Source organism: Salvelinus sp. IW2-2015, linkage group LG6.2, assembly GCF_002910315.2.
Source record: "Salvelinus sp. IW2-2015 linkage group LG6.2, ASM291031v2, whole genome shotgun sequence".
In the NCBI taxonomy this organism is placed as follows: Eukaryota; Metazoa; Chordata; class Actinopteri; order Salmoniformes; family Salmonidae; genus Salvelinus; species Salvelinus sp. IW2-2015.
Window position 1 is genome coordinate 1,464,126 of NC_036846.1, and position 72,089 is coordinate 1,536,214.

Here is a 72,089-nt window from a genome sequence, read left to right on the forward strand (position 1 = left end):
TTAACCGTTATTGTGGCTAGCTTCACATAGGTCTTGGAGGGTGAACGCTACCTCCCACTGCTCCTGGGTCCTGAGCCTTTTTCTACGCGTACTGCGTGCAGCTGTGTGCATGTCATCGAGAGTGCATGCTTGTAACCTATTTATACTTGACTATTTTCAATAAGAGTGCCATCACTGTTTTGGATCCAAAAAAACTATAACGAAAGCCCCAATGGTAATGTGGGGATATCACAAAAGCACAGAATAGAAAAAAGTAGACATCTTGGGCAATTACTTTCAGAAGGTTATTGAAGCAGGTGGGGCTACTACAAATCATGACAGCTTAGAAACACTACTACAGCCAGCTATATACAGTACATCTCAATCTTCTCTCTCTCTCAGTGCCTGTGTGTTGTGTAGGGCAGGAGCACAGATAGATCAGTTGTCCTGTTTCCCTTTTTAGGCTATCACACCACCACTAGGACAGACTTGGCCCTGTTACAGCACCAGAGCTATGTGGAACGCTGCTATGTCAACATGTGCTGTGGGAAGGCCAGGCTAGCTCATGCCCCAAAATTGAGGATTTGTATTTCCGTGACTTGACACAGTGTTGCATTTGGTTTACATTTACATTTGGTACTACATTTTAGTAAACAAATGACCAGCTACATCACATCCTTTAGAATGAATGGAACCTAGTGAAACGGTTTTCTGTTTGCTCGGGCTACTGTGCAAACAGGGATTATTAGAATTGGTGCTAGGCCTATGAGAGGGATCCCATCTGCTTCCTTTTGCTTTTGCTCAGTGCAAATGTGGTTCCTTTAATGTAATGTTGACTTCAATCTGGCCAGTCATTTCAAACTGTCGCTAAGCTTGAAATAAGATGTTGTGCCCATCAACAGAGTACTTAAAATACAGACTGTTATGTAGATTGTGTTAAAAACATTCGTTTGGATGATAAATCTATCTCATTTTTGAATTCGTATTATGATCCCAGGGCTCTGTTTTCCATATGAAAGCCCTAACCCAGATTAAACATTCATGTTTTTCCAGAGCAGTACAATAATAGCTCAAAGGCACAATGTTAACCATAGCTCAGCCCAAAATGAAAATCACTCCCCCGGTGTAACCAGATGGGTCCCAGACAGGCAGTGATGTGGGCGCTGCATTGTGAATGTCTGCTGGAGGCCCTCCTATTATTAATTAATGTGAGTGGCGAGACAGCGCTGCGGGTCAGTGGCTGCAAACCGTAGTGGTTGTTTACTTTCTGGAAGGAAGGCGGCAATGTAGAACTAAGGCCCTGTCATTAGTGGCCTAGCAGGTCTTTAGGACCCCACCCTGTATGTACACACATACTCCCTAATCCGTCATTGAACAAAAAGCTGAAGACATTTTTTGCTCGTTTCAAATCAGTTTGAAACATTAAGTCCAACAGTCATCAGAGGCATATAGATGTTCAATTGTGTACTATTCCGTAGTAACATTCTGTAGCCCTAGTTAATAGATAATTCTAAACGAAAGCAGAGCAACTTCAGAGGGAACATAACCCTCAGACATAAATTCAGCTGTCAGGTCTCTCAGAAATGTTAGGTACGTGGGGCCATGGGTATATGAGGCAGGGCATAAGGACGTTGTGCTAAGCCTTTGCTGCTGCTTCTGCTGCTGTGTATGTGTGTGTGTGTGTGTGTGTGTGTGTGTGTGTGTTGTGTGCGTGTATGTGCATGTGTGTGTGTGTGTATGTGTGTCTATGTGTGTGTCATTGCCAGCTGACGCAGTGGTCAGAGCCTCGGATGAGTCTAGTCAGCAGATGAAGCCCATGCCTGATTGGACACTGGGGTAATGACTTAACGAGATGAAGGATGTACACAAAGGGCAGTTCCAGGATATGTTATCCTTTTTATGGGAAACAGTTAAAGTAAGCAAATCTCTCAGATTTTACTTTGTATTTTCCATACTGACTGTACTGGGACTAACTGTTTATAAAATTACCATTTTCTTTTATACATTAGTATTGTTGTGGGTCGTTAAGAAGGTTCGCTTGGGGATTTTTTTTTTGTCATGAGTAGACAGACTGCAGGGCAAATTCTTTCCTCCCTATGTCAGCTCTTGTTTAGCAAAACCACACACCGTGACGTAATCACAGCCCCATTATGTGAATGGTTCCATAGAAATTGAGGCCATCTAGTGGCCATTGTAATAATGTATTAACTTGTAAAGATGTTATAATGTTACAAGGCAGCAATAATAGCCATACAAATGAAACATACTTACATTTGCCTCATACTGCATGTTTATCCTGTTTGATTTCCATCAGTGTAAAGATACCATCTCTCTATCCACTCACTATGGACATCACAAGAGATCATAGGTCAAATTGAACTCAATTAAATGTGAGGGGATGCTGGTAGTACCAGTAATCTGGATTTCTCTCTTCCATTGTTAAAGGAGGGGCATGTATCACTACTAGATGTAAAAAAAAATCACATCATGAGACATCTTTGTTAAAATTGGCCATGAGCAAGTTTCCTGATCTGGCCAAGCTAAATCACAATGCAGTCAAAAACGTGATTAATTTTATAAATATTTCCACAGTATGTGGTTGGAATAATATTGTGAAATTGTGAAAATTATCATAATACCCTTTTAGCATAAGAGCTGTTTGAAAAGACAGCCTGAATTTCCAGCATGTTTTGCTGGGATGGAGTTTTGGCATGCCAGGTGAGATCACCAATGGCGTAAATGTGTTAATAGACCAATAAGAAAGAGAGTTCCAAACCTCTCTGCCAATTACAGCTAGTTCTCAGATTTCCCCTACCCACTCAGAATAAATCCAGAAAGTCCTTGCAAAATTCTTGCTTGAGAAATGTATCTTTACTAAGAATCTATTTTTGTTCATTTTAACTCTTTTAATTGAAAACAATCACAGTAAGGTGCTTAATTGTTACCCAGAAATGATTTGATATTTAGATAAAAACGGCTGCATTGGACCTTTACTGTAGAGCAACCTATCCGGTTGAAGGCAGATCTAACAAACACCCGAATGATTGGTGGATAGGTTACCACTGTGTTTCCCAGGTTGCACCACCTACATGAGGTGACCACAGGATTAGTGGAATTATTGAGCCCTGATTAGTTATCTGGTACATACAAGATGCCACAAGAGAAACACACTCAAACAAACGTATGGACATTGACATCCTACTGTAAGTATGCTGAGATTTTATTTTATTTATATTCTATCTATCATTTCACGTGGCTTCTATTTTCATAGATTTACCCCTGAGAACAGTGGTGAAAGTGATCTATTTGTGGGATTAAACAAGTAACATGAACGACTTTATGAGTGAACAATGCTGTGTGTGAATTGGATATTTTGTCATGGACTAATACAGCTTTGCATAATTTATATGATGGGCAATGCATTTAGGCTGTTGCACATTGTTTACATTAAAAGGTTGTACACGTGGTTATCACTGTTAACTAATAAAGCACACTCTGTTGTCTTCAGATTCAACCATATCAATATTCATCATTGCAGTCAGTGACGTGTTTTATTGCCGTCAGAGTTTACTTTTTACTTTAGTCTGACAACGTGCTTAATTAATTAAATTTGTATAGAGACAAAAATATTTATTATATAAATAATTCACCTGACACCCGAAACCGTATCAATAAGAAATATGAATATTGAAAATATATTCTGTAGGTCAGGGATCATCAATTTTGGGACGATTTTTTTCTTGCGCGGATGGTCGAGGGGCCGAGAAACATAAATTCACTCAGAATAACTGATGAATTTCCGAATGTGCAACACCCGTTGAATATGACCGGTGTCAGTACAACGTCGGCCAATTTGTTTTATTCAATTGTTGCCAGCAGCACAGTTACAGTCACCACAACGCTCTAGATATCATGAAATCAGCCTAACCAGTTCTGCTAGGGCGAGTAAAATGACAGAGTGAGTTGTTCTTTCATTTGTGACTGGAAGTAGCTAGCCAACTTTAGCCAGTTAGCTTGGGTGCTTGACTGCAGTTGTGACCAAACGTTTGGATCAAACCTACTGTGACTCTGAACGCCTCGAGAGTGAAACGCTCTGAATTTAAGAACGGACAATCTGACAGCGCTCTGAATCTACGAACGCCAGAGAGCACTGAATTTATGAACACACCCACAATTACACATCATTTGTAGACTGCAAATTGACCACAGATATAATACTTAACTAAAACATAATTTCAAACTATGCTCACATTTGTGTACAATCACATCTCTCTATTATGCGTGGGAATACTTGGGAACAGATTTCCAAAATTAGATTGTATATACAGTTGAAGTTTACATACACTTAGGTTGGAGTCATTAAAACTCATTTTTCAACCACTCCACAAATTTCTTGCTACAAACTAAAGTTTTGGAAAGTCGGTTAGGACATCTACTTTGTGCATGACACAAGTAATTTTTCCAACAATTGTTTACAGAGATTATTTCACTTATAAATCAAAGTATCACAATTTCAGTGGGTCAGAAGTTTACATACACTAAGTTGACTGTGCCTTTAAACAGCTTGGAAAATTCCAGAAAATGATGTAATGGCTTTAGAAGCTTCTGGTAGGCTAATTGACATCATTTGAGTCAATTGGAGGTGTACCTGTGGATGTATTTGAAGGCCTACCTTCAAACTCAGTGCCTCTTTGCTTGACAGCATGGGGAAAATCAAAAGAAATCAGCCAAGACTTCAGAAAAAAATGTGTAGAGTCTGGTTCATCCTTGGGAGCAATTTCCAAACGCCTGAAGGTACCACATTCATCTGTACAAACAATAGTACGCAAGTATAAACACCATGGGACCACGCAGCCGTCATACCGCTCAGGAAGGATATGCGTTCTGTCTCCTAGAGATGAACGTACTTTGGTGTGAAAAGTGCAAATCAATCCCAGAACAACAGCAAATGACCTTGTGAACATACTGGAGGAAACAGGTACAAAAGTATTTATATCCACAGTAAAACTAGTCCTACATCGACATAACCTGGAATGCTGCTCAGCAAAGAAGAACCCACTGGTCCAAAACCGCCATAAAAAAGGCAGACTACGGTTTGCAACTGCACATGGGAACAAAGATCGTACTTTTTGGAGAAATGTCCTCTGGTCTGATGAAACAAAAATAGAACTGTTTGGCCATAATGACCATCGATATGTTTGGAGGAAAAAGGGGGGCTTGCAAGCCGAAGAACACCATCCCAACGGTGAAGGACGGGGGTGGCAGCATCTTGTTGTAGGGGTGCTTTGCTGCAGGAGGGACTAGTGCACTTCACAAAATAGATGGCACCATGAGGAAAGAAAATTATGTGGATATATTGAAGCAACATCTCAAGACATCAGTCAGGAAGTTAAAGTTTGGTTGCAAATGGGTCTTCCAAATGGACAATGACCCCAAGCATACTTCCAAAGTTGTGGCAAAATGGCTTAAGGACAACAAAGTCAAGGTATTGGAGTGGCCATCACAAAGCTCTGACCTAAATCCTATAGAAGATTTGTGGGCAGAACTGAAAAAGTGTGTGCGAGCAAGGAGGCCTACAAACCTGACTCAGTTACACCAGCTCTGTCAGGAGGAATGGGCCAAAATTCACCCAACTTATTGTTGGAAGCTTGTGGAAGGCTACCCAAAACGTTTGACCCAAGTTAAACAATTTAAAAGCAATGCTACCAAATACTAATTGAGTGTATGTAAACTTCTGACYCATTGGGAATGTGATGAAAGAAATAAAAGCTAAAATAAATCATTCTCTCTACTATTATTCTGACATTTCACATTCTTAAAATAAAGTGGTGATCCTAACTGACCTAAGACAGGGAATTTTTACTAGGATTAAATGTCAGGAATTGTGAAAAACTGAGTTTAAATGTATTTGGCTAAGGTGTATGTAAACTTCCGACTTCAACTGTGTGTGTGTGTGTGTGTTTTATTTATTTTTTAAACAAATTCGGCCCGCATTCCGACAGTTGGATAACCCTGCTGTAGTTTGAAGTCTTGTTGATAGTTTATGCTCTACCTGACTAGTCTGGGTTTAGGCAGCTTATGGAGATTGAGCAGATGCAGAGGGCAGAGAGCTGAGGCCTGCTGGATTTATTTAGCACACCTCAGATGGACAGACACTCACACACCTGCTGTTTGTGTAGAACCAGACCTTGGCAGACTACACACAGGTACAAAGATTTGTCAGACAACTGGTACGCTACCGTGTCTTAATGTAATCAGACTGTGCCAGCCAGGTCAGCCACATAGTTCCATAACACGTAGTTGAGAGTCTATATACATTTATGCTGTTCATTGTAAAACAATAAAACAAACCCCATGGTGGAAACCGATGGACTAGTTTATGGATAGTTTATGGGGATAGCAAAAAGGATATACAGTAAGCAGGTAATACCCAGACCCAATGAATAGTGTATCCCGAAAGGGATAGGAATGCACTGTTGGTACAAACAATGTTACCTAGTTTAACCAGGTACTATAACCCATACTCTTAGAAAAAAGGGTTCCAAAAGGGTTCTTTGGCTGTCCCCATAGAAGAACCCTTTTTGTTTCCAGGGAGAATCCTTTTTGGTTCCATGTAGAACCCTCTGTGGAAAGGGTCCTAATGGAACTCAAAATGGTTCTACCTGGAACCAAAATGGTTCTACCCGGAACCAAAAATAGTTTTTCAAAGGGTTCCCCTATGGGGACAGCTGAAGAACCATTTTACGTTCTACAAAGAGTATTCTTTTCTAAGAGTGCAGTTTATATAGTCACACAGATAATACTAACCTTTGTCAAAAATATTTCAAACAGTAAAGAAATGATCGACTTTTACATTAAGATCTAAATGGCTCTGAAGTCTTCAGGGGTTTATTGGCCCTGACCCCGATCACCTGACAGTAGCCTTTGTTACCTCAGCTGACTTAGCACCGGTCGTTCTGTAAGTCTATAATTTGCACGTCGACCCTGTGTCATAATGAGCTCTTCTTTCAGGTGGGGACTGAGGAGAAGATGGTGGCCGCTGTGCTCACCTTGTTCTGTTTCACCACAACTGAACATGTTCAACCTGATAACCAACTGCTGCAGCTGGGTCTCCAAGATCCAGCAACCCATCAGGTAAGAATTACTTTCTTTCAAATGGATTAACACAATCCCTCAGTCACTTGCGATTACAAATACTCTGACTTAAATTGCTCCATATGCTAACTCCAGCCCCATATCTTGTATTTTCACACAGGAAAGTCAATGTACTCGTGGTCGGTCTTGATAAAGCAGGAAAAACATCCACTGTCAGGGGGATGTTAAGAGGTAATGTAACAGTGACTTCAATACAAAATAATTAACAGGAACCATGCAGTAGACATTACACATAAATCTGCGTATGGCTGACTGAGGTCCTCTTGTAACTATTCTTGCTGTCTGCAGTGCCCCCGGTGGACGTGGGTCCAACACATGGGTGTGTCCGCACGGAGCTGAGAGTGGAGAACTTCCTGGTCACCCTGCTGGACATTAGTGGGGCCCCGGAGGTGCGGGGGTCCTGGAGAGATCTCTATGGGGAGGTCCATGGGTTCATCTTTGTGGTGGACTCCAGTGACCGGCAGAGGATTAAAGAGGTCAAGGAACTTCTGACGGACCTGCTGAAGCAGCCTAGAGTGGCAGGAAAACCACTACTGGTGTATGGACTAATTCTTAAATCAAGTTTGAGTTCATGTGAATAGAATACTTGATCAACCTTAAAATAAAAAGTAAAGCTATATTTGTTATATTTATAGCTTATAAGTATGTTATACAATATTCTATGAGATGTATATGACAAAGTGACAGATAATCTATACTACCTAGTTTAAAACCTTAGTGTTGCCATGGTACAGTGGGCAAGGAAGGACAGTAACGAAACTGATTAGTGCTTTCAGTGTAGTTTTTTTCCTTTTTTGAATCCACTGAATAAACTGTGTTGTGTTTTAGGCTGGCCAACAAGCAAGACAAGATGAATGCCCTGCTGGGAAGTGAGATAATTGAGCTCCTGTCTCTGGAGAGACTGGTGAACCAGAGCCGTTCTCTGTGCCACATTGTGAGTCTAGTTCTCACACACACCACTCTCCACACAGCCAGACAGAAGAGCTAGACAGACAGCCAGACAGCCAGACAGAGGAGCCAGACATAAGATCCAGACAGACAGCCAGACATAAGATCCAGACAGACAGACAAACTGACAGCCAGGCAAACAGACAGCCAGATGATGTTTATTATGTTCAAGAGACAGATACATAGACAGACAGAAATCCATGTAGGCTACATAGATTTGATTATGTTGTGCCTTTTCGCTCTAGGAGCCTTGCTCAGCCTTAATAGACCTGCGGAGGTGGACAGACAGGAAGACGCTGCGGGGTCTTCGCTGGCTTCTGCGTGCTGTCAATCTGGATTACCCAGAACTCTGTTCTCGCATAATCAGGGACATCAGGGACAGGAGACCTCTAGCACCAGACGAGAGGGACAGGCGTGGGAAGATAGAGAGGAGCCGCAAGCCAAAAGAGGAAAGGTAAGAGCGACCATAACTATCCCAATTGGCACAAACTGGTTGAATCAACGTTGTTTCAATGTAATTTGTCAACGTATTGTGACGTGGATTTAAAAAAAGTTATCAATCGAAACTGTTGCTTTGAGTGTGAAATTTCAGGTTACAATACAATTTTCAAGATAGACACACCCTGTATAAAATATGTTGAATTTGTACCGTTGAAACAATTTCAGAACTTCAACGTCATATACACTATTTAAAAAAAATAGCAGCACCTCCTACTGGAGAGTTCATCTAAAGCTATTCATTTAGTTTCCCATCCAGGATTTTAACTAAGCCCACCTTTGATATTTGTCACTGACTACTACCAATGTGCTATCGTGAGAATGATCATTGAGAGATCCCTTAATAACTAAATATATTCACTGTTGCTATTGAAGTCATTCCAAAGGGTAGGTTTAACAGAGCAAATTAAATGAAACCATACTTATTAGGTAAAATATCATCAATTATACTATTTAAGCCTATATAGCATTTGCAAAGTCATCAACAGCTATTGTTAAATATTTTATTAAACAATAGCTCAAAGATTTTATTTATGATTTTTTGGTTTTACAATACAAAACATATAAATACAAATGACAACATACAGACTTACACAAACATCCACAACATCTCCCCTGCCCAGACCCACCTGCTCACACCACCATCTCCAGTGGCCGTATCACTCTCCGCCACATGGCCTCAAACTGCACCATTTTGTTTCTCTCCGTCGCCCACGCACTTTCAACATTTAGATAATAAAGCATTTGACCTTTCCATTGTGTTAACGATGGACGAGTGCTAGATTTCCAGACAAGTAAACAAATTATATGTTGGATTCACATCTCTAAATAAACCAAAAATACAAGTTAAATAATAGGATTAAGCCAGTGGGTCATATGAAATTATCCAAGCATATCCTTTAAATGTTGACATTTGGTTACAATGTCAACCAAACACAATTCAACAATCTTTTTGTAGTACAGTAAATAGCCTAAAGTAAAGGCTATTTTACAAACTAATGTAACCTTATTTATTCAACCTTAAAATGAGTCACACTTCCATGGACAAACTTTGAGGTTACTGGAACTATAAATGTCTTCTTATGTAATCATAGAAAGCGTGCAAGTTCAAGATAGCATGCAAAGCTCGCTGGTCTGTGGAGATCTTCACAATTGCTGTAATAATCTGCGCAGAATCTTGAACGGCATTGATCACTTGCACTATGTACTTTTAATGTCATCTCAACTGCCATCCATTTGGTTCTGCTATTAGATAAAGCACAGTGATAACCCATTAAGTTGTTGTATAAATACAAAATGTATGACATTGTATTTCCATTTGAACTTTGTTGTTCTTTTAGATGGTTGAAAGCATAGTGATAACACATTGGGAATTCAACAAACGTCTGTCTGTCTATTTGAGTCGGTGAATAAAGGTTGAAATCTCATCGATCAACTTCTCAACCAGTTATTATCCACATTTCCACGTTGAAATGACATGGTGTGCCCAGTGGGATGTGCCTTCAGTTAGACAGAATATCATCTGTCTTGGCCAATGTGTTAATATTGCATTCACAGAATATGTATCCATGAACTACTTCAAAGACATGGCCCATGTTAGCTAAAGCATCATGGCATGGACCCTTTCTCATGCGAAATGTCTATGTGTAGAATCCGTGCCAGCAAAAATGACCTTCGTAAAGTACAAAGCCCTCAAGAAAAGGACCTAAGACCCAAGACCCCCTCACTACAACCCATTCGAAACATATTGAAAAAGGTAAAGACATTGAAATGTACAAATCAACTGATAATCTTTAGTTGTAGATCCACTTGATCTTGATAAGATTCCAATTGATTATTTGTAGTGAAACAATCTACTCGTTTGAGTACATCTGGAGATGCACTTTCATTTTCATTGCTGGAATATGTGAACTGAAAAGCCTTGTTTATTGTAGGAGAGCACTCTGAAAAAGAGGCTTCATAAAAAGAAGAAACAACAGGTGAAGATTAAGGACACAGATGAGAAAAGCGAAGGAGAGAATGCGGAGGAGGAGGAGGGGGAGGAAGGTAGCACAGAGGCAGACCCAGAACACAATGTGCGGAAAGAGAAGGCCAACAGTCCCCTAATACCTCCGAAACGAAGGAAGCTGAAACGTAAAGCCAAAGTGAAGGAAGAGACCCAAGACCTCCCAGAATCAGTTGACAACGAAGACAAAGACAACTCAAATAAAGGTAGCTGTGCTCCTCAAACAACACTTCAATCCGTCTCCAATGTCTTGGAGCATGTTTTATGATTTATTAAGAGGTTACAACATGTTATTAGTACCTTTGAATATTGAAATGTGCATCTGAGTTGATAACGTTCACATTTTCTCATCTGTTGATAAAGGGGACAAGAAGAAGAAGAAGAAGAAGAAAGTGGTGAAAGTGAAAAAGAACAGGATCAACTCTGAGAAGATGCCAGGAGCATACTCCCAGCCAGTTGACCTCTCCGCGACCTTTGGTGAGCCCCCAGTCTCTCCTTTTTAACTCACACTGAAATGCAACGCAAAAAAATGAGACTTTGTCTGAGATATGTGATTTCCCTGTTTCTTGATAGATCTTTACCGAAAAGCCATTTTGGCTCTGAAAGAGCGACATAATCAGGGCCAGTGAGAGGAGAAGGCTGAGCGAGAGTCCTGTGTCCAGTGTGTGACGACGCAGTCTGCTATCCTGGCAAGGGCAGCACTCCAGTGATTTATGAACACGCTGAGATACCTTAGTGACTCACCCCCAGCCTCTTCCCTACAAACCACCCAGACCGCTACCTGACTGACTGACTGATTGACAGAGGGAGACATGTCCTGCCTGCAACTCCTCCACAACCTCCTTGTCCATTCTATTACCTCACATTTCTAACGTATGGATTACAACTGGAGTTTTCAACGGCTTTTGAAGGACAATTTCAAAATGCTTGATAGATGTTTTTCTTAGCTGCTACTGTGTAGGTACTGCAAAGCCAATGCACCCCCTTGAGAAATGTGTGTTTATTTTATCTCACCAAAATATGTTATATGAAAGATGTATTTATTAGTGGTTATTTAATTATGTGCAGTAAAAGTAAACAGTTGTTTACAAACATGATCAATGTACTGGCCAAAATATTTTAATCCCTCCTCATAAATATGAATAGAGTTTATCTGTTTATATTGTAATTTTGATGGAAAAAGTGACATGCTTTTGTAATGTTTGTTTGCTTTTTATATGACTGTTTGAAAAATGTCTCACAGACCCTGTTTTTCAACAACAACAACATGGTCAGTGAAAGGAAAATAGAATTTTAAGAGATAACACCACCAGGTCAATTTTGAAGAAAGAACAAATACAAAACTGAAATGTACAATAAACAATCACGTGCTTCCTTTACAATGTACCATATGCCTTGAAGTGTGCTTGTGTTTGTTCACCTTGAAGATGATAATGCTCTGTTGCTTGACCCAGATTCAAAACAGTCCAAACAATAGGTCAAGCGCCGAACTAATAGTCAGCCATATGTAACCATGTTTCCTATTTCATTCGGTGTTAGCTATTATTTACTTATGCATGCTGGAAAAGAAACTCTGATTAAAAAAGGTTTTCTTGTTGGACTATGTTCAAATAATATCCATTCGTAATTTTTGTAATTATATTACATATAAACTGATAATATATCTTGGTATGGGCTCCATAATTGGGCATTTGGACCTTGGATCCTGTGTACAATTTAACTTTCGCCATTTTTGTCGCTCTTCGAGAAGCCCACCCCCCTCAGCATCTTCACAGGAGAGAATACATTACAGCCAGTTGTTTCAGTGAATAGGCCTGCACTAAATAGCGGCCGCGCGGAGACACACAGGTTGGTGGGTGGACCGGGACACACAACACTGAAGATGGCTTCACCGAGGACGATAACAATTGTGGCCCTCTCTTTTGCTCTTGGCCTTTTTTTCGTCTTCATGGGCACTATAAAGCTCACACCAAGATTAAGCAAGGATGCTTACAGTGAGATGGTAAGTAAACCTTTAGCAACAAACCGCATCTGCAGCTGGAAGCGAAAGCCATTGTTCTGGCCATATATACGCTCTCAGGCTCTAATGTGCTGTTCGCTGCTGACCCACATTTGGATCATGAAATAAAATAGCATATTATATCTAACATACATATGATTTGATTGTATGTTTTGTTTCAATCGTGGGAATGAATTTAAGAAAGCAAGCAAGAACATGATGGTACCTGCTGCATTATTATATATAGCCTATAATAGGCAAAATTATTTATTGAAGTCTGACGATAGAAAAACATGACTTTTGTGACAGAAAACAAAATATTACCATTCGGCATTTCAGATAAGCCCACATAATTGAAATCGAATGAATTGGCTACAGGCTACAGGCTAAATAGGCCTGTTTGTTTGAAATAAAATAAGACTAGGATATGGGCTAACAGTAGCCTACACATATGTTCAGTAGTGTTTTATGGCGAATTATTTGTTATTATTAGCCAAATATGACATAAAAACGGCATTTGAAGGTACATTTTAGCCTAGGCAGCGCATTCGAACAAATTCTACAGTCAAATTCTGGGATTCACTAGCCGACCAGTCGATTAAACTCTTTACGATGGAGTTGAGCGGCGACTACTGTGGGCGGTCTGGAGCTCCGACATCACGACATTGTTCTGTGTAATTGCGAGCTATTCTTTGGGTTCTAAAATCAGTCGTTTTTGTTAAAAACATCCTTTTACGTGTTGTCGGAGCTCCAGTCCGCCGACACTAGCCCCCACTCAACTCCATTGCAAATCGTGGAGTTCAGTTAAATCAGCTAGGGGTGCACCTGCCGGTGTGGGGCTGATGTTGAGTCTCTCCCTACCAATGATGTTAATGCTCACCTGTGCTCTTCTCGTCATTCATATATGTTCTAATATAATTCTTATTCTATGGCGAATAGGCCCCTTCATTAGCCTATATTTTGGTCATTGAGTATTATTATTTATTTTTGTACTTTTTACCCCATTTTCTCCCCAATTTAGTGATATCCAATTGGTAGTTACAGTCTTGTCCCAGTACGGACTAGGGAGAGGCGAAGGTCGAGAGCCATGTGTCCTCCAAAACCTGATGCCGCCAACCCGCACGGCTTCTTGACACACTGCTCGCTTAACCAGGAAGCCAGCCGCACCAATGTGCATCCGATCTGGAAACCTTGTCAGCGTGCATGTGCCCGGCCCACCACAGGAGTCGCTAGAGCGCGATGGGGCAAGGACATCCCGGCCAGCCAAACCCTCCCCTAACCCGGACGAAGCTGGGCCAATTGTGTGCCGCCTCATGGGTCTCCCGGTCGTGGCCGGCTGCGAAACAGCCCGGGATCGAACCCGGATCTGTAGTGATACCTCTAGCACTGCGATGCAGTGCCTTAGACCGCTGCACTACTCGGGAGGCCCCAACGATTTAATCTTTTAAGTAATAGGCCGATATCAAGGACAGTGGTTTTGGTGGTGCTTGCATAGGCTACTTACAAGTATAACTCTTAAACCCTATAGTTAGACTATTTTGTGAAAAACAACAGAAAAACATCTGTCAGTGTCAGTGGCGATTTTAGCATGTACATCTTGGTGGGGCAACCTCAACGACAACAAAACAATGTTTAGATGCATGCCAGCAAAGCCACTACACAACACTTAACAAAACATGAATTGCACTATAACGTAACAAACGGTGCCCACAAACTGTTAGGGCCTACATAAATCTGTCCCAACAGCAGAGCTTTCTTTTCAGCACCATGGAGTAAATCCTTACCACTGCTACACCTGGCTATCAGCGGAGCTTCATCTGGCAGCGAAACAGTTCATTCAGCCTCATTTGCTTTCTTTAAAAAAACATAGCTGATATGGCTGACTTCCTTAAACAAATGTGGTTTCTACTGACAATTGAGATGTACAAACTATGGCATAAGTGGACGACAGGCGGATAAGAGGCAATGCGTAGAGCGGATAAGAGGCAATGCGTAATTTCTATTAAGACATTAAATGTATCGTCTCACTCCAACTTTTGATGTAGAACTGGAACTTCCTTACATGTTCTACAAATCGGAGAAAGTATATACTGTGGCCTATAGTATACCACTAGTAATGAGCAAGTTCTCTCTTTGATATCTATGAAAATGAATGCTGAAATGTTCTCTCTCACGTTTTTTCTTTAGAAAAGGGCATACAAAAGCTACGCAAAGGCCTTGCCAGGTCTAAAGAAGATGGGTATCAGTTCGGTGCTGCTCCGTAAGATCATTGGCTCACTAGAGGTGGGCTGTGGTGTGGTTCTGACGTTGGTGCCAGGGAGACCCAAGGATGTGGCTAACTTCCTGCTCTTGCTGGTCATGCTGGCGGTCCTTTTCTTCCACCAGCTAGTAGGAGACCCCCTGAAACGATACGCTCATGCTCTGGTCTTTGGCATTCTGCTCACCTGCCGACTGCTCATTGCCCGCCAGAGTGAGGACCGGCCTGAGAGGGAGGAGAGCAGGGAAGAACACATCAATGTTCAGGAAAAGAACAAAGTCAAGCAGTCCTAATCCAGCCCAATCGTCTAGTCTGGGCAGAGCAACAGCTAAATGGAACCTTGTGCGTTTCTTTGGATTGTAGCAATTCTGATTCAAAAGAAACACAGTCGCTATTAACAAGTGATATTTTTATGTTTCTTTTTGACACAAATACTAATTTGAGTGACTTTGTTGGCTTTGAGACTGCTAATGTTTTCCGCTATTGAAGATTGGTACTTTTCTATTTTTTATTAGCTAGGAAGCTAATGATATCCCTTGAATTCAATTGTTATTTTACAACAATTAAGCATGGTTCATATTAAATGGTTAAAAATGAACTCATATCCTACCACCACTGTTCAAGATATATTGTTGGTGAACATTGACTCACATTTATTTAAATATAATACACAGTATCACATATTTCTATTGGTATTAGTAAAACAAKAATAATTTCATTGAATTCAGATTACTTTCGTTAAAGCTTTTACCTGTTGATTCGATTTTCTTGTAAGTATTCCTATGCATGAAAATGTACCCCTTTTCGCCAAGGACAAATTGAACGGTCAAATGACAAGTCTTTCGCTCATCACAAATTGATGAATCACTTTGTTGAACCCAACACTTTTGTTCAAGAACTCATATGGAGGAGAGACCTATAGGAAGGCATATTGCTAGCAATTATGTACATACATAATATGTCTATGGTTGCTAGCCTAGTGCTGTCTCTATGTCTCTGGAACATAGTCAATAGTCCAGCTACTTTGTCAAATGACATGTCCAATAAAGGACTTGATATTTGTCTCTTAATAAAGGACTGTCTCTCTTTACATCCAGTGACAACAAAGGCTTATGTTTATCTGTGAGTCTATTTTGTGCTTGGATTTTATAACAGTATTCTGTTGAATTACTATATTAGATAAGTATTCGTATGAGTATTAACATTACCACTGGATCCTTCTTGTAATGTAAATGTATTTGATTAATATATAAGTGGTGCTACCTTCAGTAATGATGAGTWGATAAAGGGACGTTTTAGTCAGATGAGCAGTTGGTCTTTAACATTCACAATAATTCTGTAAAACAAGATGAGATAAATAAAAAAATGTACAAGCGGATCTCCAAGCTGTGTGTTCATTGTGTATCATTTTAATTCAGTTCAAGTCAGCAGTTGTTTACAAAACATTCCAAACATAAAGTGTGTAAAAAGAAGAATGAACGCTTGGATTTGCATTCCGTTTATTGCAAATTTAGAGTACCTGAACTTGGATCCTTGAAGTGAATGAGCCTACTACACACAATTATGTATATAAATCATTACCTTCACATCATCAGTTTATGCATGTAGGAAGGAAAGCGAACTGGCAGATGAGTTGAGTTTGAAGTGGAGGAAGTATAGGGCTTAGCGTGTCTCTCGAGGAGGCTAAAAAGAGATTTTGGCTTAGAAAAGATCAATATTTTCAGGAGTCGGGTAATAGGCTATGTGAGGTGAGTTTTAGGGAAAGAGAGAGGAGGTTGAAAAGACTAAGGGATTTGAATCTGTTGAAGCTCGCAATAACAAGGGAGGGGGTATGTCGAGGAAGATTGGTGTCAAGTTCAAACAGAGTGAGCCGGACACCAGTTCAAGTTCTGGAGGTGAAATGGAAGGGGTAGAAGGTGTTGTGAGGAGCTCAGAGCCCGAGCCTTGCATTGATGGACATGGTTATGATAAAGATAAGTTTGGTCCAGTAGGAGTGACATTTTTGGAGAAAGTGGATCCTTGCCTTTTATGTGGATCCATTTGTGGTTTAAGGGCGGTTGGGAAAGGAGTTGGGTGCAATTGAATCAGTGAAGGTAACCTGTAGTGGACTTGTGATATTTGTTTGTGTTTCTTCTGACCAGAGGGAGCAGGTGCTCCGTGTCACACAACTTGGGTCAAGATCTGTTTCCTTCTTTGCTCTTAGGAACAGGACACCATTGAAAGGAATGATTTCTTAAATAAATATGCATATGTATGCAGCATGGTTACCTGCATACGCACAAGTATATAATTCCCACTGGACTTTGTTTCCCTAGCATCATAAAAGTAGCTTCTTACCCCAGATTCTTACACACACACACACACACACCAACACACAACACACACACACACACACACACACACACACACACACACACACACACACACACACACACACACACACACACACACACACACACACACACACACACAGTTGAAGTGGTTTGGCTTTTGGATTAATTTACACAGACTTTAATAGCTTTATTTACAGATGAATTATTTCCCCCCCAAAATTCTCTGTTGGCGTAGTTCAGTGGATGCCATATGTTTCAAACTTTTACATTTTTAACTTCCAATCCCAATTTGCTTGAGTAACGTTATCGGTAAACGATGAGATGAGCGTTTTACGCTTTTTGTTTTCTTTCTTTCAAAAAATGGGATTCCAAATGTCTTCCTGTAGGAGGCCAGAACCAAATAAAAAGGGGGAGGAAAGAGTAATTATGAATCATGAGGGGAGTGGGGCTACCTGCTGATGGAGTGGGCTGGGGAGGGGGGTTTGGGAAGGTAAAACTGTTAAGACAGGTGACATGATGGGCATGATATGGATGTGGCTACTGCAAAGAAACATCAGTAATGTTTCCTAGCAAGTGCCAAAAGGGTCGGGTGAAGAAAATGGCTCTGTTCAAACAATCTAACATTGCTTCCTCACTTTCTTCAAGGTCATAGCTGATTTTAAATGATTGTACAGTTAAATAGGATGCCAGTGGAGAATGTTTGGACAAAGCCAGCGTGTGAATGGGGTCCAGCATGCGCACAGAGGAAGGGCACTTGGTTCAAGTCATTAGATTGAGGTATGTGAAATGGAAGGGTATAGTGYCAATGTGAAGATGGCAGGAAAGCTGGAGCGTGGTACAGAGCAGAGACGATGGTGATTATGACTAAGGGGAGAAGTGCCAGGAGGTTGAGAGGGGGTATTCAACAGGTGTGGAGGTGAGGGGTCAGAGGAACAGAGGAGGGCTTCAGATGGAGGGAGACTGAAGGAGAGGGTGTGTATAGAGGAGTCAGATCGGGGCCAGGTGAGGTGGTGTGATGGGTGGTTTGGGACCAGAGTGCCGTTGAGACTCAGTTACTGAGCAGTAGCTATGTCGCAGTCGCCACGTCCAGGAGTTTGACGACAACGCCATTATTACTGCATTCTGTGGAGACGGGACAAACAGTAGAGAAGGAAGTTTATAACACAGTCATAACTATGCTACAGTATTCAAACACAAAACAGATCCATTGGTGAACCATAATAAAATGTAAATGAGTTATGAAGGTATTGAGCGCTGAGACAGCATTAGAGCTTGTCACGTGGGGCCCACTCACTTTGTCAAAGCCCATGGCACAGAGTTTGTCTATTTTGCGGGTGTACTCTGGACTGGAGGAGGGGGCGCCGGCGTACACGTGAGACCAGAGTCTGGCCGTCTGTTTGAACATCTCTGGGTTCTGCTTATACTAAAGGGTGAGAACACACAACACTGAGAGAGCAGCAAGACTGCAGTATACAAAACCTCACTAGGCTACAATTTAGTAAAGCAATTGTACATGAGAGGGCGAGCTAAACTACTTTTTTAGTTTTGCACAACCTCGAGTGTACAACTCTTTTTCTACAACGAGTTGCCAATTAAATAAAAAACTTTATTTTGATAAATCTATTCATAGGCTACTATTTCATCCCTCAACAAAAATATAGGCTAGTCCCGACGCATCTATGGTTGCTAGCCAAGCCGGCTGACCGTTCATTCTATCGGTTAGGCTGCCAGAGATGCGACCCAGTCGTTACGGCTTTATTCTATGTCCCAGTCGTTCGTATTAAATGTTAGGTTGCAATGCTGGCTGGCAACGCTCTTATCCCTTGCTTGTTAGCTAGCCAACTACGGTTAACACAGTCACGTCAAACCCTGGAGCTAGAAAAACAGCAAACTAGCTGCATTTTATTTGGTTTCACCTGTTTTTCTATTGACATTTCTTTGTATACAGTGCATTCGGAAAGTATTCAGACCCCTTGACATTTTCTACATTTTTTAAAGTTACAGCGATGGTGATTATGACTAAGGGGGAGAAATTGATTAAATAAAAAATGTCCTCATCAATCTACAAATAATGCCCCACAATGACAAAGCAAAAACTAGTTTTTAGACATTTCTGCAAATATATTAAAAATAAAAAACAGATACCTTGTTTACATACAGTAGCAGTCAAAAGTTTGGACACACCTACTCATTCCAGGGTTTTTCTTTATTTAAAAAAAAAAATTCTACATTGCAGAATAATAGTGAAGACATCAAAATGATGAAATAACACATATGGAATCAAGTAGTAACCAAAAAAGTGTTAAACAAATCAACATATATTTTATATTTGAGATTCTTCACAATTTGCCTTGATGACAGCTATGGTAGAAAAATTACAATATTATGTTTTAATACTGTTTATGCATCAAATAAGATTTGATGTGCACTCACTCATCTGTGTCTGTGGAGCTGAGTTGGGCCTCTGGGGCTTGGCGCTAGCAATGGATTTATGATGGCTTGGTGACAACCTACAGTCTGCATTCCATAGAATGAGTTGGTATTTGTATACGGTGAGATACCAGGGAGGAGATGTCTCTGGTGTGGACGACTGATGGGAGGAACCTTGTCTTCGGGGCTCTATACAATTGGAACAGTCTTCACAGTAAATGTTATCTGGCTGGGGGATACTCCTTTCTCACATATAAATCCTAACCTTTTGACTTATTCCAGACATCTGTTGTTTGTCACGTCTTCAGGAGGATGTGTCTTAACTATAAAGTACTGTGGCTCAGTTCTGCTTGTTGAGCTCTTGTTATCACACTTCAGACTGTTGGATTGACCAGCTTCATTATTGCAATTATTAATCGATATTAAATAAAGATTATTGTCTGAAGAAATGACAAAGTCTCTCTCAGTTGATTAGAATGTTGATTAGAACGGGTCTTTGTGAGATGCAGAGTAGGTGAACGGATGATCTCCGCATGTGTGGTTTCCACCGTGAAGCATGAAGGAGGTGGTGTGATGGTGTGGGGGTGCTTTGCTGGTGACACTGTCAGTGATTTATTTAGAATTCAAGGCACACTTAACCAGCATGGCTACCACAGCATTCTGCAGCGATACGGCATCCCACCTGGTTTGTGCTTAGTGAGACTATCATTTGTTTTCAACAGGACAATGACCCATAACACACCTCTAGGCTGTGTAAGGGCTAGTGAAACATAGGAGTCACTATCAGTCCTTCTGAGTTTTGAGTCGGAGTCTTTACCTGACAAGGTCATGTTAGGATATATCAGTTATCTTGTTAGAGCTTTTGTGATGAATCCACTGCATTATTTCTGGTGCAACGTTTATGTTCATGTCGCATAAGTGTGTAGGAGGGAGATTCCAAGATGTGGAAAGTGTGCAGGAGGGCTGGGATAGAGGATTGTGTAGTTTTCGTGGATAATGTTGTTTGTGTCAACTGTAGGGGTGCACGTGTTGCTGGGGATCGGAAGTGTCCGATGAAAGAGAGGCAGTTTGAGGTGGCTAGAGTCCGATTAGAGCAGAAGGTGTGGTATGCTGAGGCAGTGAAGAAAGTAGAGGAGGATGAGTCAAGGGTGAAGGATTCTGAGAGGATCCCTGTGAATAGTAGATCTGTTCCAGCACAGAGGGATAGGCCAATGAGTGATACAATGCATTCGGGAAAGTATTCAGACCCCTGGACTTTTTCCACATTTTGCTACGTTACAGCCTTATTCTAAACTATATTAAATTGTATTTTCCCCCTCATCAATCTACACACAATACCCCATAATGACGAAGCAAAAACAGGTTTTAAGACATCTTTGCAAATGTATTAAAAATAAACTGAAACATCACATTTACAAAAGTATTCAGACACTTTACTCAGTGCTTTGTTAAAGCACCTTTGGCAGTGATTACAGCCTCGAGTCTTCTTGGGTATGACGCTACAAGCTTGGCACACGTGTATTTGGGGCATTCCCCAATTCTTCTCTGCAGATCCTCTCCAGCTCTGTCAGGTTGGATGGGGAGTGTCGCTGCACAGCTATTTTCAGGTATCTCCAGAGATGTTCGATCGGGTTCAAGTTTGAGCTTTGGATGGGCCACTCAAGGACATTTAAAGACTTGTCCTGCATTGTCTTGGCTGTGTGCTTAAGGTTGTTGGCCTGTTGGAAGGTGAACCTTCGCCCCAGTCTGATGTCCTGAGCACATTGGAGCAGGCTTTCATCAAGGATCTCTCTGTACTTTTCTCTGATCATCTTTCCCTCGATCCTTACTAGTCTCCCAGTCCCTGCCGCTGAAAAACATCTCCACAGAATGATGCTGCCACCACCATGCTTCACCGCACGGGTGGCGCCAGGTTTCATCCAGATGTGACTCTTGGCATTCCTGCCAAAGAGTTCAATCTTGGTTTCATCAGACCAGAGAATCTTTTTCTCATAGTCTGAGAGTCCTTTAGTTGCCTTTTGGCAAACTCCAAGCGGGCTGTCACGTGCCTTTTACCGAGAAGTTGCTTCCTTCTGGCCTGATTGGTGGAGTGCTGCAGAGATAGTTGTCCTTCTGGAAGGTTCTCCCATCTCCACATAGGAACTCTGGGACTCTGTCAGAGTGACCATTGGGTTCTTGGTCAACTCCCTGACCAAGGCCCTTCACCAATTGCTCAGTTTGGCCGGGCGGCCAGCTCTAGGAAGAGTCTTGGTGGTTCCAAACTTCTTCCATTTAAGAATGATGGGGGCCACTGTGTTCTTGGGGACCTTCGATGCTGCAGAAATGTTTTGGTACCCTTCCCCAGATCTGTGCCTCGACAAAATCCTGTCTCGGAGTTCTATGGACAATTCCTTCGACCTCATGTTTTGGTTTTTCCTCTGACATGCACTGTCAACTGTGGGCCCTTATATAGACAGGTGTGCCCCTTTCCAAATCATGTCCAATCAATTGAATTTACCACAGGTGGACTCCAATCAAGTTGTAGAAACATCTCAAAGATGATCAATGGAAACAAGATGCACCTGAGCTCAATTTCAAGTCTCATAGCAAAGGGTATGAATACTTATGTAAATAAGATATTTTTGTTTTGTTTTTTTCCACCTGTTTTTGCTTTGTCATAATGGGGTATTGTGTGTAGATTGATGAGGAAATGTTTTTATTTAATCAATTTTAGAATAAGGCTGTAACGTAACAAAATGTGGAAAAAGTCAAGGGGTCTGAATACTTTCCGAATGCACTGTATATGCTTCAGTAAGGTTGGCTTCTTAACGTTCAAAGCAATGGTTATCAACTGCACCGCTGAAATGGAAAGTAAATCACAGAAAATAGATGTTGTGGTGGCAGCTGCAGAGAAGTGCTTGGGGGTACGATATTTGACTTCAGAAGAGTTATAGCATGTGTTGAGTGGTAGAGTCCCGTCCTCTCAGGTGTTGGCCTGGGGTAGGATCAGATCGGGTTAAAGTAGTGGAATAAGGTGATCGGTTATAATGAGTATAGGGTTCGTTGGTAGGGTAATTCAAGTATATGTATATATTAAAAATATTAAAAATTCCCAGTTCCCCTTTCCCATTTTTTTTTATCACAAAGTGTATTGGATCTATATACTATAGTTCAGTTGGGGGATCGGTAATGCAAAATATTGGATGCCAAACGCCATTAAACCTACCTGAAGAAGAAGAAGATCAGTTTATGTAGTCCTGCTGAGAGTGCATTGGATTACATACTGTGGAAACGGTGAGGGTGACCAGAAGTGGTCTTGTGATAATTGTTGGTGTTTCTGCCGGTCAGAGGGAGAAGGCTTTAAAGGAAAGGGCGCCATTGAAAGGAGTGATTACTGGGGTAGCAGTAAATGTAAAAGTTGACCAACTGAAGGGTAAGATTCTCTGTGTTTGTGATGCTCGTCGTTTGGTGCGACACAGACAGGGTGGCGTGAGTGGTGAAACAGAAGAGTCATTGTCTGTTCTTTTGAGTTTTGATGTTGAGTCTTTTCCCGACAAAGTCTTTTGCCGAATACATTACGTTGTTACAGGTGTCAAGCTTATGGGCATGTGGCAGCAGTGTGTAGGAGGGAGGTTCCTAGGTGTGAGAAGTGTGCAGAAGGGCATGAGACAAAGGAATGTGTAGCATTGGGGAAAGTAGTGGTATGTGTTAATTGTAGGGGTGCCCATGGGGCTGGGGATCAGAAATGTCCTGTGGGAGAGAGGCAGGTTGAAGTTTCCAGGGTTAGAGTAGTGCAGAAGTCGGCATATGCTGAGGCAGTGAAGAAAGTACAGGAAGATGGGTAAAGGGGGTGGGATCCTGAGAGGAGTTGTGTGTGTAGTAGATCTGTACCAGTACTGAGGGATAGGCCAACAAGTGATTTATGTTTCAGTAAGATTGGATTTTTAGCGTTTATAGCAATGGTTATCAACTGTCTTGCAGAAATGGAGGTTGTGGTGGCAGCTGCATAGAGGTATGTGGGTGTGACTTGACATCAGTAGTGTGTTAAGTGGTGGTGTCCCATCCTTTCAGCTTGTTGGCCTGAGGTAGGATTAAATATAGTTAAATAGTGGAGTAGGGTGGTGTTATTTTTTATAATAATTATTTTATTTGTTTTGTGAGTGTAGTGTTAGATGGAATAGTATTTAAAAAAAATGTTTAAGCAAAGTATAAGTGAGTTGTACTCCAGTCTAGTAGGTGGCGGTAATGCAACATAGATTAGATGCCAACCGCCGTTAAACCTCATCGAAGAAACGTTGGACCACTATTCCCACTATACTAATGCGCAAGACATTTTCGGAAGTAGTTAGTGCGCCTGCGTACAACAAACGGTCGCGCGCAAGATTTGAGTTTTGTTTGGATGACTTCGTGCATGGGGAAAAGATAATACGTGCATTTTTAACTATGTAGCTAGCAATGGCAAAAGCTTCCAACTTGACGAGGACAGATTTGGACTCTTCTTTTGAAAGCCAGTTGTCAGTTTCAAGCCGAACTTCTAACAGAAGTTTGCGAGTGGCAGAGAAGGAAAGAAGAAAGAACCAGACCGGGGATCCATTTGTACTTGCGCTGAAGTACTTCTCAGAAGGTAGCAAGATAAGCTAACTTTTGCTAGCCTGCTAGTATAATATTGCTTGCAGAAGGCAAGCGTAGCTAACGTTAATGTTGTAGCTACCTTTTAACCAAAGTGAAATAGCTATTTGACCGTATGGCAGCCCAGCTTATTGCTATGTGATCTTACCAGACCCCGCCCAGTTTAGTTTTGGAAACACCCTTTTACTTATTTTGGACACAACATAGAAACAACCATTACAGAGACTGCCTATGTTGTGTTCCAAAGTTACCTTTTACTGTAACTTATTTTGCTGACGTTAGTTAGCTAATGCATAACAAGTGTGGGTGGGGTATGGTTAGACTGAACAAGGAAAGCAAGGTATGTAGTATGCACAATTTGCAAGTCATCATTTAGTTACGAAGTACAACAATTGCATATAACTTAATTTATTATTCAACAGATATTTATTTCATGCTAAGGTTAATCACACATAAACAATAAGAGGATATCTAGCTAACGTTACATGTAACGTACAAAATAAATACAATCATGTGATTGGAAATGTTACAGCTGGATGTTACCTACTAACATTGTTTGTTATTAATAAGTACATTGGAATTCAATAGCTAAATACCTAGCTACAGTAACTAAAGCGCATCCAGTCACAGAATGTCCGTGACTTCACATGAGTTGTTTGTTTCCTAGTGGAGGCAGGTACCCCATGCGTTGGGAACGATGTACTGGAGAGGAACCTGGTGCTGGTGGAGAGAGTGGGGCTCAGTCGAGGATTCCCTCCTGAGGCCATCTCTGTCATGTTGGACTACGCTATGAGCTTACGTATGGGTACGAACAACCCGCAGCCACTGCAACTACAGACTGACATGAAATATAGATTTACACTATGCTGAATTAATTTGACCATACTTAACATTTCAGCGCTTTCTCTTCCCTGAACAGGAGGTGTGACGTGTGTTCGGGTCCTGAAGTTTCTAATCCCCGCAACCGTGGTGCCACAGGAGGCTGTTGTTCGAGCAGTGTCGTGGTTATGTGTCGGCAAGATAGCAATCAGCACACAGGTAAAGAGCTCCTCTGTCTCAAAGGTCTATAAGTCACACTCACAGATTTAAAGGTTGACACTGAAGACGTAACGTAACATTATAGTACTAGTTTCATCAGAATTGCTCTGTGTACTCTTTCCCTATACGTGCTTGAAACTGGTGTTATGGGGTGTGTTCCAGGTTCTTTTCCTTCGGTGGGTGCTGACTGTTTTCGACATGATCGACTCCAAGGACCATCTTCGAGCCATCTATGGCTTCATCTTCAGCTTTGTGACTGAAGAGTATTTGGTATGTGCAGGAGTCGTATCCCCCCCCCCACGCTCTGATGATATCAATGAATGTCTTGAGTTTTTACTTTGGCATTAGATTGCATTGCTATTTAAACTCATGATTGAGTTGTTGTGTTTCAGTCTCCTTACATCTGCCATTTGCTTTACCTTTTGACAAGGAGAGAAAGTGGTAAGTGACTTCTTGTTACTCAATGAACCATTACCATAAGGTCCAAATTGTTCCTGCAGCACAACATCGCTTCATTTTTTATTTTCTTTCTGTCATAGTTCGGCCATTCAGAGTAAGAAAACTGTTGGACCTCCAAACAAAAATGGTAAAACAAAGAATGTTTTTTTATGTTCTTTTTTAAGGTGTTGTCAAGTGAATGCATGGGAGACATCTAACAATTGTATTACTGTTATGAAATAGTTGTGATAAATGGCAGGAGGAGAAAATACTTGCATACTGTTTGTAGCTCTCTACATAATTCCCATAAATAGTTAATCCTCTGTACCATTTATCTGTAGTTGCACTTTGTAAATGATTGCTACATCCATCAACCTGAGAGCGGAGTCCACGCTGTGAGCATGTTGCACTGAGTTTCATTCATTTCCTCTCATCTTCTGTCTCCCCAGGGCAGGCAGCCGTTCCTGTTGCACTTGCTGTCATTGTACAAAGTGTTTTACCCCGAGTTGGTGACGCTTGCTCTTCCATCACGAATGAGGGTTAGTACACGGATCACACCTAGTGACCTCTTTCCATTGCACAAACCACACTTTGTTGTTCACCTTGTTGTTCACCAGGTTTGGGATCGATTTCATCCATATCCGATCTGGAAGTGAACTGAAATTCCAATCCAATTCTCTTCATTGAAACCCTGACAAACATCCGTAATGTCAACATGTATCTTTTCGGCTGTCGTTCAGAGTGGGTTTAAGAACCACAATTCCACGTGGAAGGTGGCGCTCAGTGCTGTCCAGAAGAGGAACAAGGTCCAGGTGTCCTCTGACATCAGCCTGACCCTCAGGCTCAAAGACAAGACCAACTCCAGAAAGAGGGTAAGGCCATGAGCTATGGCACACCATTGACAAGGAGACAGATGACCTTAAACACCGTCTTTATAAAGGGTCTTATTGCTAATGTATAGCACACATTTTTTTAGGGGTCAGGACATTTTGTCCTCCATAGACCATGAGACTCATTGAGTCAACTGACCTCCTTGCTTTTTGGATCTATCTGGATATAGACACTTTGTGGCACTGTCATAATCTAATGAACTGTTTACAATATACTTACAATATACTGACATTCCTATCAGAAATTGAATCACCTGGAGTTACCATCGTTGAGCTCGTCTATCCAGAGCAACTCCTCCTCCAGCCGAAGCAGGAAGGTCTTCTCCCTGGAGCAGCTCCACTCCTTTCCACAGCTGCTGGACAACCTCCACTGCATAGAGGTAACTCTCTCTCTCTTTCTATCTCTGTCTCGCTTTCTCACTATCTCGTTCTGTCTCTCGCTCTTTGATCTCTTTCCATCTTTTTATCTCTCACTCACTCACATAATCCTGATTATTCACACAATGGTATGGCCTTGCGGTACCTTGTTTTGAGACAGATGGAAGATGAGGATTTAAGCAGGATGGATATACTGTGTTCTAAGGTTGGGCGATGTCAATTTTTTTCCCAATCGTGATTATGTACTCATAAAACATTGTAATATGCAATGGTATCTCCCCCCTTTTGGCCAACCCCTCCCAAAATACTTTGTTATAGGTAGCGCAAGCTAGCACTAGTTGGCTGTACCTGCGCCTAAACTCCAGTATTTTTCATCCTATTGCCTGTTCTCCCCCTTTTTAAATAGTGAGCCAACATGTTTTCAACACTCAACTCATTTTCTCATGCTCTCTCTTGTCTCTTTGTATAGTGAGCAATATGTTTGGAACATCAAATCGCAGTATTGAATCGGGAAAATCGCAGTACAGTGATCCCTCGCCACTTCGCGGTTCACTTATCGCGGATTCGCTATTTCGCGGATTTTCATAATGCATTTTTTTTTTTTTTTTTGGTGCATTGTGCTCTGCATTCTGTTCGCTAAAAACTCACTCCGCTTCTTGTATCAAAACATGCTACGAATTGTGCTATCATTTTGTCGTCTCGTGCAGTTATTGTCGTACATAAAACAGCTTGGCAAATTTACATTAACTTCTTGCGAACTATAGGGGGTGTGTTTCATGCATTAGCATATTTGTGTCTCCAAATTAAACTGCCTCGTGCTAAATTCTTGATCGTACATATGCATATTATTGGTTTTATTGGATTGAAAACACTTCTAGTTTCTATAGAAGTTGAATTTGTTCTGTAGTAGGTACAGAAAATTTCTACAGCACTTTTCATGACAGGGTTCGATTTCAGAATTTTTACCTCTGATCTGGGGTCGTGTTTATAAGGCCACAGTGATGCTATGAAGAAACGACACTGCCTCGTCTTCTCTGGGGGTCTGTCGTCATAACGTTTTAATGAAATACGATGGGAACGTTCACAGCCATGTATAATGACAAAATGTACAGAGACCCCCTTTCAACGTGCGCCTCAAGCGTGAAGGCCATCGACCTGCCTCGTTCCAAATCGTTTTCTAACCAGCAATATTTTCCGGTCATGTTTTCAGTCGTTATAGTTGTTAAAAACATCATAATGTAGTGAATTTGAAACGTTTTATAGCAATTTATATCCGTTTAGTGCGATTCTGAGGAATTTATTTGTCGTTGCACTCTGAAAGTTTGGACACTGTAGTTCAGCGTCGTTGGTGGTGGTCTTGGTGGTGGACATTTCGAAGGACAGAGGACATCTATCGACCAAAAGACGTTTTATAACATGAGAAAGGATACATTGCCACAAGAATCTGATGGAAGAACAGCTCAAAGTAAGCAATATTTAAAATGATAAATCGTGTTTCTGTCGAAATATTTTAAACGCATATTTCGCCATTTTGTTTGGTATAGCTTCACTTGGCCAACCCTGTATTGAAAAGTAAGGATAATTTTAAAAATGTAATCAGCGGTTGCATTAAGAACTAATTTGTCTTTCGATTGCTGTCCACCTGTATTTTTAGTCAAGTATATGATTAGCTTTCAATTAAACTAGATCACTCTGATAGATGACGTCAGACATATTGAGGCTTGATTTCCTAGTATTTTTATTGTGTACCACGGTTTTGTATGGCTAAATATGCACCTTTTCGAACAAACTGTATATGTATATTGTAAAATGATGTTACAGCAGTGTCATCGGAAGAATTCTGAGAAGGTTAGGTGAAAAATTAATATATTTTGGCGGTGATTACGTTTATAGCGCTCTTTGGCTGGAATCGATGCCTCTGGTAACTTTTGCACATGTGGTATGCTAACTTATCGATTTATTGTGTTTTCGCTGAAAAACGCTTAGAAAATCTGAAATATGTGTCTGAATCACAAGAACTGGGTCTTTCCATTGCTATGCTTGGTCTATTTTATATGAAATGTTTTATGATGAGTAAATTGGTCATAAACAGTTGTCTTGCGCTAGTAATTCTAAGTCGATTTTTGATGGTGCGGTAGGCAATTGTAAACTGTGATTTCTACCTGAAATATGCACTTTTTTCTAACAAAAACTATCCTATACCATGAATATGTTATTCAGACTGTCATTGAAGAGGTTTTTTTCTTGGTTAGTGGATATCAATATCTTAGTTGAGCGAATTGGTGATAGCACTGAAGGAGTAAGAAACTGATGAGTTAGAATAGTGGTGTATTTTGCTAACGTGTTTAGTTAATAGATTTACATATTTTGTCTTCCTGTAACACATTTAAAAATCTGAAATGGTGGCTTTATTCACAAGATTGTTTCTTTATCTGGTTGTCTTGGACTTGTGATTTTAATATTTAGATTGCTACTATCTACTTGTGAAGCTATGCTAGCTATGCTAATTAGTGTGTGGGGGTGTGGGGGGTGCTCCCGGATCGCGGGTAGAGGCTCGTGAAAGGTTAAGTTGGCCAAATTATCTTGTAATTTCTGAACATCTCCTAAACCCATAATGTCGACGAAACGGCTTACACGTGAGTCACTGTATTTGTATACATGTAATATTGCTAATTGTAAAAAAAAAAAAAGTTATTCTATTTCGCGGATTTCACTTTATCGCGGGTCATTTTCGGAACGTAACCCGCGATAAACGAGGGATTACTGTACATGCGAATCGGCATCAAGTATCGTCATAATATTGTATCGTGAGTCCCTGGCAATTCCAGGCCTAGCTATAGTGCGAAATTGCATGCTACAACTGGACAAAATATAATGTTGTTGAACCTTGGACAGAGGCTGAGTGCTCTATATATATATAAGGGGGAGAACATATTGATACACTGCCGATTTTGCAGTTTTCCTAACTTAAAAGCATGTAGAGGTCTGTAATTTTTTATCATAGGTAAATTCACTTCAACTGTGAGAGACGGAATCTAAACAAAAATCCAGAAATCACATTGTGTGATTTTTAAATAATTAATTTGCATTTTATTGCATGACATATAGTATTTGATACATCAGAAAAGCAGAACTTATATTTGGTTACAGAAACCTTTTGTTGCAATTACAGAGCTCATACGTTTCCTGTAGTTCTTGACAATGTTTGCACACACTGCAGCAGGGATTTTGGCCCATCCTCCATACAGACTACTATCCAGATCCTTCAGGTTTCGGGCGCTGTCGCTGGGCAATACGGACTTTCAGCTCCTCCAAAATTTTCTATTGGGTTCAGGTCTGGAGACTGGCTAGACAACTCCAGGACTTGAGATGCTTCTTAGGAGCCACTCCTTAGTTGCCTGGCTGTTTGTTCGTTTCGTTGTCATGCTGGAAGACAGCACCAGCAGACCTATCTTCAATGCTCTTACTGAGGGAAGGAGGTTGTTGGCCAAGATCTTGGATACATGGAGCCCCTAGCTCCATGCCTCCCATCTCCTCAATACGGTGCATTCCGTCTGACTCTGCATTTGCAGAAAGTCCCCAACATTTCTCATGCGTCACGGTTGGGATGGGTTCTTGGGGTTTACTCATCATCCTTCTTCTCCAAACACGGCGAGTGGAGTTTAGACCAAAAAGCTCTATTTTTGTCTCATCAGACACACGACCTTCTCCTATTCCTCTCTGGATCATCCAGATGGTCATTGGCAAACTTCAGACGGGCCTGGACATGCGCTGGCTTGAGCAGGGGGACCTTGCATGCGCTGCAGGATTTTAATCCATGATGGCGTAGTGTGTTACTATGGTTTTCTTTGAGACTGTGGTCCAGCTCTCTTCAGGTCATTGACCAGGTCCTGCTGTGTAGTTCTGGGCTGATCCCTCACCTTCCTCATGATCATTGATGCCCACGAGGTGAGATCTGCATGGAGCTCCAGACAGGGGTGATTGACCGTCATCTTGAACTTCTTCCATTTTCTAATAATTGCGCCAACAGTTGTTGCCTTGTCACCAAGCTGCTTGCCTATTGTCCTGTAGCCCATCCCAGCCTTGTGCAGGTCTACAATTTTATCCCTGATGTCCTTACACAGCTCTCTGGTCTTGGCCATTGTGGAGAGGTTGGAGTCTGTTTGATTGAGTGTGTGGACAGGTGTCTTTTATACAGGTAACGAGTTCAAACAGGTGCAGTTAATACAGGTAAGAGTGGAGAACAGGAGGGCTTCTTAAAAGAAAACTAACAGGTCTGTGAGAGCCGGAATTCTTTACTGGTTGGTAGGTGATCAAATACTTATGTCATGTAATAAAATGCAAATTAATTACTTAAAAATCATACAATGTGATTTTCTGGATTTTTGTTTTAGATTTCGTCTCTCACAGTTGAAGTGTGCCTATGATAAAAATGACAGACCTCTACATGCTTTGTAAGTAGGAAAACCTGCAAAATCGGCAGTGTATCAAATACTTGTTCTCCCCACTGTATATATATATATATATACACACACATTTTTATATGTATACACACACACATTTTTATATGTATGTATTCCTTTCTGGTGGCGCTTGAAAACAGGTTTGTGTGTGGAACAGGTTTGTGTGTGTCTGCATGGCTTGCACATGACGGAGCAAAGTGACAGTCAACTGATGATGAACGGGGCTGTCTTGCCGTAGTGAGTTAGGTTATAAATCATGGGCTGGATAGAAACAAAATGTACCGTCTTCAGAACTGGATAATAATTGCTTTATTTGCCTCATCCTCCTCTCTTAATATTGTATGTTTGGGCTCTCATAAAGCTGTGATAGAGAATAGCCTAGGCCTGTAGACTCCGACTCGTTCTTGTTCTTTATGAAAGGGGCAACTTTACGATGCCTTAGGTTATTTGATAAAACTTTAACTTGTCTTGAAGCTTTTATGATAGGCCTAGTAGGAAATTGGCCATTTGGTTTTCAACCTCGCATGGAGTGATTTTTACGCCCTGCACGGATCATTTATTTCTTAATAAGCTTAAACTTGATTAAACGTATTACTTTTTTTTTTTTTTACGGCTTTTGATGTGGTTTGTACTCTCTCATTATTAGTCCCCTGGCTACCATAGGCTTTTAGGCTATTCAAACAACTTTTTGAGATGGAACTCCGTTAGATAGATTTGTTTCATCAGGAGAAAGCCATGCAGGCGTAAAATGATGAAAGCGTAGCCTACCAGTAGCCCAAAGTCATATTCATACCGAATTAAAGAGTTAGTCACAAGATAGTTAAGGAGTGTCCGTTTATATACAGTGCCTTCAGAAAGTATTCACACCCCTTGACTTTTTCCATCTTTTGTTCTTACAGCCTGAATTTGTAACTGATCTACACACACTATGCGATAATATCAAAGTGGAATTCTGTTTGTAGATATTTTTTACAAATGTATAAAAAATGAAAAGCAGAAATGTCTTGAGTCAATAACTATTCAACCCCTTTGTTATGACAAGCCTAAATAACTTCAGGAGTAAACATTTGCTTAACAAATTGCAGGGACTAACTCTGTGCAAGCACAGATTCAATGACAAAGACCAGGGGTGTTTTCCAATGCCTTGCAAAGAAGGGCACCTATTGGTAGATGGGTAAAACAAACAAAAAAAAGCATATATTGAATATCCTTTTGAGCATTGTGAAGTTATTAATTAGATGGTGTACCAATACACCCAGTCACTACAAAGATGCAGGTGTCCTTCCTAACTCCGTTGAAAGAGAGGAAGGAAACCGCTCAAGGATTTCACCATGAGGCCAATGGAGATTTTTAAACCAGTTAGTTTTATGGCTGTGATAGGAGAAAATGGAGGATGGATCAACAACATTGTAGTTACTCCACAATACTAACCTAAATGACAGAGTGAAAAGAAGGAAGCCTGTACAGAATACAAATATTCCAAAACATGCATCCTGTTTGCAACAAGGCTCTAAAGTAATACTGAAAAAAATKTTGCAAAGCAATTAACTTTTTGTTCTGAATGCAAAGTGTTGTGTTTGTAGCAAATCCAACACATCACTGAGTACCACTCTTCATATTTTCAAGCATGGTGGTGGCTGCATCATGTTATTGGTATGTTTGTCATTGGCATGGTAGTTTTTTAGGATAAAAAGAAAAGGAATAGAGCTAAGCACCGGCAAAGACCTAGAGGAAAACCTGGTTGTCTTTTTTTCCCCAAGAGACTGGGAGACAAATTCACCTTTCAGCGGGTCAGTAACCTAAAACGCAAGGCCAATTCTATACTGGAGTTACTTACAAGATGACATTGAATGTTCCTTAATGGCCTACTTACAGTTTTGACTTAAATTGGCTTGAAAATCTATGACAAGACTTGAAAATGGCTGTCTAGCAATGATCAACAACTAACTAGTGGAGAGTTTTGAAAAGATTAATGGGAAAATGTTGCACAATCCAGGTTTGTAAAGCTCTTAGAGACTAACATGTATTGAATCGGGGTTGAATGCTTTTCAACTTCGACATTAGAGTATTTTGTGTAGATTGTTGTCAAAACATGACAATTAAATACATTTTAATACTATTTTGTAACAACAAAATGTGCAAAAAGTCAAGGGGTATGAATACTTTCTGAAGGCACTGTATATACACTTTTGAATAGGTTTAGGCTATAAGGCCCACACATCTGACAGAGAGAGCGCGAGAAAGAATATTCTGACTGGACATTTTGCTCTGCTTTGGTGGAATTCTCTGCTCTGTCTAGCCTACATTCCCTTCTTGTGCTCTGTATATAACATCTACAGAGCTCCAGTCAAGTTTAAATATGCTAAACCATCATCTGTCACATCACAATGTCGTCACCATTTGCAATGGCTGTCAATCATTGCTGATAGACGATGCTATAGTAATATCGCCCCACCCTACTGCTTTTCTTAGTTGTAAAAATCAATTATTGAAGGTGTCCAGCACTGCCCATTTCACTTGTAATGTCTTTTTAGGGCCACATGGGGGAGCTATGTCACCAGCACAGTTTTGGTTGTATTAGAACTGAACAAGGGCTCAGCTCAACCTTGTCTCCCACTCAATATGACGGCTAGCGTTGTCAGTGAAATTTGTTTGTTATTATCCAGAGCCATAAACAGATTCATGAGCTCTGTCCATGTCGTTTTGTTTTCTAAATTTGTCATTGCTCTGTTTACAGACTTTATCAGGGTTTGTTTGTCCCGACGAGTTATTAATTAACTGGCCAACAAAGATGTATCACATGGAGCCACATTGAAAAAGTTATAAAGTGTTGACAATTACAAAATGGCCGCTCGCAAATACTGTTTGCTTGTCAGATACATTGACCTGATCGAAACAGATACACTGCTGTGAAAAATTATTTGGCCATTTTCTAATTTTCTTTGCTTTTGTGTATTTTTTTATACTGAATTATCAGATCTTCAACCAAAACCATGAGTGAACAAATAACACAACAATTACATATTTCATAAACAAAGTTATGCAACACCCAATGTCCCTCTGTGAGAAAAGTAATTGCCCCCTTACACGCAATAACTGGTTGTACCACCTTAAGCTGCAATGACTCCAAGCAAACGCTTCCTGTAGTTGTTGATCAGTCTCTCACATCGCTGTGGAGGAATTTTGTCCCACTTCCATGCAGAACTGCTATAACTCAGCGACATTTGTGGGTTTTCAAGCATGAACTGTTCGTTTCAAGTCCTGCCACATCTCAATTGAGATTAGGTCTGGACATTTGCTAGGCCATTCCAAAACTTCAAATGTGTTGCTTTTTAGACTTGATTTGTGTTTTTTGACAAGTGTCTTGCTGCATGACCCAGCTGCGCTTCAGCACACAGACGGATGGCCTGACATTCTCCTGTAGAATTCTGATACAGAGCAGAATTCATGGTTCCTTGTGTTAAGGCAAGTCATCCAGGTCCTGATGCAGCAAAACATCCCCAAACCATCACACTACCAACACCATGCTTGACCGTTGGTATAAGGTTCTTACTTTGGAAAGTGAGCAATCACCGCAGCTGTTCACCCCATGTTAGTAGCCGCATGTACATTGTCAAATCAAAACCCAACCTTCATGTACACATTGTGATGCACGGATGTTCCAAACTCGGCTTTAGACAAGACTGACTTTATGACCAAAATTWTTCTATTTACAATTTGTAGTCAATTTTGACAGTTTCTGACTTGTATCGTTTTCAAAGGGACATTTAAGGACATTTACGGTTCACGATAAATAAATTCCCCTCACTGTTGAGCTGGGCAATAAGGACAAATCCATATTGCAATAAGTTGCCTAAATTGATTCGATAACGATAAATGGAACGATAAGTTTATAACAATGTGTACCACATTTTTTAAAATCCTTTAAACTAGAACTGGGTGACATGGCCTAAAAATCTTAGCCTTTTTTAAAGATTTGTTGTACAACTAAAGGTAAAATACCCTGCATTTCAGACAGTCAGCAATAATCTAATGAATTAAGGCTTGTGAAATTGGTAATGCAACTGCTCGGCATGTGACCGTAAGGTGCTACAGACAGTAGTGCGAACGGCCCAGTACATCACTGGGGCCAAGCTTCCTGCCATCCAGGACCTATATAATAGGCGGTGTCAGAGGAAAGCCCATAAAATTGTCAGATACTCCTGTCACCCAAGTTATAGATTGTTTTCCCTGCTACCGCACGGCAAGCGGTACCAGAGTGCCAAGTCTAGGACCAAAAGGCTCCTCAACAGCTTCTACCCCCAAGCCATTAGACTGCTGAACAATTCATAAAAACCACCACCGTACAATTTACATTGACCCCCCCCTGTTATTGTTATTCTTATTGTGTTACCTTTTATTTTAGCTTACTTGGTAAATATTTTCTTCTTCTTGAACTGCACTGTTGGTTAAGGGCTTGTAAGTAAGCATTTCACGGTAAAGTCTACACTTGTTGTATTCGGCGCATGTGGCAAATAAAGTTTGATTTGATTATAAGCCTTCAACAACCATAAGACCCATTAATGTAATTATTTTATCAAAATAGTTTAACCAGGTTTTGAAGTCGGTCTGAAAATTCCCTTTTTGTTTGAAATTTAACCACAGCCATGCATAATGCACATTCACTAATAATGACTAACTTCTTGTAGTAGGCATGACAGAAAATGAACACAGGTATAGAAAATGAACACAGGTCTCATAAACAATCTCAAGCACAAGCCCACGTGCTAGTGAGTAGCCAGCTATTTCAGCCAACTTGGATCTATTTGCTAGTTAACAAGGTAGAACAGTTGAATTGTTATAAACACACTCTTGTCTGTCTCCAACTGCTTGAACAGCATGCTAGCCTGTCCACTTTGTTCAGATGTTTAAATCAAGTGGCATACATTATTTCTCAGAACACGTCGCCAATTCCTTATCTAATTGTGTTTTGTGCTTATTGCGCTTTTATAAAATACAGACTAGACAGCTTGTATAACAGTCTTTGGCTAAAATGCTGTTAGCGGTACGTGGTACCGCAATGCTGTGCGACACAAACTGAGTATTACATTTCCAGAATCAATGTTCCTTGATACTCCTGTTTTAGTAGTGCCTGCTTTGTGCACAATTTGAGGAGTTAAAACAATAAAACGGTATCGTTAGAAAGGTTAACTCAATGGAAAGGTTAAATGATTTTTCAAGAATTTGGGTCCGTGGACTACGGAGAGAAACAAAATGGTGCAGTTTGATGCCATGTGGCGTCAACTGATGCTGGAGATGGTGGGTCTGGGCAGGTGTGATGTAGCTGTCGTTTGTAAGTATGTCTTGTATTATTTATAAAATAAAAAAGATTAACTTTTCCTCTATTCCAGTAAAATAATGTCTCAATGTGTTTTCGTTGTCCTGATGACCGATTCTGTTGGACCAAACCTCAAATGCAAATAGTGAGTTGTCAGATATTATTCATCCTGGTCAGACAGGTTTTTACATGGAAGATACATTGGATATAAGACAAGTATTTTAATCAATAAAACGCCATGAAAAATCTAGGGAAACAGGTCTGGTATTCATAGCAGATTTTGAAAAGGCTTTTGATCAAGTAAGACTAGAAATAATATATAAATGCCTAGACCATTTTAATTTTGGAGAATGTCTTCTACAATGGGTTAAAGTTATGTATAGTAATCCCAGGTATAAAATAGTAAATAATGGCTACTTCTAAACTGTCGAGTAGTAAAACAAGGTTGCCCACTGTCGGCATATCTATCTATTATGGCCATCAAAATGGTAGCTATTAAAATCAGATCCAACAACAATATAGATTGGCTTGAAATCCAGGACTTAAAAACAAATGCAAATAGTCTGTGTAGCCATTTGATTAGATTGGGGATAGAAGCTGTTTAGAAGCCTCTTGGACCTAGACTTGGCGCTCCTGTACCGCTTGCCGTGCGGTAGCAGAGAGAACAGTCTATGACTAGGATGGCTGGAGGCCTTCCTCTGACACCGCCTGGTATAGAGGTCCTGGAAGGCAGGAAACTTGGCCCCAGTGATGTACTGGACCGTACGCACTACCCTCTGTAGTGCCTTGTGGTCGGATTCCGAGCAGTTTGTCATACCAGGCAGGGATGCAACCTGTCAGGATACTCTCGATGGTGCAGCTGTAGAACCTTTTGAGGATCTGAGGACCCATGCCAAGTCTTTTCAGTCTCCTGAGGGGGGAATAGGTTTCGTTGTGCCCTCTTCACGACTGTCTTGGTGTGCATGGACCATGATAGTTTGTTGGTGATGTGAACGCCAAGGAACTTGAAGCTCTCAACCTGCTCCACTACAGCCCCGTCGATGAGAATGGGGGCGTGCTCAGTCCTCCTTTTCCTGTAGTCCACAATCATCTCCTTTGTCTTGATCACGTTGAGGGAGAGGTTGTCCTGGCACCACACGGCCAAGTCTCTAACCTCCCTATAGGCTGTCTTGTCGGTGATCAGGCCTACCACTGTTGTGTCATCGTTCAAACTTAATGCCTGGACGTACAGTCATGAGTGAACAGGGAGTACAGGAGGGGACTGAGCACGCACCCCTGAAGGGCCCTCGTGTTGAGGAGCAGCGTGGCGAATGTGTTGTTACCTACCCTTACCCCCTTAGGGCGGCCCATCAGGAAGTCCAGGATCCAGTTGCAGAGGGAGGTGTTTAGTCCCAGGGTCCTTAGCTTAGTGATGAGCTTTGAGGGCACTATGGTGTTGAACGCTGAGCTGTAGTCAATGAATAGCATTCTCACATAGGTGTTCCTTTTGTCCAGGTGGGAAAGGGCAGTGTGGAGTGCAATAGAGATTGCGTCATCTGGATCTGTTGGGGCGGTATGCAAATTGGAGTGGGTTTAGGGTTTCTGGGATAATGGTGTTGATGTGAGCCATGACCAGCCTTTCAAAGCACTTCATGGCTACAGACGTGAGTGCTACGGGTCGGTAGTCATTTAGGCAGGTTACCTTAGTCCCTGTGCTTAAGAACAAACACTATTGTGGTCTGCTTGAAACATGTTGGTATTAGACTCGGACAGRGGGAGGTTGACAATGTCAGTGAAGACCCTTGCCAGTTGGTCAGCGCATGCTCGGAGTACATGTCCTGGTAATCCGTCTGTTACTTGCCTCAGCGAGCATAAGTAATTTAGCTTGTCTGGTAGGCTCGTGTCACTGGGCAGCTCTCGGCTGTGCTTCCCTTTGTAGTTTGTAATAGTTTGCAAGCCCTGCCACATCCGACGAGCGTCGGTGCCGGTGTAGTATGATTCGATCTTAGTCCTGTATTGACGCTTTGCCTGTTTGATGGTTCGTCGGAGGGCATAGCGGGATTAAAATATCGCCCTTAAACCAGTCATACAAAGCTGGTTGCAATTCTAGTTTCATCCTCCAGAAAAGACAGAACAAATGTTACAGCAAATAATATGGTTAAATTCAAATATACCAAATTGATTTAAATAAAAATATTTATGGAATAATAAATAAATAAAAATGTGTATCTTTGTTAATGATATTATGAATAGGAAAGGTGGAGTTATGTCACATGTGCAGTTAAACATATATACAGAAATGTTTGCTCTCTCCAAAATTACAACGAACTGATTGCAGCATTACTGGAAAAATGGAGGGACGATGGATAAGGTAGGGAACTTGTCTGCCCTTTTACTAAAGACCAAAACGGGCAAAAAAACTCAAAGGCATAAATACAAAAATATATCAGTGTTACTTGAGGACCAAAATGTCGACCGCAGCACCATACAGGTTTCAAAATAGTTGGGAAGAGATTCCGTGGCACGTGGTTTATGAACTGATACACAAAACACCGCTTGATTCAAAATTTCGTTTTTCAATTTAAATGATTTATACAAAATTATTTCCACAAACAGAATGTTATCTATATTGGGCATCCAAACATCTCATCAGATTTAGCCACAAAGAGACAGCATCATTAGATTACTTATTTTGGTATTACCCTTTGTTTCTGGTCACTGGTTCAGGAATGGCTGAAAAATCACATTAATCTCTAACCCTACAAATAGCACGGTTTGGAGATTTGGACAACCATAGTCAATCAATCAACAATATAATAATATTGTACTTTTAGTAAAAATATTTATCTCTAATTTACAATCTGTAGATACTATGCAATTAGACATGTTCAGAATTTATGTGAAACATTAAAGCACATTTGAAAAATATATGGAACCTGGAAATCATTAGGGAACAGTTTATGGAAATAGGTGGGATGGACTGAGAGTAGCTGAGGGGTTGGGTTTAAAAGCTTGTGTTCTATAATAGTTATGACTGAAACTATATCTACAGTTGAAGTCGGAAGTTTACATACACGTAGGTTGGAGTCATTAACTCGTTTTTCATCCACTCCACAAATGTATTTTTAACAAACTATAGTTTTGGCAAATTGGTTAGGACATCTACTTTGTGCATGACACAAGTCAGTTTTCCAACAATTGTTTACAGACAGATTATTTCACTTATAATTCACTGTATCACAATTCCAGTGGGTCAGAAGTTTACATACACTAAGTTGACTGTGCCTTTAAACAGCTGTGGAAATTTCAGAAAATGATGTCATGGCTTTAGAAGCCTCTGGTAGGCTAAATGACATCATTTGAGTCAATTGGAGGTGTACCTGTGGATGTATTTCAAGGCCTACCTTCAAACTCAATGCCTCTTTGCTTGACATCATTGGAAAATCAAAAGAAATCAGCCAAAACATCAGAAAAAAATTGTAGACCTCCACAAGTCTGGTTCAATCTTGGGAGCAATTTCCAAATGCCTGAAGGTACCACTTTCATCTGTACAAACATATTACACAAGTATAAACACCGTAGGACCACGCAGCTGTTATACCGCTCAGGAAGGAGACGTGTTCTGTCTCCTAGAGATGAACGTACTTTGGTGCGAAAAGTGCAAATCAATCCCAGAACAACAGCAAAGGACATTGTGAAGATGCTGGAGGAAACAGGTACAAAAGTATCTATATCCACATTAAAACGAGTCCTATATCGACATAACCTGAAAGGCCGCTCAGCAAGGAAGAAGCCACTGCTCTAAAACCGCCATAAAAAAAGCCAGACTACGGTTTGCAACTGCACATGGGGACAAAGATYGTACTTTTTGGAGAAATGTCCTCTGGTCTGATGAAACAAAAATAGAACAGTTTGGCCATAATGACCATCAGCACCGGGTGGCAGCATCATGTTGTGGGGGTGCTTTGCTGCAGGAGGGACTGGTGCACTACACAAAATAGATGTCATCATGAGGTAGGAAAATGATGTTGATAAATTGAAGCAACATCTCAAGACATCAGTCAGGAAGTTAAAGCTTGGTCGCAAATGGGTCTTCCAAATGGACAATGACCCCAAGTATACTTCCAAAGTTGTGTCAAAATGGCTTAAGGACAACAAAGTCAAGGTATTGGAGTGGCCATCACAAAGCCCTGACCTCAATCCCATAGTAAAAGTGTGGGCAGAACTGAAAAGGCGTGTGCGAGCAAGGAGGCCTACAAACCTGACTACGTTACACCAGCTCTGTCAGGAGGAATGGGCCGAAATTCACCCAACTTATTGTTGGAAGCTTGTGGAAGGATACCTGAAACATTTGACCCAAGTTAAACAATTTAAAAGCAATGCTACCAAATACTAATTGAGTGTATGTGAACTTCTGACACACTGGGAATGTGATGAAAGAAATAAAAGCTGAAAAAAATCATTGTCTCTCTTATTCTGACATTTCACATTCTTAAAATAAAGTGGTGATCCTAACTGACCTAAGACAGGGAATTTTTACTAGGATTAAATGTCAGGAATTGTGAAAAACGGAGTATAAATGTATTTGGCTAAGGTGTATGTGAATTTCCGACTTCAACTGTATACTGAAAAACCACAGACCAAGTGTAACCACTCCAGCCCAGGACTTACACATCCGGTTTCTTCATCTGCGGGATCGTCTGAGACCATCTACCTGGACAGCTGATGAAATTGAGGAGTATTTCAATCTGTAATAAAGCCCCTTTTGTGGGAAAAACTCGTTATGATTGTCTGGACCTGGCTCCAAAGTGGATGGGACTGTGCCCACCAAAGTCTGTGCCCCTGTCCAGTCATGTGAGGCCTAATTAGGGCCTAGTTTATTTATTTCAATTGACTGACTTATATGAACTGTAACTCAGTAAAATCGTTAAATTGTTGCATTTATATTTTTGTTCAGTATAGATGTACTGTCTATCAAATTACTTTGCTTGTTATGTAACTACTGTAAAACAAAATTAAGTGCCATGTGTGTAAAATGTACATGTAACGACAAACAACAAAAAAGCTGTAAAAGCGGTTTATTTTTGTCCTCTGAACGGGGGAATTGGCCCCCAAAAATAAAATGAATAAATACAAATAAAAATTGTGAGTTGAGGCTGCTTGTCATAGAGGAAGAAGTGGTCTTGAGAAGGTGCTTGGAAGGTACACACAGCCTACAGTCATTGAACACAGCACAGGAGTGAAGGAACCAAAAAGTACATGAAAACATGTGGACATAAACACTTTATAAAAAAAAATATTGCGATACATGCAATTGGAATATCGCACAAAAACATACATTAATCGGTTTCATTCGATATATCGCCCAGCCCCATTTTAAACTACTACTAGTTTGATGGTTGTAGCCATCAGTTGTCCCATTAAATATCACCCAAATAAGAAAATGTATTTCATTTCAAACTTCACATTTTTCTACTTTAGGCTACTTATCGTAATGAATGATATCAGCAAAATGCCAGCGACAAGTGGTCGGTGTCGATCATTTGCTGTTTATCGTCCCAGCTCTACCTCAAGGAGCCAACGTGTGCAACAAGCCGTTGTGACAGCACTTGCTACTTTTTATGGCTTCACGGCTACTAACGCTGGGCAGGACGTTGGACAAGACAGATCAGCTAGTACTGTCGGATCATGCAGTGCAAACAAATCAGCGGCGCAATCGTTGAGGGATCACTGATTCCTTATGTTAGCCCCCCCCCCCCCCCCATCATTAAAAGCAGTCGTTTCTCAGACGAACGATGCCGTTGCTCCTTAGTTATGGGAAGACTCAGCCATGTCTGTTGACAATCTGTCAATTTTTTCTTTAATTATTATGCTTAAGTTCCCATATTACCAGGCAGCTGTTCACACAATAGACAGACAGACCACTCCGTGTGGAGAAATGTCTGAATGCTGCTTGCAACAGACATATCCATGATGGCCGTAGTATGAGGATTAGTAGATGTGACAGATTTAGTCCAGTCAGTGACAGAAAGATTGCTCACTCAATGAAAACAAGGACACTGGCAACAGAGATCCTCTTATTCAATAACATGAAATATCTTCAATAATATAATCTCCTGACATGAAGCTGTTCAGAACATGATGGAACTTTGGAGTTTGATGGTCTCTGTGTTTGTGGTTAAGTGGTGGGGTTCATGAGTATAAGTGTGTGTTTTTAAGGGTGGTGGGGTTTGATGGGGTTCATACTGTGTGTGTGTGTGTGTGTGTGTGTGTGTGTGTGTGTGTGTGTGTATTGACTGGTTTAATAATAATCTCCCCCTCTTCCACAGCTCCCATCCCAGATGGGTTCTCTGCTGGGCTCCAGTCTGGCCCTGTGTTACCTGGACTACGTACAGGATGACTCCACCTTCCTCCGACTCAACTTCTGGCTGGGCCACGCCCTCCATGAGGGTAAAACTATGAACTAACCATTCACCAACCACTACGTCTTCCCTCCATTGTCTCTCTTACATCGTGAAAGAGGGAAGTATAAAGAAAAAAGCCCAAAACACTCAATTCTCCGTACCCTCCAAATGGACCCTCATCAATTCCCAGTAGGCATTTCAAAGCAATAGTCTGAATAGCTTTTATGAAAAAGGAAGAGTTTTGGTGTCAATGTTGTATAACTAACAAATCTGTCTCATCATAATAAKAAGAAGAAGAAGAAGAAATAAAAAACATTTTTTTTGGGGGGGGGGGGTGTTTCAGAGTTTCTGTTCTGCAGCGGGGACGGGGGCTCTGGGAGTTCGTCCGAGGCACTCCACTTCCTCAACAGGTTGCTCTCCACACAGCACTTCCTCCAGGTGAGCTTCAGCCCCCTCATCGCCGCCATCCAGGCCCCTCTCGCCTCCCGTTCTCCTCCCTGCCCCTCCCCTCTTTGCCAGATCGGTATCTGTAAGAGTGGGTTAAACTCTCTCTTCTCTTCTCTGCTCTCACTTCTCCCCTTCTGTTCATTAATAAATTATGCCACAGTCAAACGCTAATTTGAGATGCATATGTTTTGTCTCCCCCCACCTCAGGAGGGCTTCTCCAGCACAGAGGGCTTCCTCTACAAGTTCCTGAACGTTTGGGATGGTTCACTCCTCCGCCCCCAGATCCTAGGCTTGCTGAGTGACATCCCTGTGGTCCCCAGTTCCTGTGAGTAGGCCCTGTTTGCTTGGCTGCCTCACGCTCCTTTCCTCCATTCTCTCTCTCCCCTAATTAAACAGATGAACTGTAACCGGGGGGGGGGGGGGCACGTGACTAGTTTTCCCAGGCTCCCTGGCATATGCTGCCAGCTTGCAATGTGCTGGGGATTGCATGGTTAGGAATGTTGAATTCATTGCTCTCCCCATCTCTCCCAGGTATCAGCCAACTTCTGTTTGAGCCCCTCATGCAGCTATTCTTCACCTCCACGCTCTTCTTCAAGGTAATAGTAAACAGAATCCCTCGAAATAGATCCTGCTTCGAATCAAACTTAAGAAGATTGCATCATACCACCATATCCATGTACAGTCCAGCTATCAGCAGTCTAATCCCGGGTCGTATTAATTTCGTACCAAACAGAAGAAAACGTACTGAAACAGGGAGCAACTACGTTTGACAAAGTTTTGCTACAGTGTGCCTTAATGAACACAACCCTGTTGTAGTTCTAACTATCCCTCTTGTTTTTTTCCACTTTGAATATGTTTAAACTCCAACAGCCCTCTGTTGTCTGTCCTCTCTAGTGCAGTGTGATTGACTGTCTGAACAACATGCTGTTGAAGTGGCTGACCTGGCACTCTGTGTATGCCCTGGAGGATGGCCTGGACATCAGTCTAAACAGCCACACACCCATGTGAGTCTCACTGTACCTGTCCCACTTACTCAAACACGTCCCTGTCCCACTCATTCGCTCAGATACATCCCTGTCCCACTCAGTCATTCACTCTCACTCACTCACTGTCACTCACTCACTGTCATTCACCCACTGTCACTCACTCACTCACTCACTCACTCACTCACTCACACTTCCAGCACCTCAGCCCCATAACTTCTTTGAGTTAAAGACATACAGTGCATTCGAAAAATATTCAGATCCCTTCCCTTGTTCCACATTTTGTTATGTTACAGCCTTATTCTCAAATGAATTAAATACAAAATGTTCCTCATCAATCTACACACAATATCCCATAATGAAAAAGCGAAAACAGGTTTTTAGAAATGTTTKCATATGTATAAAATAAAATAAACAGAAATACCTTATTTACATAAGTATTCAGACCCTTTGCTATGAGACTCTGAATTGAGCTCAGGTGCATCCTGTTTCAATTGATCATCTTTGAGATGTTTCTACAACTTGATTGGAGTCCACCTGTGGTAAATACAGTTGATTGGACATGATTTGGAAAGGCACACACCTGTATATAAGGTCCCACAGTTGACAGTGTATGTCAGAGGAAAAACCAAGCCATGAGGTCAAAGGAATTGTCCGTAGAGCTCCGAGACAGGATTGTGGTGAGGCACAGATCTGGGGAAGGGTACCAAAAAGTTTCTGCAGCATTTAAAGTCCCCAAGAACACAGTGGCCTCCATCATTCTTAAATGGAAGAAGTTTGGAACCACCAAGACTCTTCCTAGAGCTGGCCGCCCAGCCAAACAGCAATCTGGCGAGAAGGGCTTTGGTCAGGGAGGTGAACAAGAACCCGATGGTCACTCTGACAGAGCTCTAGAGTTCCTCTGTGGAGATGGGAGAACCTTCGAGAAGGACAACCAAGATTTTCTGGTCTGATGAAACCAAGATTGAACTCTTTGGCCTGAATGCCTAGCATCACGTCCGTGCTTCTACATCTGCATTGCTTGCTGTTTGGGGTTTTAGGCTGGGTTTCTGTACAGCACTTTGTGACATCGGCTGATGTAAAAAGGGCTTTATWAATACATTTGATTGATTGATTGGAGGAAATCTGGCACCATCCCTACGGTGAAGCATGGTGGTGGCAGGATCATGCTGTGGTGATGTTCTTCAGCGGCAGGGACTGGAAGACTAGTCAGGATCGAGGGAAAGATGAACGGAGCAAAGTACAGAGAGATCCTTGATGAAAACCTGCTTCAGGACCTCAGACTGGGGCGAAGGTTCACCTTCCAACAGGACAACAACTCTAAGCACACAGCCAAGACAACGCAGGAGTGGCTTCGGGGAAAAGTCTCTGAATGTCCTTGGGTGGCCCAGCCACTCACGGACTTGAACCCGATCGAACATCTCTGGTTGGACCTGAAAATAACTGTGCAGCGACACTCCCCATCCAACCTGACAGAGCTTGAGAGGATCTGCAGAGAAGAATGGGAGAAACTCACGAAATACAGGTGTGCCAAGCTTGTAGTGTCAGACCCAAGAAGACTCAAGGCTGTAATCACTGCCAAAGGTGCTTCAACGAAGTACTGAGTAAAGGGTCTGAATACTTATTAAATGTGATATTTCCATTTATTTATTTTTTTATCGCAATTGCTTTTTGTCATTACGTGGTATTGTGTGTACATTGATGAGGGGAAAAAATGTATGTAATCCATTTTAGAATTAGGCTGTAATGTAACAATGTGGAAAAGTCAAAGGGTCTGAATACTTTCGGAATGCACTTTATTTCATTGTCTTCCTCTCCAGAATTCTAACTCTTCACAAACGCCCAATCCGAACCCATCAAGGTTAAAGAGGTCTCCAATACATTTTTATTCCCTTCCCATTTTCAACTTAATCTCTGGAGGGAAACTCAATGAAACGCGATGCTTAAATCAATGGCTGTGGTGTGTGGTTGGCCGCCTCCTCTCATCCTCCTCGGCACTGTCCTTTGGAACGCAGCATCGGAATGAACTGCAGTGTGTGCATCTCATAACGCCCGGCTACATTGCTTCACACTCAGCGCTGATTTGGTTATTGTCTTTTATTGCATTAACCAAGATGGACGGGTCTTCTGAAGGAGAAATTCATATGATCCAAGGGCAAAGACCCCTTTTTGACCGTCTCAGTAGTCCCATACATCATTGTGATTCATGTGCTTCCCTCATATTATGGCCAGTGTTTTGTGTTGTGTAAAGGTTTACAGTATGTGAATACTCCCCAGGAACATGACTCTGTCTGGCTTCATGGACTCTGTCATGGAGCTGGTGCGTTTCGTGGGCCGCCTGGCCACCGTGGGGCTGCAGCTAGAGGGCTGCCAYTGCCTGCTCCTCAGCTTCATCCTGGACTTCTACGAGACGGTAATCAATCCAGATTAAGCCAATACATTTAATTTAATACATTAAAAAAATACAAATACAGTGCACTCTTCTAGTGATCACAAAGGAAAATGTTTGGTCTTTATAAGCAGTTGATCATCGTAATGACATTCATTATAAGCAGAATGCACTATGTCAGTTTTTATATATTCATGCTCCATTTAGAAAAAGAGACTACGATATTCGTTCTGTGGTGTTGACGTATGTGTCCCTGTGCCTCGGTGCGTGCCGTGCAGGTGTGTGACATGTTCCTGAAGTACGGGCTCCCCCTCGTGGTCATGCCCCCTGCGGGAGTGTTCTACCCGGCCCTGTTCGCCACCGACCCCGTCAGCGTGGACCGGCTCAGCTACATCATGTACAGGTGGGGAGGAGGGGTGACGTCAACCCCGTTACGATCATGTCAACACCAGGTCTGACGGCGTTGACACCGGGACTCGACACAGTCACGTTAGCGTGTCATCTTTCACTCACAAACCATCACTGCCATGTCGTGTGCAAAGCATGGACATGGATGTCAAACTTTCTCCTATATATATATTTGAAGTGAATGGTAAGCAGTCTTGATGCAGCACGCGAGAACATTGCATTTATGATTCATGATAATGAAGGGCCCAGGATGCAGAATTGCACTAAGATCCATTTTCCTGGAGAAAGTGTTTTAAGGCCATGAAGAATGCAAACGGCATGCATTACTGAAGCACGAATATCTTGTCGCACAAATTGCGTGTATCCTCTGTATACTGAGTATAACAGTTCAACCAAGTGTTACACATAAAACATACCTCTATAGCGTGACAAGAGAGCACTGCTTTTATTAAAAACGGGCCAAAGATCTGGTCTGATATACATTTACTGCGACTATGGTTGTTGTTTTATTTATCGTAAAATATTCTGCTCGCAATAAATGGCCTTTAGGATAGATGTTGTTTACATAACATGGAAAGCAATGTGGTTGTTTTTCTACACTTAAACAGACAACTAAGGTCATTGCTGTTTTTTCAGGTACAAGAAGAACCTGACCTCTGCTAAGTGTCAACAACAGGAGACCAAGGTAATGAAAGTTCTCCCTTTAAGATACATTTTCTGCTTTGTATATTTAAGTGTTTTTGCATAATCAAGCCATTCAAGGCTCCTCAAGTGGCCACTTCTACCCGTCCACATGATGAACAAAACTATTAGAATTAAGTGCTGATAAAGAAAAGGCAATTTAGGTGGTTACTTGTTTAAACCAAAAACACACAAATTACATTTTTCATGCCAATTTTAGTGTATGAAGGAAATTTTATTTTCAAGTAGATGCTGCCAATTACACTGAACAAAAATATACAGTATGTAAATGTGATATTTCAGTTTTTTATTTTGAATACATTTGAAAAAATGTCTAAACCTGTTTTTGCTTTGTTATTATGGGGCATAAAAAGCTTATTTCTCTAAAATTTTGTGCGCAAATTTGTCTACATCCCTGTTAGTGAGCATTTCTCCTTTGCCAAGATAATCCATCCACCTGACAGGTGTGGCATATCAAGTAGCTGATTAACAGCATTATCATTACACAGGTGCACCTTGTGCCGGGGACAAAATACCACTCTAAAATGTGCAGTTTTGTCACGCAGCACAATGCCACAGATGTCTTAAGCTTTGGGGAACATGCTATTGGCATGCTGATTGCAGGAATGTCCACCAGAGCTATTACCAGATAATTGAATGTTAATGTCTCTACCATAAGCCGCCTCCAACGTCATTTTAGAGAATTTGGCAGTACGTCCGATCGCCTTACCAACCGCAGACCACGTGTAACCACGCCAGCCCAGGACTTCCACATCCGGCATCTTCACCTGCGGGATCATCTGAGACCAGCCAACCGGACAGCTGATGAAACTAGGTTTGCACAACCGAAGGATTTCTGCACAAACTGTCAGAAACCATCTCTGGGAAGCTCATTTGCATGCTTGTCGTCCTCACCAGGGTCTTGACCTGACTGCAGTTTGGCGTCGTAACCGCCTTAAGTGGGCAAATGATCACCTTCGATGGCCACTGGCACAATGAAGTGTGCTCTTCACAGATTAATCCCGGTTTCAACTGTATTGGGCAGATGGCAGACAGCGTGTATGGTGGTGTGTGGGCAAGCGGTTTTGGCTGATGGCAACATTGTGAACAAAGTGCCTCATGGTGGTGGTAGGGTTATGGTATGGGCATGCATAAGCTAAGGGCAATGAACGCAATTGCATTTTATGTATGGCAATTTGAATGCACTGCGATATCGTGACAAGATCCTGAGGCCTATTGTTGTGCTATTGTTCTCTCTACTACCGCATGGCAAGCGGTACCGGAGTGGCAAGTAAGTCTAGGACACAAAGGCTTCTCAACAGTTTTTACCCCCAAGCCATAAGACTCCTGAACAGGTAATCAAATGGCTACCCGGACTATTTGCATTGTGTGCACCCCACCAACCCCTTTTTTAAGCTACTGCTACTCTCTGTTCATCATATATGCATAGTCACTTTAACCATATCTACATGTACATACTACGTCAATCAGCCTGACTAACCGGTGTCTGTATGTAGCCTCGCTACTGTATATAGCCTGTTTTTTTACTGTTGTTTTATTTCTTTACCAACCTATTGTTCACCTAATACCTTTCTTGCACTATTGGTTAGAGCCTGTAAGTAAGCATTTCACTGTAAGGTCTACACCTGTTGTATTCAGCGCACGTGGCAAATAAACTTTGATTTGATTTGATTTATTCATCCTCCRCCATCACTGCATGTTTCAGAATGATAATGCACGGCCCCATGTCGCAAGGATCTGTACTCAATTCCTAGAAGCTGAAAATGTCCCAGTTGTTCCATGGCCTGCGTAGTCCCCAGACATGTCACCCATTGAGCATGTTTTGGAATGCTCTGGATCGATGTGTACAACGGCGTGTTCCAGTTCCCGTCAATTTCCAGCATTTTTTAATAGCCTTTGAAGAGGAGTGGGATAACATTCCACAGGACACAATCAACAGCCTGATCAACTCTATGCGAAGGAGATGTTGCGCTGCGTGAGGCAAATGGTGGTCACACCAGATACTGACTGGTTTTCTGATCCAYGCTCTTACCTTTTTTATGTATCTGTGACCAACAGATGCATATCTGTATTCCTAGTCATGTGCAATCCATAGATTAGGGCCTAAGTAATTTATTTATATTAACTGATTTCCTTATATGAACTGTAACTCAGTAAAATCTTTGAAATTGTTGCATGTTGCGTTTATATTTTTGTTCAGTGTGTGTATATATGGCTCTGGGTTGAGACACCCAATATGTTTATCCCAAATGTCAGACTTAACAAGAAAAATGGGTCTGGTAAACGGCATGCAGATTGGTCATTGCGTGCAAACATTGGAGATAATGGACCCCGAGATTTAACCACGCAAAACCCGACCCTGTGAAATTCCACGAGATGGGCTATTCATTTAGCATGTGCCACAAGCTGATTGAGTGTTTAAACTATTTCTCCATTGCTCCCTTTTTTCTCTCTTCTTTCTTGTCATCCCCCAATTGCAGCAGGCGTTTCACATCAGCAGGCAGACGTGCCAGGAGTTTAACCACTACCTGCTCTTCATGGTGAGCTGCCTGTGGAACTCCAATATGTTCCTGCCAGGCATGGCCATCGAGGTGGACCAGGAGCTCTTGGCTCTCAGCAAAGTGCCTGAGCCCTGGACCAGCTTTGACCTCATCCACCACCCTGCCTTCCTGGGCTGTGCCCTCGACTTTCACCACAAGGTGAGTTTAGATTTAATTCATTTTCGTGATCATTTGATTTGTATTGTGATTTACATATTGAAATTTGCCAGGCATTTTATAATGTTCACATCTGTGAAACTAATATATATATTGTATAGAATTTCCATAAATGTCCACATAACTGTTTTTTAAATGTATTTTATTTAACCTTTATTTAACTAGGCAAGTCAGTTAAGAACTAATTCTTATTTACAATGACGGCCTAAGAACAGTGGGTTAACTGCCTTGTTCAGGGGCAGAACGACAGATTTTTACCTCGTCATCTCGGGGTTTCGATCTAGCAACCTCTCGGTTAGTGGCCCAACGCTTTGACCACTAGGCTACCTGTGCTCAGTTTATATATTAAGTCTAATTTCCAAACTTCAAGAGAGCAGCCATCCTCTCCAGTTGAGTTAATCAAGTTTAAGGTCGGACAAGGGGATGAATGTGGTATTAATGTATATTTCATAGAAGATCAGAATCACAGTTTATTATTCATGGGTGTTGCATGAGACTTGAGTTTTCATCATTTTAAATAATCCAAGTACCTTTTGGTCCGAAACCGCTGCAACACCCAGTACACTGTTCTACTGAGGGGGGTAACTGTTGAATATGAATAATTCTCTCTTTATCAGTGTTGGCCAGAGAGGAAGGACATAGACTTCAATTCCATAAAGGTACCACAGTCTTATTACTTCTTCCGTTTTTTTCCATGTACGTGCACTGATGTGCGTTTGAAGTGTGCCATTCATTTTTCATGATCATTTCTATTGATCAGCGAGCCACAGGCTCAGGTATGGGAGTCCTGGATGGCCTGTATGTAGTTGATGGTCTGTAAAGCTGTCTGTCTTTCTGTCTGTAGGCGGCGAAGCAGTGGAACTGGTACATGGAGTTCCTCTTCTCTCAGGGCTTTCAGGGCCTCCAACAGTTTGTCCAAAGTAGCATAAACCAGCGCTCTGTGGCTGGAATCAGTGGCCAAAGAGGCAGCCAGCCCACAAGCAGGTAAACGACATGCCTAACGAGAGGATGAAACAGAAAAGACAAAAGACTCTGACACTTCTCCGTGTTGTAAAATACTTGAACATATTTTATCTCTTGCCATATTCTCCAAGGAAAGATTCACATGAGACTTGAGTGTCTTTTTCTCTGTAAATAGCCACTATTTTTAATCCTGACTGCATTTTATTTAGTTTTGTCCATATTTTAATTATGCTTGGTGTTGTCTGTTTTCTTGTATAGCTTACCTATCTATCTATAATTTCGGTGCAACTTGTACATTAATAAGAAAGCATTTTATATTTTTATTTTTTGGGACAAAAGCATCCCCCTGATCTGTTACTAAATTGAAAATGTGAATATCCTTTCTATTAAAAACCATTTGTAGAATTAATTAAGGGTGAAACCATCAGTGTCTATTGCAGTTATTGGCTCCACCATCTGGAAAACAACATTTATCCTTAATTGAGGGATCCATCTGGATATTTAATACTCTCTCCAGCTACAGTACCTTGGAACATGCTGGGTGCAGGGAAACCAGACACACCCTCCATTCTCACTGTGCCACCACAGACTTTCCCTCTGAGCACCACCATTACTGACAATGGGGTTAACAGGTCTGCTGTGTTTACACTGCATGTATTATAGCTGTATTCATGTCAATTTATTGAGTCAATTATTTCAGCCCATTGCTTATTTTCTTTTTCAACGTAGTAGTAGACCAATGTCAATGTAATGGTCAATTTCACATACATTGCTGACTGTCCACCAATCCATCATAATTGGACCATTGCTGTGTCAGGCTCTCATTATCTGCTGTTTATACTAAGTACCTCAATTTCAAAGRTGAAAGTTTGCATTAGCTCCTGTAACCTGTTTTTAATTGTGTGCTTTTAATATTAGAATTCCCTTCAACAAATACAGTTATTATCATGCAGTGATGGCAACTCACAGGGGATGAATATTTGAAAATGAATGCAGTATTAATCGGCTGATTTAAAGAGTCCCTTGTCACCTCATAGTCTCCATGGGTGTCTGGAACTATCCTGCGTCTGTTTTGTTTGGCTCTTGTTTTGAATGGTTGAAAACCTTGCCTGGATGCATAAGATCCTTTATACAGTATCCTAATTAGACTATATCACAGGACAAGGAAACTCCAAATACAGTAGCCTTTCATGGCTGATGACTGTTTGTGGATATGGATTTTCAACATATTACATAGTTTATAGATTTTTTTTTGATGCACCTAGGAGTATTTGAATAGCCGAGAGGACCACCTTAAGCAGGTCTCTGATGTCAACGTGTATGAGAGCGAGACTCTCCAGCTTTACAGCGCTACTCTGACCGGAGTATGGTTTGCCGTTTGAAATGTTCATCCTCGCACCAGTCTCTCTGCACTTTTCGTCTTTCCCCCTGTTGATGGGTATTTCAGTCTGCAATACAAGTCTATTAGGCTGTTGCATGGCACTTTGAGAGACGACCTGTGCCAAATCTCTGACAAGAAAAAGGTAAGAGTCAATGCATCCTAAGTATGAATTTCTGTCATGTGTTTAATTAGACCATGAACGCAAGTAATGCGTTTTGTATTATATTATCTTTGAGTCACTGACATAACACCACATATTCGCTCCTTGTGTTGTGTATTTTGGTGGAAAACAAATCAATGTTTTAATGGGGCGTCATGCTGTAATGACCGATGTTTTGCGATGATGTCCCAGTTAGATGAGCTGCCAGGCTTTTAACAGACAGAATAAAACGCTACAATATAGTCGATATATTGGGATATTGTAGGCTACAATGTTTCATAGATTGAAATAATATTAAATACACTTACCGTGCTTTCTGTTCGGCATGGTTCTACGTGAGATAATACAAAAGGTTTTATGTGCTCAACTAAAGATTTTGGCAACCGGCGCAGCGGACGACTCATCCAGAAGCCAAAATGTGTGAACACTGTACCAATGCATGCAAAGATCAGTCTTGTCATGTCATTCGGAATTGCAGCGTTGCATGGCATGTTGCATTTTCGTTATTTGTAGTCTAAATTGAGTATGAATTCTTACTTGGGTATCGGGATATTGGCGTCCCGATGCTGAGTGATACAGGTTGAGCCAGATATAAAGACAAATCATTTGGTTCACGATACAGGTAAAGAAGTCTGTCTTACTGTAGTGTGAAGAAGCATAAGTTGACAGTGACTCCGGGGAAATTATTTCAAAGGGAAGATATAGTATTGTCTCCGTTTGTATTCAACGATTTTTACCCCACTATAGATGACAGTACTTAAATAGGAATTTGAAGGTTCTTATGAAGCTGCATTGTGAAGAATTATTTGATATTCCTTACTGCCCCACAGCTCTCCGTGCTTATGGCAGTGTAGTTCAGTCAGTGAGATGAACATATAAAAGTGTCTGGGAGCTCCATGTGCTGCTTTCGAAATAACAGAATAATGACCATAAATAAATAAACATTATATATCCTTCCTGGGAGGGAATGGTTGTGAATAGTGTGTGTGATCAACAAAATACAACTGGTTTTCTGATGCTATGCTATAGTTCATTTATCTGCATTTAGTGTAGCGAGTAGCGCTGCAAAGACTTTCATGTTGGCTGAAGGGGCTCAGTATCCATGGGAAACATGTTAAAGGGATTAGAATCTTGTTTCATTGTCATTGCCTCTCACTTACATGCTATACACTTACTCCACACTGTTAGGGTATCTGTGTTTAGATTGCTCTCTACAGAATATCTCCAAATTACCCTGATCATTCCTCCAATGGCTCCTATTTGTCTTTATAAAACACAAACTGTCAGCCCTATCGATGGTGATAGTGCGTTTTGACAAGTGTAAGAGTGTGTGTAATCTTTAAATCAACCCCAATGCACAGAGCTCCTGAGGTATGGCTGCTTTCTTTTCCTAAACATGTATTTTTGTATTGCAATATTTATATGGTGGTGTAGTAGTAGGCACAGCCTGAGCCAACGAGTGTCTGAGGCGCCAGCTTTTATTTTCCCCTCTTTTAATTCAGGAGAGTGTTCTGAAAATGTCAGTTCCCCTTAGTCTTTCCAGGGTCTTCAGGAACTCTAGCCGAGCGTTAAGAACGAGCAATCTACCAACTGTTACTCTCTGACATTATATATTCTTGCTTGATGTCTCTGTTCTACCTGAGTCGAATACTGTAGTGCTTCTGTGAAAAATCATTTCCCCAATCATTTTCATCTGTCATTTTCTCCTTCCTGCCCAAATGCCTTTTATAGGCTACAGCAGTCATGATTAAGAAGTGTCTAATGGAGTCAAGAGGTCAAAGTGTCATTGTGATGTAATTACACATGACACTGCCCTCGACCTATTGAAGTCACGCTGCTACTCTCCTATAGGTTGGCTGTGATTTACCAGTAATTATTGTTTGTGGCTCTGGCTCAGCATGTAGCCTACACATAGTAATGTACAGGAAACCCTATAGTGCCTGGGGACTGGAGACAAAGGCACAGAGTCACGTCTTCTGTCATCACAATCACTCTATCAAACAGAAGAGCCACCAGGCAGCCATACCAACTGCTCCCATCCCTGTGTTAAGTGAGTCCCTCAGAAGAATCACAGATTGTAGGGGATGGTTTACATTGACCCCCACCCCCCTTTTTGTTTTTACACTGCTACTTGCTGTTTAGTCACTTTACCCCTACCTACATATACAGAGTATCTCAAATCAAATCAAAGTTTATTTGTCACGTGCGCCGAATACAACAGGTGTAGACCTTACAGTGAAATGCTTACTTACAGGCTCTAACCAATAGTGCGGGGAAAAAAGGTATATGTGTGTGTAGGTAAGTAAAGAAATAAATAAAACAACAGTAAAAATACATTTGAAAATAAGAGTAGGAAGGCTATATACAGACACCTGTTAGTCAGGCTTATTGAGGTAGTATGTACATGTAGGTATGGTTAAAGTGACTATGCATATATGATGAACAGAGAGTAGCAGTAGCGTAAAAGGAGAGGTTGGCGGGAGGTGGGACACAATGCAGATAGCCCAGTTAGCCAATGTGCGGGAGCACTGGTTGGTCGGGCCAATTGAGGTAGTATGTACATGGATGTATGGTTAAAGTGACTACGCATATAAGATAAACAGAGAGTAGCAGCAGCGTAAAAGAGGGGTTGTAAATGTAAATAGCCCGGGTAACCATTGGTTACCTGTTCAGGAGTCTTATGGCTTGGGGGTAAAAACTGTTGAGAAGCCTTTTTGTCTTAGACTTGGCACTCCGGTACAGCTTGCCATGTGGTAGCAGAGAGAACAGTCTATGACTGGGGTGGCTGGGGTCTTTGACAATTTTTAGGGCCTTCCTCTGACACCGCCTGGTGTAGAGGTCCTGGATGGCAGGCAGCTTTGCCCCAGTGATGTATTGGGCCGTACGCACTACCCTCTGAAGTGCCTTGTGGTCAGAGGCCGAGCAATTGCCGTACCAGGCAGTGATGCAACCGGTCAGGATGCTCTCGATGTTGCAGCTGTAGAACCTTTTGAGGATCTCAGGACCCATGCCAAATCTTTTTAGTTTCCTGAGGGGGAATAGGCTTTGTCGTGCCCTCTTCACGACTGTCTTGGTGTGTTTGGACCATTCTAGTTTGTTGTTGATGTGGACACCTGCTCCACTACAGCCCCGTCGATGAGAATGGGGACGTGCTCGGTGCTCCTTTTCCTGTAGTCCACAATCATCTCCTTAGTCTTGGTTACATTGAGGGATAGGTTGTTAATCTGGCACCACCCGGCCAGGTCTCTGACCTCCTCCCAATAGGCTGTCTCGTCGTTGTCGGTGATCAGGCCTACCACTGTTGTGTCGTCTGCAAATGTAATAGTGTTGGACTCGTGCCTGGCCATGCAGCCGTGGGTGAACAGGGAGTACAGGAGGGGACTGAGCACGCACCCCTGGGGAGCTCCAATGTTGAGGATCAGTGTGGCAGATGTGTTGCTACCTACCCTCACCACCTGGGGGCGACCCGTCAGGAAGTCCAGGATCCAGTTGCAGAGGGAGGTGTTTACTCCCAGGTTCCTTAGCTTAGTGATGAGCTTTGAGGGCACTATGGTGTTGAACGCTGAGCTGTAGTCAATGAATAGCATTCTCACATAGGTGTTCCTTTTGTCCAGGTGGGAAAGGGCAGTGTGGAGTGCAATAGAGATTGCATCATCTGTAGATCTGTTTGGGCGGTATGCAAATTGGAGTGGGTCTAGGGTTTCTGGGATAATGGTGTTGATGTGAGCCATTAACAGCCTTTCAAAGCACTTCATAGCTACAGACGTGAGTGCTACGGGTCTGTAGTTATTTAGGCAGGTTGCCTTTGTGTTCGTGGGCACAGGGACTATGGTGGTCTGCTTGAAGCATGTTGGTATTACAGACTCAATCAGGGACATGTTGAAAATGTCAGTGAAGACACCTGCCAGTTGGTCAGCAYATGCCCGGAGCACACGTCCTGGTAATCCGTCTGACCCCGCAGCCTTGTGTATGTTGACCTGTTTAAACGTCTTACTCACGTCGGCTACGGAGAGCGTATTCACACAGTCGTCCAGAACAGCTGATGCTCTCATGCATGCCTCAGTGTTGCTTACCTCAAAGCGAGCATAGAAGTGATTTAGCTCGTCTGGTAGGCTTGTGTCACTGGGCAGCTCGCGGCTGTGCTTCTCTTTGTAGTCTGTAATAGTTTGCAAGGGGACTAACTAACCTGTAGTTTGCAAGGGGACTCGACTAACCTGTATCCCCGCACATTCACTCGATACCGGGGCCCCCTGAATATAGCGTCGTTATTGTTATGGAATTCTACTGTGTTACTTTTTATTTGTACTTTATTTTATTTAGTACATATTTTCTCAACTCTATTTCTTGAACTGCGCTGTTGGTTAAATTAAGGGCTTGTAAGTAAGCAATCCACGGTAAGGTCTACTACACCTGTTGTATTCGGCACGTGACAAATAAAATGTGATTTGATTTGGTGGTGTTGTAGCTCGGAGCACGCTCCCTTGGCCTCACGCTCCCTTGGCCTCACGCTCCCTTGRCCTCACGCTCCCTTGGCCTCACGCTCCCTTGGCCTCACGCTCCCTTGGCCTCACGCTCCCTTGRCCTCACGCTCCCTTGGCCTCACGCTCCCTTGGCCTCACGCTCCCTTGGCCTCACGCTCCCTTGGCCTCCAAACATGGTGTATGCACTAAAGCTGTTAAGAGAAGCCCAATCAGCCATCACCCGGCCTCTTGTTCATCATCCTCACCCCAGCCTGAAAGGAGATGAAATGAATGGAACGAAAAGTAATTTGCTAACTCTATAAATCTAACGCACCTTGGGTACCTAACCCCGACCATGGTGACTGGGAGCTATTCTTTTGAATCTGGTAACCGATGCTCTCCTATTAACATTGAATGGCTTGGCGTCTGCCGGTTGTCTCCGGCGACACCTTTATGCCTGTTATTTACTTCCTGGCACTGCAGGCCTTGTTCTCTGAGCCGCTGACAGAGCCAAGCTCAGTGTGTGGTGGCTACCACTCCTACTTATTATGGAGGAACAGGGTGTTTGTGTGTGGGTGGTGTGTGTGATTTTTATATTTCCTGGTGTGACGGGGAGGGGGGGTGGGGGGAGTTGTCACAGACGTTGTGAGCCATGCTCCAAAAAAGGTCATACGTTCTGTCTAGCTTGTCGGGCTGCTGTGCTCTGCTGTGCTGTTTAAGCTTCACACAGCAAGGTGATGTATTTCTTAATCCTGTCATCCTGAGCAATATTGATGCACATGCCTTTGGTTTCCTTCCTTTCGTCTCTACCATGGCGTAAATACACAGAGGGGGATGAACATATGTCTTACCTTCCTGGATAAACGTTTCTCTTTCATTCTGCTTTAAAAATAACCCAAAGAAATAAGTCCCAATTACTTCATAAGCGTTGAGTAAAGGTTCAAATAAATGCATGATTATTTAGGCTTTCATCGGTTATTAATAATTTATTATCTCAAATCCATTTTTGGCCTTGGGCCTTGTCATTTCCACTACAGAGGTTGTATAAATTAGTTGTTAATCAGCAAAAACGGGAATGCTTAAACTAATTTAATGCTGCATTTTTTGCCGCCGGTTTATAAAAGTGCATCTAACGCGAATCTATATGTAAAGAAGGGCTGTATAATGAATCCTCTTGTTTTTGGTATTCAGTGTGGAGTCCCAAGACCTATTGCCATTAACATTAGAGTAGACTACGGCTAGCCTGGTTAAAGTTTAAAACAAGTGAGTGCAGTCTGGTTTTACCAGGCTAGGCTACTGCAGTGGCCCCATTGTAATTTGTCTTAATAGCTCCAGTTCTGCGTCTAGCAACGTCTATCCAGGCCCTAATGGTCTCTCTCTGCGTTTGTTTCCTGGGACCTATTAGTCGGCAAAACCCTGCTGAATATTTAAAGCCTTGTGACTGTTTCTATCAGCTTTGTTTAAATTGCGACTAGCAGTCTTTCTTGTGCCAGGGCAGTCAGTACTAGTGTCTGCGTTGGTCACTTTACATCTTGTAATGTGCTAATGTGGTCTAATTAAAACTGCCTTTTCAAAGTGGCTCATCTTGTCTGACGGTTAGCGGCGTGACCTGAAGTTGGGTTTGGTCCGCTGCTCTGTTCTGCTCTCCCCCCTCTCTCTCTTGCATTATTATGTAGAGGCTCGCCTCTCTCCTCTCCGCTTCTTAATATTCATGGAGCATTCTATTGGTAATATGCAGATGGTAGGCTATGCACCGAGTCGAAGAGATGTGTGTCAACATCTGAATATGCATTGTCTTCACATGGGGGCAATTTTGTTGCATGATTTGTTTTCATGAGGGAAACTGAGGCCTACATGCACTGAACATTTGCGATCGGAAGGTGGGAGGGGACTGATTTGGATAATTGCCTTGAGTCCTATGGTTTCATTTCATTTTAGAGACATGATGGAGTGTTTATGGCAATGTGAAATTTGTGCTTTTCCACATACAAGGTGATGAACTCATCAGAAATCGGAAATAAATAAATAAATAATCTGAAATTTGAAGGTGAAACACTGAGTGTGCTGGTCTGTGTCTCTGTGTGTGTGTGTTTTGAGACGGAGAGAGAGCGAGAGCTATAGGAAACCATATCTGGCATGTTTTCAAAGGAGCTCCTGTCTCTCCAGAAATTGATAAAGCAGTTTCATCCATTGTTCTCTGGCAGATGGTACAGTAGGCTATGTAATGCTCTCCCTATCTACATGCATGATTGGCGAAATCTGCCTATGGAAATGAGTTAATCTGATTGAAATCTTCAAGATTTGAATTGGCGGAGTTGGTCAATTTCGTCATCCACAGTCTTTGTATGAGCCTAGATCTTGCATAAGACTGATTCCTGATGAGTAGAGTTAGGACCGGAAGTTCTATTGTTGGGCTTCTGGTTGGGGAAGGGATAAGTGTGTGGGATTCCCAGGATACTTCAGCCTTTCATTTGCTCAGTGAATCGGTTCCCGAATTGAACCTCACCATTCAAAGACGGCAGATAATGAAGTGAGCATGAAAGGCTCACCATCCCTTGAAGATGGCAGTTGAAAAAGCCTGCTTTTGAAGGCCTCTTCAGAGAGCCTATGAAAGGTATATCCCAAAAAAGAGCATTATGACTACATTAGCTCCTAGCAGACAGACTACAGACTCCTTAGTAGTTACTGAAGGAGCAATGGCTTGAGTCTCAAGGGACTGATCCTGTGTGCTGAATGATAATGTTTAACCTCCCTAAAGAGAGGGAACGCGCCAGTGTCYCACTCTCCCACTCTCCCACTCTCCCACTGCAAGTTTGAAATAGATACTGTGTGAGTTTTCCATCGGAATAATTTTTGTTTTAATCAGTGGCGATTTTAGCATGTAAATCTTGTTGGGGCAAACAAAAACCCAAAAATGTGTAGATGCATGCCAGCAAAGCCACTACACAACACAACACTAAACGATACATTAATTGCACTATAACGGTGACAAACGGTGCCCACAAACTGTAAGGGCCTACATAAAGCTGTCCTGACAGCAGAGATTTCTTTTCAGAACCATGGAGTGAATCTTTACCACTGCTACACCTGGCTATCAGTGGAGCCTTGTCTGGCAGCGAAATTCAGCCTCATTTATTGCCTTAAAAAAAACATAGCTGATATTGCTGACTTGCTTAAACAAATGTGGTTTCTACTGACAATTGAGATGTACAAACTATGGCATAAGTGGACGAGAGGCAGATAAGAGGCAATCAGTAATTTCGATTAAGACATTAATGAGCGAGCTAGGTTGGACGCAGTCAATATAACTATTTGTTCAGCACTTTTGAAAGGTATTGCGACAGAATTCAGAATATGGGCCGTTCTTACAGAATTCTCCCTGTACACCAAGTCAGAACCGTAGGATAAATAAAGGGGCCATATAAGCAGACAATGAAAGCTCTTACAATATTCAATGATTACATTTCTCTAAAACAGGCTATAGGCTACATGTGCACCACCAAGTCAGAACAGTAGGCTAAATTATGAGGGGAAAAGGGACCAAATTATTAGGGTGAGGCACATGGGATACTAACAGCTTACATCACAACAAACACTTAGTATTACTTTCTTAGCTACAGTAGACATATCTCTCTGGCATATTCCATAATTTATGCAGCAGCATACAAGACGTTTGTGGACTCACCTTGTTGTGCTGTTCTCACTTGAACAGGAAGGTGGCGCGGTGGTCCTGCTTGTAGGCTCTAGAAGAGGCCCAAAATCCCGACTTGGAATTCCGAGTTGGATGACCGTTCAAAATTATTTTCCATATTTTCCCAGTCAGAGCTAGTTTTATCATAGTTTCCAGATGTTTTGAACACTGCAGAAGTCATGCTGGATTGACAGCATGGCCAATGTATTCAAACCTTTCTGGCCCATGGTGTTACCCCCTTTTTCGTGATATCCAATTGGTAGTTAAGATCTTGTCTCATCGATGCAACTCCCCTACGGACTCGGCGAAGGGTGAGAGCCAAGCTGCACTGCTTCTTGACACATTGGGTCAATTGTGCGCCACCTCATGGGTCTCCCTGGCACAGCCGGCTGTGACACAGCCTGGGATCGAACCCGGGGCTGCAGCACTAATTTTTGAATATGAGATTTCCAACTTGTTGTGTAATGTTTATGTCCAATGGCCGATGAGCACTGATACATTTTATCTATAATTTCGCTTCATACAGTATGACAAGGATTGAAAAGGATTTTCCAGTAGATTGCCTACTTGATGCTTAATGATGACTCCTTGTCTAGCTTGCTAGCTAAGATTTTGAAAGTATGATGTTGACATGATCAGTCTAACCAAAGCTACGATAGATATAATGTGATTTGACATCAGTTTTTCTGTGGCCAATGACCTTGAGCCTTCTTGGATGGGCATTTCTAATGTAAATCTATGGCAGCTCCCAAGGGGCTTGAATTTTCCAGCTCTACCTGTAGATTTTGCGGTGACGTAGTTTCCCCATGAGTGACAGAACACTGAGCCAATCACGGCGCAACTAGAGAACATTACCAACCCCTACACTCCGTATTTTCTGCTGGCTGCCCCACAATCACAGAAACCATGAGCTAGTGTCACATGTGCTCCCTCTCTGGCCTCTAGGTCACCAGGCTGCTCGTTATGGTGCGCACCTGTCACCATCGTTACGCGCACCTGCATGTCATCAGACTTGCTCTCCCGTCTCAGCCGGACTGACAGGTTTCCCGCGCCTCAGCAGAGGTGACCGGTTCGCTCCTGATCCCCGAGATCATCATTTTGTCCGGCATCCTGCGGCTGGAGCCGCTCGTCGGGGAGAGGGTACTGTCACGTGTGCTCCCTCTCCGGCCTCTAGGTCACCAGGCTGCTCGTTATGGCACACACCTGTCACCATCGTTAYGCGCACCTGCACATCATCAGACTCACCTGGACTCTATCACCTCCCTGATTACCTTCCCTATATATGTCACTCCCTTTGGTTCCTTCCCCAGGAGTTGTTTGTGTTTCTTGTTTTGTATTTACTTGTGTTTATTTATTAAAACACTCACTCCCTGAACTTGCTTCAAGACTCTCAGTGCCCTCGTTACAGCTAGGCTGAAAGAACTGCATTTTGGAGCTGCCTTACTCAAGAAAGCAAAAAAGAGACCATGTTTATATGTGGCTTTATTAACAAAAATTGTTGTTTTTTTTTACATTGTTTTCAAACTGATATGTGACAAATAATATGCAAAATCGGCAACCTCCCCAATAAAGACAATTATTTCTAGTTTGTTTTAGCTAAACAGGTGGAGTTGTAATGTGGCTGTTCTGTGGCACTGCCTGACTGCCTGTGTGCCGGAGACCAGGCCGGTTGGTCGATACAACAGCCCCAGATCCCAGGAAGAGATTGTTTTTCAAGCCTGGGCGTCCCACATCCACAGGCCCTAATGGCAGCCTCCCTAGCCTCCCCGGCTGTATGATTTATCAAAGGGAAAAGGTCAGTCTGGCAGGCTGTAATTAAATCTGTCTGCTTTTATTTGGTGCTGCATGGGAGCGCTTTCTCCATTAGTGGCATATCTCATTACATGGTTTGTCTCGGGGACAGCGGCGCAGGAAAGGGGCAGTTTTCATTTAAATCATGATGCTCTCTTATCAGGGGCAGGGTGGGAGGTTGTTGTAACTCACATAGCAGGGGAGAGGTGATATGCCTGACTGCTGGGTAGTGTGTCTAGGGCAGGCAGACTAGGTCTAGGTCAGTTCCTGGGGACCAATGAGGGCCTGCTGTGTAGTTAGTGTGTGTATAGGGCTTGTTGAGTGCTCTTGCTGCTGCTGCTCGTGACAGAACAGCCTAATTGCCATAGCATGTGAAGTTAAATAGAAGTGTCGACTTATTATATATTTAGTAAGGCCTTTCTGGAGATACTTGAATCACGCTCATTTGCATAAATGTAAGTCAAATACATTTACATAGAGTTAAACCCAGCAAATCTAGGATTATACTCGCATATCTTATCGTTAGATTTGGATTAGTTTTTTTATGATTAAGATGTAGGTCATTTGTTACATTTCAAACTTGGCAGAGTGCCCAGGGCAATACTAAAATAATGGAACGTTTGCACTCATATTTACAAGTTTAATAGATTCTAGTACCCAGGCATGTGTCATAGTAGTTTTTCTCTAAATCACTTTGTCGGCATAGATGCACTTTTACAGCGTTTTCTTCTAACTACCTCCTCATCAATTTAGCTTGAGTGAGAGAGGGTTGCCTTCTTAGTTATTGTTCCTATGGAAACAGTGAAGTGAGAGAGTTCAAGCTGATCTTTATTCAGGCCTTTCCAATAAAGTTTTACACTGACAGATTGCACTCTTGATGTTAAACCCTCCTTTTTTGTAGGGCTCTGACCTTCTGTGCTTCTGCCAACCGTTTCAGTTTGGGTCTTTCGATCGGAATTGGGGACTGCAGGCCTGGGAGAAATGTGCTGGAGCAAATCCCAACAATTCAGCTGGACGATTATTGCAATGGCCTGACCTTTGCGAGATCGTCACAATCACTTTGACCTTTGAGAAAGGAAGCGGATGCTAGGCCTCGACTCCCAACAAAATCAATCTCCGTAAAACACAGAACAAATCCTTTTTCCCCGTCACAGAGTTTCACACCTAAAAACCCGATGTGAGTGACATTGGGGATGTGATCCGCCTAATGGGYTGTCTGTGTTGTGCGCAGCAAAGCTCCCTCCTGAGAGGGGCTAATATGGAACAATCTGCCTAATTCTACTTGGTGCTGTGGCTGTGGCTGGCTGCGTCAGTAGCAGCCATGTAGATGTACAGTATGTGAGGGAATGCTAATCATGCCTGGTCTTTATTTTTAGAGCCCATCTCCTCCGAGTGCTCTCTCGCTCTCTCTATCTGTCTCAGTGTGGAGGCAGTGAGTCATGTTTAAACCAATGAATATGAACTTGACAAAGCCCACAGTGGTGGGAAGCTCTCCATCCTCATTGTGCTAGGGATTCTGGGTGTATTTGTATTAAAACAACCATTATCTCTTCATCAAAATAGACATTGTCTCTGGCAAACGTCAATTAGGAGTATTTGTGGCAGTATAGCAGTTTATTTTGTATTGGTGTACTGCAGGATTACATTTATTGGTATCCAGACGTTTTATGTATCATAGCTAAATTGTCAGAGGGAAACAAATCTATAGCTGATCTCTCCATCCACCTACTCAGCCATCAATAAACATAAGTTAGTTAGTTTGTCTCTAGGAAGAATATGTTTTTAATTGTTTGTGATGCATCCATGTAAAAGCAAAGGGGGGGCAGGGGGCGTGGCAATGGCCGCGTTTAAAGGGGGGGCAGGGAGGTGTGGCAATGGGCGCGTTTTAAGGGGGGCAGGGAGGTGTGGCAATGGGCAGCGTTTAAAGGGGGGGCCAGGGAGGTGTGGCAAATGGGCGCGTTAAAGGGGGCAGGGAGGTGTGGGCAATTGGGCGCGTTTAAAGGGGAGGCAGGAGGTGTGCAATGGTCGCGTTTTAAAGGGGGGCAGGGAGTGTGTGGCAATGGGCGCGTTTAAAGGGGGGGCAGGGAGGTGTGGCAATGGGCGCGTTTAAAGGGGGGGCAGGGAGGTGTGGCAATGGGCGCAGTTGGTCCGTCGGCGCAGCTGAATTTTCTAGAACATTTTTAATGCACATTACATGATTCCATATATATTCAGCCATGGATCTGAGAATGTTTTTGCAGTTTAAAAGCTAATTTCCTGAAATTCTATGCATCTTGCCATGGCTAATGCTGATTATTTATTTTTTAAGCATAAAAACTAAATCAATACTACTAAATTAATTGTTTTGGGGATTTTCAATTCTGCCTGACTGTCTATCTTTTATTTTGATGATGGTTAGTTCTCAAAGATTATATTTAAAAACATTTTGTAATTTTTTTTGTTTACAGTGTTTGGACTTTCAATGGCAGAAAAATCCCTGCAACTGAAGGTGTTCTTTAGGAATACATTTCAAAGTGAAAGTTTTTGAACATCCTTAATAACATCCAATAATTGTGTTCATCTGACAGATACGACTCTATAAAAACTGTAACCGATATGAGTATGTTTCTAAAATCTACTGTGGTGAATATTTAGGATATGCTCTGTCTAAGCATAACACCCACAAGGACTCCTTTCAATCAGATTGTGATGATTAATTTATTCATCCCCATCCGGTAGGCTGCCTGCTTATCGTTATTAATGGTATTTACAAGCAGTTGTTGGGAGGAACTGCTAWTTGAGTGCTAATCTCTAGGGAATTCCAACCACATGGAACTGTCCTCCAGCAACAACAGTGACTAACATAGCCAACGTGAATTAGCTTCGTTAACCTAGGCCGTTATTGTAAATAAGAATTTGTTCTTAACTGACTTGTCTAGTTAAATAAAGGTTAAATGAAAATAAAATAAATGTAAAAAAACTTTTGGTTGAATAACACAGAGAATGCCTTGCATTTATGGGTCAACAAACCATGCCTTGTTAAAATGTTGTTCATCTTAGATCTCCTATGGAGTGGGAAAAGCTTCAAACAGCTCTGGTATCCTTAGATCTCGTCTGTTGCCTTAATGGAAATAACTTCCTCTAACAATARCCCAAACTTGGTATTGATCCGTGGCCCCAATCACGTCTGTTTAATCAGTAGAGGACCACAGAGCTGAACTGAAATTGATGGCCCAGACGCAGGTAGGGAGAAYGGTGACCTCAATAGCACCTGAGTGTTTATCTAACTCTGTCATGGCTGCCAGTATCTGAATGCCAGCCTTGTTTTTATTCCCTTCTCCTCTACTCGGATCACGTCTGCCATAGCTAGTAGCCTTAACATCAAAACCTCACAAATTCAGACTAGCAGCCCTTATCCATTGCCTTGCATACACTAGTACAGAACAGAGATATGGCAGGACTTGTTTCACACTACCACTCTAATATGGTCCAGATATAGTAATTATAGAAGTGAGTTGTGTGTACTTCAGGTTGGACTGAGGTTATTATTAGTGTGTATGTGTGCTTGCGCGCATTTGTGTGTCTGAGAAAAATRTTTAACAGTGTGAGTCAGGTTCGGCTGGGGTTATAGAGTAGCCATAAAATATGTGTGTGTGACGCCCACTCTAGCATGAGAAAGCTCATCTGCATCACGCCGGACCCTTAGGCTGTCCAGGTGGAGACTCCAGTGCTTTGGGAGCGGAGGGACAGGAGAGGTGAGGAGTAACGGCAGCAGTGGCTGAATGGGGATGCTGGAGCGGTTTGAGACTATGGGACTGCAGAAAGGACTAGAGACAGTGGTGGGGTCACAAATGAACACACACACACACACACACACACACACACACACCCCTCCAGAACCTCTTAGACAGAGTGAGGGCATGGAGGCTGGGAGCATCACTATTCAGTGGTGGAAAAAGTACCCAATTGTCATACTTGAGTAAAAGTAAAGATACCTTAATAGAAAATGACTCAAGTAAAAGTGAAAGTCACCCAGTAAAATAGTACTTGAGTAAAAGTCTTAAATAATTTTATTTTAAATATACTTAAGTAACAAATGTAATTGCTAAAATATACTTAAGAATCAAAAGTAAAAGTATAAATCATTTCAAATTCCTTAAATTTACTGATAGCTAGGGACACACTCCAAGGCTCAGGCATAATTTACAAACGAAGCATTTGTGTTTAGTGAGTCCACCAGATCAGAGGCAGTAGGGATTACCAGGGGTGTTCTCTTGATACGTGTGTGAATTGGACCAGTTTCCTGTCCTGCTAAGCATTCAAAATGTAACACGTATTTTGGGTGTCAGGGGAAATTTACAGAGTGTCGTGGAATATAGTGAAGTAAAAGTAAAAGTTGTCAAAAATATAAAAAGTAAAGTACAGATTCCCCCCAAAACTACTTAAGTAGTACTTTAAAGTAATTTTACTTAAGTTCTTTACACCACTGTCATTATTCTGGATTAGATGAGACCAGAGGGCTCTCCCAAGGCTGGGTTTACCACGGGCTTTTCTTGTCTTGTCACTCTGTATGCCAATTCTTTTGCTGTGTTGAGCAAATCAATGTGTGCTCACACAGAAAGCATAACAGTGCATTCGAAAAGTATTCAGACCTGTTGACTTTATCCACATTTTGTTACGTTACAGCCTTAATCTAAAATTGATTATATATTTTTTTCATCAATCTACACACAACACCCCATAATGAGAAAGCAAAAACAGGTTTTTTGGGACTGTTTGCAAATGTTTTAAAAATAAAAAACAAAATACCTTATTTACATAAGTATTCAGACCCTTGCTATGAGACTCGAAATTGAGCTCAGGTGCATCCTGTTTCCATTGATCATCCTTGAGATTTTTCTACAACTTGATTGGAGTCCACCTGTGGTAAATTAAATTGATTGGAAATGATTTGGAAAGGCACACACTTGTCAGAGCAGAAACCAAAACATGAGGTCGAAGGAATTGTCCGTAGAGCTCCGAGACAGGATTGTGTCGAGGCACAGATCTGGGGAAGGGTACCCAAACATTTCTGCAGCATTGAAGATCCCCAAGAACACAGTGGCTTCCATCATTCTTAAATGGAAGAAGGTTGGAACCCCCAAGACTCTTCCTAGAACTGGACACCCGGTCAAACTGAGCAATTGGGGGAGAAGGGCCTTGATCAGGGAGGTGACCAAGAACCCAGTGGTCACTCTGACAGAGCTCCAGAGTTCCTTTGAGTAGATGGAAGAACCTTCCAGAAAGATAACCATCTCCGCAGCATTCCACCAATTAGGCCTTTATGGTAGGGTGGCCAGACGGAAGCCAGTCCTCAGTAAAGGGTACATGTCAGCCCGCTTGAAGTTTGCCAAAAGGCCCCCAAAAGCCCCTAAAGGAGAACCAAGATTATCTGGTCTGATGAAACCAAGATTGAACTCTTTGGCCTGAATGCCAAGCGTCGCATCTGGAGGAAACCTGGCACCATCCCTATGGTGAAGCGTGGTGGCAGTATCATGCTGCGGGGATGTTTTTCAGCGGCAGGGACTGGGAGACTAGTCAGGATGGAGAGAAAGATTAACGGAGCAAAGTACAGAGAGATCCTTATGAAAACCTGCTCCAGAGCGCTCAGGACCTCTGACTGGGCCGAAGCTTCACCTTCCAACAGGACAACGACCCTAAGCACACAGCCAAGACAACGCAGGAGTGGCTTTGGGACAAGTCTCTGAATGTCTATGAGTGGCCCAGCCAGAGCCCGGACTTGAACTCGATCTAACATMTCTGGAGAGACCTGAAAACAGCTGTGCAGCGATGCTTCCCATCCAACCTGACAGAGCTTGAGAGGATCTGCAGAGAAGAATGGGAGAAACTCCCCAAATACAGGTGTGCCAAGCTTCAAGCATCATACCCATGGAGACTCAAGGCTATAATCGCTGCCAAAGGTGCTTCAACAAAGTACTGAGTAAAGGGTCTGAATACATGTAAATGTGATATTTCAGTTTATTTTTATTTTTTTATAAATGTGCAGAAATTTCTACAAACCTGTTTTTGCTTTGCCATTATGGGGTATTGTGTGTAGATTGATGACGGGAATTTAAATTAAGTCTGTACCGCAACAAAATGTGGATAAAGTCAAGGGGTCTGAATACTTTCTGAATGCGCTGTATGTTTTATTGATATATGTTCTATGGGGAGCATAGTCTTGGAAACCCTACCCTTGGCAACAGTGACTAGGGTCTGGGATCAAGGATGGACTCTCTTGGTGACTTGGGAAACAGAATAGTACATAGGGTCCTCTTCAGGCAGACAGCTCCTGACAAGTCACCTAGCAGACAAACCAGAAAGTCGCGATTCGAAACCAAAGTTTGCAGTGAAAACCTTTGCGTTGGTTTTAGTGAAGGTAATTGATGTAAACTAGCTACTTGCCGTCATTAAAAGTACCTCAGTGATCTCCATCTTGCTCCATGAGGCAGTGAGTGACGTAGTTCCTCAATACCAAACTGTCGCTTTATTACGGACAGAATTGTTGAGTCGGAACATTGTGGGAGGAAACCCGGACGTCTAGGAAGACTATGGAAAGCACATCCTTTGTAATGATGTCAACCTTTGATATTTTTCTACCATTTCAAATAGATATTTTGATCTTTGTAGGTAGATACCTGAGAGCCGTCAAGTTGATAGGGAGTCTGCATGTGTCCTGGTGGATTAAAATACCAAACCCAATGCTCATGTACACCTTTGAAATGTCAGCCAAGATATTGAAATGTCAGCCATTTTCTCTGCCCAGATTACAACAGCCAATCTCATAGCTGGCCTGCTTTTAACCCCCCCCCACCACCTTTCTTGCCTATGAGTATGGCCACATGCCGGAGAATGCTCTCCCCATTTGAATTGTGGCCTTCCCTTGGTATGCAGTGATGTGCCATTGCTGTCCTGCTTGTGGAACCACAACACAGAGGGGTTTCAGGGGGAAAATAAGAGTGTTAACAGTGGAGGTGTAATTTCCCTGTGACTGTTTCCACAGAAGTGCCATTGTGTGTGGGTGTTGCGACTGCCACAATTTCAATGGGCCGACAGCAGGAGGTGTAGTTGGGCGCTCGCCTCTGGTCAGAAGTGGAATAGGCTGACTCCGGGGGGGTTGCAGATGATCGCCGTATGGGCTCTGCCGTGATTTGGAAAGGTCTCTTTGGTGACAGAAAAGAGTCAGCTTTGTGTGTGTGTGTCCCCCCCCCGAATGCAACAAGTCGTGCGTGCCCCACTGTCCTTGGCGCGCGGCGCTTTAGAAGTTTAGCGTCCTGCAGGGTCAGGGAATAGGTGCATCTAGTCAGAGAGAGGGCTGTTGTGTTGACCGGTCTCTCGAGGGAATGAGGCCTTTCATGTTAGCCATGCCAGTGCAGCCTTCCCTGGCTTGTCTGGTCTGTGGGCTGATAGTTGAAGGGGGAGAAAATAATGACATTAAATGTATATTTCTGGGCCAGTCTTGACAGCAAAGAAGAGAATCACCATAAGTAATCTGTTAGAAGGTAGAACATTGCCCACACATGACAGATTATTAACAATCAACACACACACACACACACACACACACACACACACACACACACACACACACACACACACACACACACACACACAAAACCCCTCCCACCCCACACACAATGTGGCCCACTAATGAGATGTGTCGTCAGGCTCACATTGGCATGTCACACTCCCTGTTGTTAGCCTGCATAGCACCCAGATTGAGTGAGAAAAAGCCCTGGCGTTGTCTCCTAAAATTCACAGGTATACAGCCTTCCTTCACCAGGAACACAGAACAGCTTCAAACAAAGGCTAGTCAGTAGGCCCAGCKTCAACGGCTTTGTTAGCTTTGTTAGCATGCCTTTTATTAGCAGCCATCTCCAGGGTCATTACATTTGCAAGGCTTTCTTAATGCTATTTCTCTATTCATCAATTTAACACGCAGAGTGAAAAAGGCAATTGTTTCAACCCAAGGCCTCTTTAGGATTTATGAATATTAGATCGACTGGAAGATGTTGAAGTGCGGGCGCCACGGCGGTATAAACCTTTGAATTCTTTGCTTCACTTACAAGCAAATAAGGTGTTCTGAAGGCCCCAGTGTTGCGTCGTTATAGTGATGTTTGTAATGGTCTTTGTTATTTTACTTTGCTAGCAACACGCTGTGAATTTGAATAGAGCCCCGGATGCATTGGGAGGYCGTGCTTAGACTAAGACAGCTGTGTACTCACACACACTGAGAACCCATGGCTTATCCCAGCATTATATAAAACCAATGCATACACTTGGCATGATACAAAGACCAGCCTAGCTCAAATCTGTGACCTCGATACCACACAGACTGTCAGTGACTGCAGGGATCATCTTTGCTATTGATTGGGAAAGCATGAATAAAGAAAAGTACAAAATAATTGGAATTGTGAAATTATCTGTAATATTTCAAATCCACTCACATTTCAGCTTTAGGTTGCCTGTACCAGATATAAAACCGAATTTGCTACCGTAAATTAAGGGTTGCATTGTTGTATTGTATATGCAGTGGGTGGTTATTGTTGACATGGGTGTGGTTTGGGGTTAACATTAGTATGGCGATGGATACCAAGGAATGAGGTCTTCTAATGTTGTTGTCCTTTGCCCAGGCCCAGGTAATTGACTAAGGTGGGATGCACTCCATTCAGCCAGAGGGAAAAGAGACTTAACGACGGTGATACAGTAGGGGCCATCACATTGGCATTGATTTCTGTTGGCATGTCCTCAGAAAGCCATATAAAGGAGTCAGCTCAAAATGGCACCTATGGCAGCAGCTCAGCTAGAGGTGTTGAGCGAGATGCGGAGAGGGAAGTAGGTGGGGAGGGTGCAGAGAGAG

The 72,089-nt window shown here is 42.1% G+C and overlaps 3 protein-coding genes across 6 annotated transcripts in view; all 3 read left to right on the forward strand.

Annotated features, from left to right (window-relative positions):
- Positions 1-11,971, forward strand: part of arl13a (ADP-ribosylation factor-like 13A) — a 14,630-nt gene extending 2,659 nt beyond the window's left edge. Inside the window, exons 1-10 of one of the 3 annotated variants that reach the window (XM_023989815.2) lie at positions 1,669-1,894; positions 6,991-7,113; positions 7,235-7,305; positions 7,423-7,672; positions 7,963-8,068; positions 8,328-8,536; positions 10,231-10,336; positions 10,515-10,791; positions 10,949-11,062; positions 11,159-11,971. In XM_023989815.2, the coding sequence (XP_023845583.1) occupies positions 1,839-1,894; positions 6,991-7,113; positions 7,235-7,305; positions 7,423-7,672; positions 7,963-8,068; positions 8,328-8,536; positions 10,231-10,336; positions 10,515-10,791; positions 10,949-11,062; positions 11,159-11,214 (1,368 nt within the window). In that variant the 5' untranslated portion in view covers positions 1,669-1,838 and the 3' untranslated portion in view covers positions 11,215-11,971. Of the gene's footprint in view, positions 1-1,668; positions 1,895-2,490; positions 3,183-6,990; positions 7,114-7,234; positions 7,306-7,422; positions 7,673-7,962; positions 8,069-8,327; positions 8,537-10,230; positions 10,337-10,514; positions 10,792-10,948; positions 11,063-11,158 lie in introns of those variants that run through there. The other 2 variants (XM_023989816.2, XM_023989813.2) reach the window with 2 other exon arrangements.
- Positions 11,972-12,340: 369 nt separating this feature from the next.
- Positions 12,341-16,226, forward strand: tmem35 (transmembrane protein 35). Its single transcript, XM_023989818.2, has 2 exons — positions 12,341-12,587; positions 14,772-16,226. The coding sequence occupies exons 1-2, from the start codon at positions 12,468-12,470 to the stop codon at positions 15,132-15,134; spliced, it is 483 nt and encodes a 160-aa protein (XP_023845586.1). The 5' UTR covers positions 12,341-12,467; the 3' UTR covers positions 15,135-16,226.
- A 7,716-nt stretch (positions 16,227-23,942) lies between these two features.
- cenpi (centromere protein I) lies at positions 23,943-52,137 on the forward strand. 2 transcript variants are annotated; one of them, XM_023989819.2, is made up of 20 exons: positions 23,943-24,207; positions 24,880-25,017; positions 25,132-25,250; positions 25,413-25,520; positions 25,643-25,691; positions 25,790-25,836; positions 26,138-26,227; positions 26,429-26,560; positions 26,821-26,958; positions 43,045-43,165; positions 43,463-43,557; positions 43,774-43,891; positions 44,098-44,162; positions 44,461-44,570; positions 46,827-46,962; positions 47,217-47,341; positions 47,983-48,031; positions 50,529-50,747; positions 51,383-51,424; positions 51,610-52,137. In XM_023989819.2, exons 1-20 carry the CDS (start codon positions 24,039-24,041, stop codon positions 51,751-51,753), a joined length of 2,214 nt encoding a protein of 737 aa, XP_023845587.1. In that variant the 5' UTR covers positions 23,943-24,038; the 3' UTR covers positions 51,754-52,137. The 2 variants fall into 2 exon arrangements, with proteins under 2 accessions (XP_023845587.1, XP_023845588.1); XM_023989820.2 differs by having other exon boundaries at positions 50,532-50,747.
- The last annotated feature ends 19,952 nt before the right edge of the window (positions 52,138-72,089 follow it).

Bases quoted from the DNA above. Each gene is read 5' to 3' on its own strand.
- tmem35 (XM_023989818.2), top strand. From the start codon at position 12,468: ATGGCTTCACCGAGGACGATAACAATTGTGGCCCTCTCTTTTGCTCTT. The intron at 12,588-14,771 runs GTAAGTAAACCT...TTTTTTCTTTAG, and splicing joins AGGATGCTTACAGTGAGATG to AAAAGGGCATACAAAAGCTA.